The sequence below is a fragment of the Mytilus trossulus genome, chromosome 7, assembly GCF_036588685.1.
Source record: "Mytilus trossulus isolate FHL-02 chromosome 7, PNRI_Mtr1.1.1.hap1, whole genome shotgun sequence".
Taxonomy (NCBI): domain Eukaryota; kingdom Metazoa; phylum Mollusca; class Bivalvia; order Mytilida; family Mytilidae; genus Mytilus; species Mytilus trossulus.
The window spans coordinates 15,899,232-15,971,320 of NC_086379.1; the positions used below are offsets into that span (position 1 = coordinate 15,899,232).

Genomic DNA, 72,089 nt, shown 5'->3' on the forward strand with positions numbered 1-72,089 from the left:
ATGGAAGTTTTGACTGCTCCACCAAACATTCCTTAGTTATATTCTTATGCATGGCTGTATATTAAGAATTTGTATGAAACTATTAATTGATTGATATAAATAACTCATGTAATGAAATATGTTTAGCGACACGAGATGTTTGCATAACGTTTTATCAATATTTGTTTTCATTTCAAAGGTTTTAACTTGAACATGAACTATTAGCAGCAAAGTATAACAGTCAAAACGTCGGTCAACAACTTGTTTTCATGATAGATGCGAACCATCAGTTCAAGAGGGACTATTATTATTACAAGTTTGAACCATAATTCTCAATCAAACAATTCAGAGTCAAAAAAACACTTCGTAAATTGTATGCTTTCGAAGCCCTTTTCGGGAATTCATTTTAAAGATAGAAGATAAAAACATAATAATCAAATCCCTCAAAGATGAAATTAAACTTAATTACCTCAACCAAAAGTGTCTAAATATTTTATTAGATAACAAACGTATTTTTTTAAATATTGTCAGTTACGGATCAATGACTATTGAATAACAAATCGAAGTTTTCAACGACCTAGACTAGCTATATATTTCACCTTTGAAATAAGTAGATCGTATATAAGTATTGATAAAAAAAAAAGATGACAAACGAAATAATTTATTCCTAATTAAATTCTGGTAATGATTTGTATGTTGTTGTGTGTTTTGTGAATTCGGGATTTTTTCTAGTTCGGAACAGTCGATTCTAAGTAAATTCTGTGGACTTTTGTTATTCATGTTTTGCTTATGAAATATGATAGTAGTATAAAGGTAGTAGTCTTAATGCAGAGATGGGTCTGTTTACGTTCAAGAAAATTTATTAAATTACAATTGCTTTTTCGATTGTACAGTTAAATTAATGATAACATCATGTCTCAAAGTAACTGATTAAGTTGATGCTAAAACTACAAGTTATCATGATAACATCTGAGTACAAAGAATTTTAAAATTACCCTTTTTAATGATATAACATATGTATAAATAACTGTATAACTTTTGTTAGAATGATTTTATTTAATAGGTTATAAAATAAAAAATAATAACTTCTATAATTTAATGAACCACAAAGATTTAAAACATACAGTATATACATGCACACTATGTCACTGATTATGACCTGTTCCTACTTTACAATCATTAATGTCGGAATTAGTTTGACTTTAATTGAAAAAATAAAGGCAACAATAAAATTAAATATAGTCACCAAATTTTGAATTATTTGGTGAGAGAACATTATCTGTATAGTGAAAATTAAAGTTAAAGGATATTGCAAACTTTTTATCTCTCTTCCTAAGAAGTACCTGCATGACGTCAGTCTCATTATAATAAAGGAACAAGTCGGTAAAAAGGAGGACCAATTCGTTCCCATTGGAATGCAAGCAGTCTGTTCAAAAACACGTCCTCCAAAAGTACCCAAAGGGATTTCTCTGATTTACTTAAAAGACTTTTTCTGTTTCTTTGGGGGAAAATTACAAATGTTGTATAATCTATAAAACTTGGGAGACAGTAGCTAACCGATGTTCAAACCAACTTTATAAAATATAAGCTGAGGTAATAGCAAATGATTTACATGTAAAGTAAGAGGTTTAGTTAGCTATAAAACCATATTAAATCCACCATTTTCTATATAAGAAAATGCTTGTACCAAGTCAGGAATATGACAGTTGTTGTCCGTTCATTTGATGTGGGTTTTTTTTATTTTGCCATTTGATTAGGGAGGTTCCTTTTTCTTTTTATATTCAAAATACTGTAAGTTTTGAAATCTTTGTTATCATGTGAGTTGCAATAATTTAAGGAAGTTGATCCTTACTGTCTGCACGGCGAGCACTAAGTTTTCGTAAGTATAGGCAGAATGCTTGTGATCAGATATATCATAATTTTTAGTGCTCTTCATCTATTTTTTTTCAGTTTTCAGTAGATTTATCTGACTCACTTGTTAATCTTTAATGAAGCACGGTAATGTGTAATTCTTAAAAAGTAAAATAACAAAAATACTGAACTCCGACGAAAATTTAAAACAATAAGTCCCTAAACAAATGACAAAATCAAATGATAAAACACAACAAACGAATGGACCACAATTGTCATATTCCTGACTTGGTACAGGCATTCTCAGATGTAGAAAATGGTGGATTGAAAATGGTCTTATAGCGCTAAAATTCTCACTTGTATGACAGTCGCATCAAATTTCATTATATATTTGACGATGCGTGAACAAAATAGACGTTTGCACTCACACCACATCTTCTTATATCTATTATAGGTAAAATTGTCAAAATAGGTATACAGCCATCAATACTGTGTCACAAGCGCAATCAAAACAAAACAAACAAATACATAACAAAGAAGCACAAAAAAGAAAATATAAATTAAACAACCACATGCATTACTACTTATATGTATTTAAAATCAACCCAAATAATTGCATGGCGAAGTTCTGTATGTTTGATGTTGGAATGTTCACACGGGAAGATATATCAACTAATTTTGTGTTTAAAAGTATTTTGAATTTTATAATAGAACAATAACATTATGACATATAATAGAACAATGACAATATGGTAGGATGTTATTAGTAAAAAACAACGTCATATGTACCAAAGAAACACAAAAAGTAGCACGTAAAAAGCACATCAGCTAAAATGAAAGATATTACAAACAACACATTGATATAGAATAATTTTGTAGTTCAAAGTATTTTCAAAGTCATAACAGAACATTAAGATAATGACATTTTAATAGAACAAAAAAAAACGTAATGACGGGATGTTTAAAAGTACACAGTGTCATTATTTACTTAGACGAACATTTGCTTCAACACTTATCAGACCAAGCAAAATAGAGTCCTTTGAAATCGTGTTGTTTTATTTCGCTTTTCAGTGTCTGTTCTTCCATTGTTTTTCACTTTAAGTTGATGTGTTTTCCTCGGTTCTGATTTGGAACCCGGATTTTTTTTCTTACAAATAATTGATGAATTTTGAACAGCGGTATACTACGGTTGCCTTTATTTATGCATGTTATTTGCTAAGTATTTAATAAATGAAGTTGTATTTATTATCAATTAGTAGTTAAATGCTTACCGGTTTGAATTACCATCTTTATTTTTTTCATGCAGCCTTTTTCGTTGTAAAACTTTCTATGAATGCATGAAAACAACTCGTCGACGCCATCATATCCTTTAAAAGGCCAATTTACTGTATTTGCGACTTCACCTAAAGGATTCCAAGAGGTCAAAATATAAATATAAGACTTTAAACTTTTCGTCAACAACTTTTTGTGTAAGATTGCATTTATTTCAATTCTTTCATTCAGGTAATTCATAACTTGCTTTATTGTCTAACCATCTATAAACAAAACAAAACAAAACCAAATCAATAAAAATTCTATTTAAGCTGAGTTTTGAGTACAAAAAATAATGGTAGTAAAAAATAAATTTACAGAATTGTAGTAGATATATATTTCAGGACAAACGTGTAGAAAATAATCATAAAAATTGGTACAAAATTCGCAAAATTGTTGAAATAATATTTAAAAAAAAAAAAACTTTCATAAACTGAACAACTATGTTATGACTTTCCTTGTTTAAACTGTGACTTCCTTGTAAGGTAATCACCCTTCATGTGTTTTCTGAATATGATGTGTCCCTGAACCGAATCAATTTTTCACGAGTTCGATATTTTTGATTGTTTTAAATAGTAAAGCATGACATTTTACCTATCTTTCGTTTTCTTGAATTGCTGTAAAGAGATCGTAGGTTTTTTTTTGGTTAAATCTGTGTGAATTATTTTTCTGTTTTAAAGGTGCTAGGATTATTTAAGTTTAATAGCAGTCCTTCACGTTTTAAATATTTCATTTGGAAAGTCCAATAACTTACCTTTTCCATAAACATGATAAATTCCAGTTAAGACGTAGTAAACAACAACACAAGAAAGAATGTCCATATTCCTGATCATGAGGATAGACCTGAGAGATTAATAAGTGTGATGGTTCATATATCATAATTTCAAATACACATGAAATTTGCACCGTGTGATTTCCGAAATTTAAAAAAAAAACTTAAATAATAGGAAAGCGTAGGTAGTAAAATAGTTATATAGTACTTTCTTTAATGCGGAAGAAAACGATGATATAAGTAGTAATTCTATAAATAATAGTTAAGCGTATGTCATCAACGGATAAATACCCTACTTAGAGCAATTATATTCTACTTCATAGAACACTTGTATTTTTCTTTCTAATTATGGCCACTTTTTCAAATTAAACTAAAATATATAGTTGTCTTTTGTTTTTAATGTGTCGTTTGGTGTCTGTTTATTTAAATCTAAATCAATGAATATAAATTGTTATCTATATTATTTATTCTTTTGTATATCTGTTAATGCTTGATAATCGTGATTCTGTTATAACTTTTTACGGCATTTCTAGATGTAATGATGTAATGAATAAGTTAGTTTTCATTTTATTAAAAAATATGATGTTTACTATTTCATATTTTTAGTAACACGTTTCTAAAATATTCGTATCGATAGTGTAATTTACATCCGGTTAACTGATATGATGGGAAAATCTCTTGATTTATTCATTTATAGGCAAACATATAAAAAATTAAAGAAATTTCTCCCACTCAATTCCTATTTATGTTTGATTTGCTCTCCAAAGTTTGTTTTCGTGTTTTGTGTCTTTAAATGTATTGGGACTCGTGCAGTACATTGTTTAAGAGACGTTAATTGTCAAAATGCGCATCTGCTTTCATAAAATCAGAATCGTTCATGTTATCTAAATTAAATCTCATATGTATGTTATTTCCGTACTTATATGATCTTAATTCTTACATTTCGACTTCCAATGGTCTTTTGCTGTAGATACTCAATATAATTATGCGAACCATTTATTTTTAAATAGCAAAAGTGATAATCATTTCCAATAATAAGTTCAATAGGAGAAAAAATGTTTACCATTAATTGAAAAGCTTCTTTCACAATACCAATGTTATCATCAGCATTCTTTTGATAATCTCACTTAACACTTTATGGATTATTAGAAACAAACAACAACACATACATATAGAATATGTTCAAATATTACATAAAACTAACAATGGATATGTTTTTTTTTTATATTTCCGCATTGCTTTATGTGATCGTTAAAATAAGGTCAAGTGGAAACATATATTTCTATGTTGTTCCGCTATATTTCAAAACTGATTATTTAATTCAAGTCAAATAGGTTTTCGTCAAACAGCAAATGTGAATTCTGCATAAAAAAGGAAGCGTTCATACTTAATTCATAATAAAAGAGAAGAAATTGTAATGAAATAAAAACACAAAAAAAACATTCAAAACAAAAATTCATATATAACAAATTTCTGGTACATGTTTGATATTTCAATCAAAATAACACATTTAATACAAACCACATTGACTTTTTTTCCTAAAAAAAAATTGAGATATGCAAAAGGCAAGATGTAGCTTTGATATCGCCTAATTTGACTAATCACCTTTTTCATTATCTCTCAAAACACACAATATCAGCCGTCGATACTAATTCATTGTTTTCAGTCGAATTTTATACGTTTCTTCAGGTTGAACTGTTTAACTTTTGATAAAATGCATGTCTATATTAACTAATCATGTTCCACATCTCTATCTAATACAGTTATCTGTATAGACACGTTAGTTTTTCTTGGTTTGTCTATTGAAGATATCGATATCAACAATATCATTTCCATGTCAACATTTTGGAAAAAAATGTTTCTCTATGTATATGATTTTATAAGTCTACGTACCAGATTAAATATAAAGATAAGAAGATGCCGGACGATTTTCAATAAGACAACTAACCACCAGATACAAAACGAAAGTAAGTGTAAACAACAACTATCGTACAGTCTTCAACAAAGATTAACACTAATACCGATATGAAATGTCAAATATTTTAAATGGTAAAACTCACTCTGATTTATATATATAATCCGAACGAAAATCAAATAAGGTAGATTACAACCGCCTGACAACCATTGAATCAAAGAGCTCAATATTAAGTTCAGTCAAATTGAGAACATGTTGGTGCTAAACAGGTTTACGAGCGCTAATTATACATATAAGCCGGTTCCATGAAATCAACGACGGTGGTGTATTCTCAATTCATAAATGCTACTTGTAAAAATCAGTTGGAAAACAAGATTGATTGTTTAGATCGTTACAAAGAACAAGAACAAAAAGACAAAATCACAAGGTATCGATCTTATATAACTCGATTTGTATCAACTCACTCAGTTTTTATCTTATCTCAACGAATGAATAAATCCTATTTTCCTGGTTGAAATATGAATCAGTTCCCATCAAAAGAAATTTTGATTTTTCATATTTCTAAGTGTTCTTACGTGGTCTGTATTTTATTCATCTTTTTTACATGCCTAAACCTTGACTCATGAATATTAACTGATTTCGAGTATATCCCTATTCTTAACAGACTTTGCATTGAATCTTTAATACGAAAAAATACTTTTTCTATCGTAGATTTGGTAACGGTATCCTTATTTGTAAAATTAAAAAAAAAGTGATTTATTCTAAACTATTGGTAACTGCATTTTTTATTGTTCGCCTGTTTAAACAATGTATTTCATTAACCAATCATGGAGCCCAAAAAATTAAGATATGCAATCAAATGAATTACAACATATATTTAGTAGTTTTGAACATTTGATAAATAGCTGCTGTTTAAACCGTATCGGTCAACTTTGATGCTGAAGCCTATATCATACAGTAAAAGGCCTCAGGTTGATATTGATATCTTTGCATGATACGGCATGTTATTCGGATTTTGACATGTGCTATATATATAAATAAAAGAAAACATATATTTGTCTTTTGAGTGTACAAATTTATGTATATACTGATGGTTTAGCCTTAAACTCCTGGTTTCCTTAGTTTTTGTTATGACAGTGACGTATGCACGATATCTCATTGTATTCAAGTATAATGGAAAAATATATTCTTGTTAGTAATTGATGTAAAACTGTCATTTTCTAAAGGTCTGACAACACGACAATTTTATTTAACAGATCACACCATGGTATATAACGTCTACTGTGGAGCATTATCGGCTGACTTTCGAAATTAAAAAAAGTATGCAAAAGCGAAGACAAATTTGATTGTATTTACACATGTTTTAATAGTTATCAAAGAATTCAGGCTTAAAATTTGATACTCCAGATGTTCGTTTCGTCTACATAAGATTCATCAGTGACGATAAGATCAAAATGGTTGTAAAGCCAAACAATTACAAAGTTGAAGAGCACTGATGACCAAAAATTCCAAAAAATTGTGCCAAATACGGCTAAAGTAATATATGCCTGGAATAAGAAAATCCTTAGTATTTTGAATAATTCACACTTTTGTAACCAGTAAATTTGTAAAAAAATATTGTTAAAAAATATATAAAACTACTGATAATTTTTTTTAATCTGATACAATACATATCTCATGTATCTGTAGAACAATTTGATCATGGCAAATAAGCGTAAGACATGTAATTGTATTAACTAGAGGAAAATAAGAAGAGTTTCTATGATTACATATCACATAGTCCAGGATTCACTTAGAATATCTGTATAGGATAAAAACAACGTAGTAGAATAAGATATTTCGCTGATATATGACGTAAGACTGTCATCATAATGTGCGCCACAACCTGTAAACCTGTATTAAATGAAAATATTTATTATCCTTTTTTTTTAATGTTACATTAAATGTGTATATTTATACATTCAATTTGTCTTTAATATTATCTATTTGTGTTTAAGCAGTTACCAAAAGTTGTACATATACGTTACACACGAGACTGAAAGATACATAATTATACAATGTTTTCACATAAAGAGGTACACAGTTATCATCAAACATTGAAGGCATATTCAATTAATTCCAAATAAAACATGTAAATTTGAGCGTTTAAACTTTTCTTCTTTTAAAATGTAAGAAAACTTGAAGCACTGTCAGTCTTTTAGCCATCGCTTTGCAAGCAGAGCCAAATACAATGATAGTTCCAACTATGTATTGGCTTCCGAAGCTTCACAAAACCCCTTACAAATATAGATTTATTTCGTCTTCAAGCCATTGTGCAACTACAAAATTGTCTATTCTTCTTACCAGCACACTTGATACAATTAAAAACTTTATAATAAATTATTCAAATAAGGCCTTCGAAAATAGTGGAATAAATTACTTTTGGAGTGTCAAGAACTCGTTGGAAGTACTTGATAAATTGCATGCTTATATTGGTGATTTTGAATCTGTTCAAAGTTTTGATTTTTCTACCCTGTATACCACATTGTCTCAAATTCTCATTAAGTAAAAATTCACACACCTAATTAAATGGGCATTCAAAAATCAGAATGTGAATATATATGTTCAAACTCTTTTAGGTCATTTTTTAGTAGCAATAAACAAAAAAACTATGTTAATTGGACATGCTTTGATACTATATATGCCCTTGAATTTTTACTTGATAACATTTTTGTTCGCTTTGGGGATTCCGTATATCGTCAGATTATCGGAATTCCAATGGGGACTCACTGTGCACCACTTATTGCGGACCTCTTTTTGTATTGTTATGAGTTACAATTTATGACAAAAATAAGCAAAGACCCATCAAAACTACATCTGATAAACAAATTTAATAATACTTTTAGATATTTGGATGATATTTTGGCTCTCAATAATGACGACTTTAGTATGTATATTAATGAAATTTATCCTGCTGAACTTACTTTAAATAAAGCTAATACTAACAATGACCACTGCCCTTTCCTCGATCTTGATATCTATATCACTAACGGAAAGCTGAATACTAAAATTTATGATAAAAGGGATGATTTTTCATTTCCTATCGTTAATTATCCGTTTTTAGATGGTGACGTTCCCTTGTCACCATCTTACGGTGTTTATATATCTCAACTTGTACGATTCGCTCGTGTATGTAATAATGTTTTAGATTTTAACGAGAGAAATTTATGTATTACTGAAAAATTATTACACCAGGGTTTTCGATATCACAAACTATTCAAAACATTTACTAAATTTTATCATCGGTATAAAGACATCATTCGTAAATATAGCTCAACATGCAGACTTCTTATACGTTCATATTCAATTTTTTATGGAAATATTCTTTATAAAGCACAAAGGTGTCAGTATTCACCTCAGAAACTTACAAAACCTTTGAATAGACTTATTAAAAAGGGATATAATAACGATACTGTTGTCAAGTCATTAAAGATTTCATACTTTGGCGTTAATATTGAGTCACTGATAAGGTCTTTGCGTCGGAACTAAACACATTTATTTTAAAAACATTTGTTGGCATGAAACGGGTTATTTTCTTCTCATTTATGTTATGATGGTATGATACTAAACCCCTAACGGGAAGGATTGTGCCAGATGTTCATATGATGAAATCATAATCTTTCAGTCAGTTTAATTGAAGTCTGGAGCTGGCATGTCAGTTAACTGCTAGTAGTATGTTGTTATTTATGTATTATTGTCATTTTGTTTCTTTTCTTTGGTTACATCTTCTGACATCAGACTCGGACTTCTCTTGAACTGAATTTTTTAATGTGCGTATTGTTATGCGTTTACTTTTCTACATTGGTTAGAGGTTTCGGGGGAGGGTTGAGATCTCACAAACATGTTTAACCCCGCCGCATTTTTGCGCCTGTCCCATGTCAGGAGCCTCTGGCCTTTGTTGGTCTTGTATTATTTTAATTTTAGTTTCTTGTGTACAATTTGGAAATTAGTATGGCGTTCATTATCACTGAACTAGTATATATCTGTTATGGGGCAAGCTGAAGGACACCTCTGGGTGCGGGAATTTCTCGCTACATTAAAGACCTGTTGGTGACCTTCTGCTGTTGGTTTTTTTTTATTTGGTCGGGTTGTTGTCTCTTTGACACATTCCCCATTTCCATTCTCAATTTTATATTACTTTGTTTCTGACACAAAATGGTTAATTTAGGTGCCAAATTTATGTTTTTTAGAAGAAAAATGTACCGACGGTGATAGAATTCGAGTTTCAGGTAACATACAGTCTCAAAGTTAGTACCAACAAGTCGAACATTTTTTTTACGTAATCTGTTTTTAAAGCATTTTCTGGACTAAGCAATAAAAGTAAAAAACAACTTCAAACGTTGTACAATGTTTAACTCTCACCTTCATACATACTCCTTGAACTACGGTGAAGAATGCAATTGAAATACATTTAATTAGAAAAAAAATAACAATTGCTAATCAATAGGCAGTTCTTAAATTGTGAAATGCTTAAAGTTTAGAGAACCCCAACACTTCAATTGGAATCATAACTTCAAAATGATTATGGACTCCATTGAGGACTATGCCAGAGCACGGGCTAAACGAGATGAAGTAGAACTGGACACTTTGTCAGCATGGGTCAAAACAATCCGGTCTCTGATTAAACGTTGCATTCATAAGCTGAAAAACTGTGTGAATGGTCGACCGAAATCCGTTTTCAGAGACAAAGAGACTGTGAAATGTCTTTCATCTCTTCACGATAAGTATGTTGTTGTTACTGCGGACAAAGCTTCAAATAACATTGTCTTTGTATGTACTACTACGAGTGTCTTGTAAAAGAATTAGGTATACACGAACACTCAGGTAATCCCATATACTAAAACATATCATTTGACAAGGATGAGATTTTGGCGAATCATAAGTCCTTCATGGCTTCAATGAACATAACCTCGACAAATCGGAGGACTTACCTTGTTTGTATTGGATACTCAAGCTTCATCAAATTCAATACAAACAACGGTACATTGCCGGCTCATCTGCATGTTCGACTAAAGAATTGTCAAGTATTTAAAAAAATCTATCCGCAGTGACAGAGGATTTTCAGAAAAACTGTAAAACTGTTTACTCGCGTAGTGGTATTAACCATACGTGTATGTGGATTGAAAAAAACCTCTATAGAACTTCTGGATAATTTCAAATCTCGATCATTTTCTGAAATAAGTTCTATCAAAACTTTCGATTTTTCAACTCTGTATACCACCATTGAAAATTGAAATTGAAAAATCGTCTAAAAGAAATAATCTACATTGATTTTCAACATAACGCTATAAATTTATTACTTCGGGATACCATACGGCATATTTTGTTAATAGTGAACAAAAAGGTAAACATGCTACACAGAGGAACAAGTGATCAGTATGCTGGAGTTTCTTGTTGACAACATATTTGTTGAATTTGGAGGTAGACTTTTTCAACAAATTGTCGACATTCCTATTGGAACAAACTGTCCGCCTCTCCTTGCCGACCTCTTTTTAATTTCATATGAGTCGGAGTTCCTTCAGACACTTGTCAAAGATCAAAGAAGATAGATCATTTAATTTAAAATTTAGATATATTAATGATGTTCTTTCCATTAACATTCCAAACTTTTCTGATTGGGTTAATATATCCCCCAGAACTAGAATTTAAAGAAACAAACACGGCTTTATCCGTATGACAGTTGTTATTCATTCGTTTGATGTGTTTGAGCTTTCGATTTTTCGCCTTTTTGGACTAAAGATGCCCTGTCAATACCAGAAATATGACCTAGCTTTAACCCCGTCGCATTTTTGCATCTGTCCTAAGTCAGGAGCCTCTGTCCTTTGTAAGTCTTGTATGGTTTTTTTTATTTCTAGTTTATTTATGAATAGTTATGGAGTTTAGTCTGACATCAATTTTAACTAGTACACAGTTAATAGGAAGCTTACTAATCGTAGTGCCCGCAAACGTCGTCTTCAAAACCTACAGGCAATATGGCTGCAAATGTACAAATTATGCAAATCAAATGATCATAAAAATGTTGCAAGTATAAACATTTACTCACGATAAATGGAAAAAGGGTCAACAAAGACAGATATCAGTGCTGCCTAATACTTCTGAGAAAACTCATCATATGCCAGAATATACAAAATCTCATGAAAATACTGGCCCTTGTTAAACCAACTACTGTTTCAAAATCTATAACAATCCACCATGTAGTCAACCATTGCACATTTTCTCAACACACATTACTTGAGATAATGGAATGTCATTTACTTCCTAGGTAACAACTACAATTATGTTGGAACATTTAACTTTTACCGCTACTCGACACTGGGTTTCCTTTAAAACCTACCTCATAGAAGAATTCAAACGGCTTTTACCCTTGAACTTTAGTTATTATGAAGCAGATAAATGGTTGAAAATCTGTTAATGACTAGCGTATCTAAATTTCAAAGTAATACAATTTGATGAATCTATTTGAATATATGTGTGTTTCAAAAAGTAGTGTACAGTTTCAATTGATGCATTTACATATAAATGTTTAAGTAAATGACCCAGATGTGTCTGAAACATACATATTTGAACTTTTCCTTCCTCTGAAGATGAACAACACATATTTAACTTTTTGAGTTTTATTGATGACATATTTTGAATGAACACTGTATCAAAAGGATGTATTTTACGTCGACTTGGATGACCTGACTCATACACAAGAGTGTACAAGTTCCTATGATGAAATTAGATATAGGGTAAATATCAATGTCAAGACATCAATTAATTTAATGACAAAACAACAGACATTTAGAGGTCATCATAGATACACGCATATTCTTGGTGGCTGTGGGATATTTTATGCTCTTCGCTCGTGTTGTTGTCTCTTCAACACATTCCCCGTTTCCATTCACTATTTAATAGTCTTCAACACTATACAGATGTTAATAAGAAATGAGATATCTGCCAACAAAGGAAGAGATTCCTTACAGGGGACATGCATACGAGGAAAGTATTGGTCAACCAGGTCTTAATATATACCTACAAAGGTATTGAATTAGCGAAATCCAAATCAAAGATTTCGGTGATTTTAAAATCAATATAATTAAAAAGATATCTTACTTGGTCTGATAATGATAAATAAAGGCAACAGTAGTATACCGCTGTTCAAAACTCATAAATCTATGGACAAAAAACAAAATCGGGGTAACAAACTAAAACCGAGGGAAACGCATTAAATATGAGAGGAGAACAACGACACAACACTAAAATGTAACACATACAGAAACGGACCAAGCATCAGACAAAATCCCACGAGAATAACAAATATAAAATCAAAACCAAATGCATGAATTTGGGATAGACAAGTACCGTGACACGTCTTATCGCAATGTGAATTTACACTTAAAAATAAGAGAAAACAAACGACGCAACGTTAAAATGTAACACACACAGAAACGAACAATAATATAACAATGGTCATATTCCTGACTTGGTACAGGACATTTTTAAAGGAAAAAATGGTGGGTTGAACCTGGTTTTGTGGCATGCCAAACCTAGCACTTTAATGGCAATGTTAAATATAACATTGAAATGACAACATAATATTACAGGAATACAATACAAACAAATGGGAGAACGTATTAGACAAAGAAACACATGATTAATAGATAACAAAAAGCATCAGGTTTAAAATTTAATACGCCAAAAACGCGCTTGGTCCACACAAGACTCACCAGTGACGCCCAGATATAAGAACATCCCTATTATTTAGAACAATTAATGCTATTGCAAACAGTAAATTTTATCAAATGAATATAAAAGATATACATAATGAAACTGAAGTATTAACTAACTACAGAAAACAAAAACCGGAATACATAATGCAAAGACCAACTTAGAATAAACACACCCGACTCAGTCCAGGCATCAACGCAATAAATCATAAAAATGACGTCACATACGATGGTGAAAAGGCACAAAAATTACGTCACATTTGAATTTATGAAATTTCTGGAACAGCACAAAAATGACGTCACATATGAAAAACTATATCTCAAAAGTAAGATAGAATTAGGATTGATTTAAGATTATAATAGAACTAAATACTGATATTACATTTAAATACAATGCATATTGCAATACTTATTAATAGCAAGTAACTATAATATATATATGTCCAGTTTGTTATGAATCCAACTTCAAACGTAAATTATCGTACAGATTACGTTGAACAAAATTAAATCTAATAAATGAAGGCGGTGATTAATTTTTCTTTCCATAACACATAAATATAATAGTAAAGACGTCAACACATTTGACAAAATCCGATGAGAATTACAAATATAACATTAAACATTTAAACTAAATACATGAATTTGGGATAGACAAGTACCGTAAAACGTCTTATAGTAATGCGAATTCACACTCAGCAAAACAGTCACAATTGGGAATAAGTCACGTTTGGTAATTATAAGATTAGACGACATAATGACAAACCACAATCTACCATGTGGTGAAAATGTTCTTAGCTAGTTTGTTCAAAGACACATCGTATGGATCCACCAATTCGTGATGGTGTCCATAAAATTTACGGAGTGTCAATTTTAATCTGTCCTCCTCATAACTTTGTTGGAGCAGTTTCTGCGTAAGGAGCACACTCCTGTATATGAAGTCCGTATAATGTGAACAAGCACGTGAATAACGTATCAATTGTGATATGTAAACACCATACGAATGGGCAGATGATATGTAGAGGGTTTAACAAATAACTTTTAATGCATGGATACCAAAAAACTCACTTTATTCCATTGATAGACCAATTTTTGTAATGATTGAAAAAATAATTGAATGTATTATATATGACTGTTTTATTTTCCATTTTCCCCCATCTAATCCACGGTTGATTAGTTCATTGTGACCATTTTCTTATAAGCTTTTTAGTGGTATTTATTGTAGTCTAAATCTTTCAATCGTTCTTATTTTCATACCACCATAACACAGAATGAACTTAAATTCCCAGTCTTGAAAAAGACGGCATGGTTACTTCACAACACGCACAATTTCATATAACCGATGACGGTCACTTGATACTTACAACTGAATATTTGCGCCAAAAAGGACAATAGATTGAAAAAATATCAAGTGAATCCAACTAGCTTCTGTTACACAAAAAAGGGTTTTGATATGGTTCTATGTATTGAAAAGTACAAATAATCGCCGTATGTGTATATCGAAAATATTGATGCGTGGTTTTGTCACGCATTGTCTTATTTTGAATATTCAAATACGACAATAAGTTTTACAATAATTATTTAAAAAAAACGGTGTCAATTATGTATTGCATAAATGTCCAGTGATTATTTTCAATTTCTCTGTATTAATTATGACATGATAACATTTTGGATTTGTCTTATGTCAAGTTCATCTTTCATGTAGCCTGATCATCGTTATTTCCGATGATATCTTGGTTTCATTCTTTATGTGTTCAGCTAAATCAAAGTCATTAACTTTTCTGTCAGCTATATCTATTTCGTATTTGGATCTATTCAGTCTCTCAAAAATAGCCGGGAGAATTACGACAATAGAACTAGTAACCATAGAAACTCCTGCAAAGTAAAATCCGGATTGATATGCGCCGAACTTGTCTGTCAAAAATCCTATAAAATAAAATAAAAAAAATCATAAATCGAATAGATACTCGTCGTTTAAAAACTAGAAGATTGTGTATATTGATGTCCTGTATCAAAATTAATGTCCATTTCAATCTTTCCATTGTATTTGAGGCTTTACCGAAATCTAGTCGATAACCTAGTACAATATATTACCTCACAATCAATTGCGGTCACAAAATCTGATGAAAATGTTTTAGGTAGTGTTTTCCTGGTTGTATCGAGTGTTTATATTGTTACTGTTCTTTTATTCTTGGTCATTAGAGAAAAGTACATTTCCTTGTCTGATTATCTCAGTACTGGAATTTACTAGAAAAATCATTAAACACATTTTAACAGACATTAAGCCTTATTGTCAATCAATTCATAAAAGATGTATCATTGTGATGACACTGAAACATACACAGCGCATTGCACGAGGACGAAATTATCCAGTTATTACATCAAGCAAAACCAGTACTAAAGAATCAAGCAATAAAAAAAAGAAAACATACTTGAGTCAGTAATGGGTATAAATAGATTAACATGTAAATGCTATTTATATAATATGAGTTGTTTAGTTTTTTTAATTTGATCTAGATTACATACCTGCCATAGGTGGACCAACGAGGAATCCAAGACCTTGAAATAACAGAGCTATACCACATGAGCTGGCCAGATTCTCTATTCCGAGAAGGTCCACTAAAATAACTGGTGGCAACACATTGTATGAGCCGCCAGCAAATAATCCTAAAATACAGGAATATAACACAAAGTGCCAATATTGGCTGGCAAATACACAACATATGCTAGAAACGCCACTTGTGAAAATAGCAATCACATACAAGTTCTGTCGATTCTTCTTAAAAAACTTAATGTCACATAAAATTCCAAGCATTATACGTCCAATAATATCCGCTATCCCAGATATAGACAAAAGGATGGCTGCATCCTTCGATCTTATACTGAATTGCATTGCCAAGGCTGGCAACATAATAGATGCAGGTGAGTGGCCAAGCGTTGCTAACATAAAAGATATACATAAACAAAGAAAGCGATTATTTGTCAGTAATGTGTAATCGAAATAATCTTTTACAGTTTTGTTTTTTTCAATAATTGATTGTCGGCACTTTTTATCATTGTTGTCATTGATCAGTTTCTCTGATATAATTGTATTAGAAATTTCGTTGACTGATTTGTTTTGAATCCTTTCCTGAACAGCAGCCACAGCGAAATCAGTCGATTCATCATTTGTAAATACTTTATTTGAAATCCCTTCCAAACTAGATACTTTGTGCTTTGCGCTTTTGGGGACAGAAAGAAATAAAGATCCACAGACACACATATTTAACATTACACCGCTCATAACCAGCATTGTTCCTTGGAAACCGTATTTCCTCAGGAGAAATTCCAAAAGTGGTGCAAAAATAAAAGTCCCTACTCCTGACCCAGCTGTTGCAAGACCGTTAACGAGTGATCTTCTTTTATCAAACCATCTCCCTACTATTATAATACTTGAGATGTTTGCCAATGACTTTCCAATACCTAATCAAACATATATGATATATTGCATTAAAATGACAAAAGTATGCTAGCTGAACCAGGTTCAAAGCAAAGATAGTTGTTTTCGCATATTCATTTATAAAAACGTATAATCCTTGAAAGAAATAGCACTTGTATTTTGTAATTCTGCAGAAAAAAATCTATCTGATGTTAGTTGTTTTGGATTAAGCTTTGTAAAAGTCGTTTCTTTTTTGTACATCGAATCTTTTGATGTCTTCGTTTTGACAAACGTGACAATATCAACTATCTTATTTTAAATTTCTGATGTATCAAGCAAGAACATATCTATTGCACTATCGTATGGTGTTAAGAATGTTGTTGCGCGAAGATTATGTACAAAGCACATAAAACCTAATGGCATATTTTTATCGCACATTCACTCCACAATTTTTATATCCATACTTAATTACAAAGAATAATATTTTTTAAAACGAGATTATATACGATTCCAATGAAATTTTCAGATTATTTTTTTTTAACGATTTACCTGTTTATTTGGAAAAGGAAACGCATTTTTCAGAACGATAACTTTATCTTGTAAAGTACATTCATATTTACGGATGCTTCATGCAATGATAGCCAAGTTTAATCCCAAAACAAATCGGTGTATACAATATGTGGACAATGAAGTGTAGATCTGGAACAATTAAACTGTGCGGAAATGAACAAATAATATCAAAATAATGCTATAATATCAAACAGATCAAAGATGAGATGGACAAATCTATGTTTGTAAACATTGTAAATGAAGGCAAAGTCCTTCAACCTTTTTTTGGACAGTACCATTAAAGACATAAATAATCAAACAGAAATTGTGAATAAATAGAACTCGAAGCTAGAAACATGTGCTATGAAATGCACCAACATCGTTCTAAAAGGATATAATTATGACCATAAGTACAGATCATGAGAGTCAAACGTATATCAAATTTGAAACATAACAGTAACAATACATTCTATCATTCTTAAACATTGTTCTGAGTGTGGGCCTTTTATACGAAGAACTTTTAATTTAAAGACTGTTTCTTTTATCTGATATAAAAAAAAATAAACTTGCGATGAATACATACATGTAAATATCAAGATGTAAATACGTTAATCCCACATATCTACTTATATGCACTGATCATGGGTTTTTAAGCTTTTCCATTAAACACGTACATTTGACGTAACCACCACTAAATAATACACATTTTGTATCATGTGTATCATGCACATTGTGTGTAACATAAAGAACCTTAAAGTATAAATGATGGGTGTGGGTAATTTCTAACTGAGACTTTTAAGTTTGACACGTGGGCATAGTCTTTCTTCAACACTATACCATACGAAAGTGTTCAACATCCAATTAAAGAAAATATAAGAAATTGAACTGAAATATCACGCAACTGCCAATGAAATAAACCTTACTGATTTAAAGAGTTATATTCTAAGTTCTAAGAACAAAAAGTACTATTACAATTTGAAATTACCTGCTACAAGGCCGTAAGTTAAAAACATATACTCTATTTTAGGCATAAATCCTGTGGTGAGCCAACCAATAGACGTAAACACCCCTCCGACTACAGTCATTGAGCGACAGGAAAACCTTGTGCTCAACGCACTTGAGAGTGGACCTGAAAAGTATAATTTTATTTGTTAACGGTATTGCGAAATAAGAATCGTTCATTTTGATGAATTTCACTTTTTGAATATATTTCTGTTTTCAATAAAGTTTAAATATTTCGAATAGAATATATACATATTAAAGCTTTAGGAAAATGTTGTTTGTGCTGTTTTTAGACACTTCTACTACGAAATTTGTTTTACATGCACACGTATAAACATTGTGGTTTTTATCCAACGCAATCATAGGTTTGAACGTAGTTTTCAATTTAGACTCGATTATAAAAGTAATATATATATATATTGACAATCGTATGATAAATAAAAAAAAATAGAATAAACTGTTCTTTTTCAATTTATATAATACAGAACTAATCTTACTGAAAATTAAGGCCATTGCGTTAGCCACGGAACCAACCCAAGCTGTTTTACTTGCATTCTCGTGGAATAATTCCAATAATTCAACGTATAATACACCAAATGTGTTTACAGCACCTCCGATTAGAAGGTGAATTATCACTGCACCTGTAAACCAAATAAATGTGTATAAATTTATGAATACACAACTATTATGTATAGATGTAACAGTTGTAAATCATATTTGAATTTGTAAGTAGACCGTTTGTTTTCCCGTTTGAATGGTTTTACACGTCCAGTAATTTTTGGGACCCTTTATAGCTTGCTGTTCGGTGTGAGCCAAGGCTCCGTGTTGAAGACCGTAAGTTGAGCTATAATGGTTTACTTTTACAAATTATGACTTGGATTGAGAGTTGTCCCATTGGCACTCATTCCACATCTTGTTATATCTATCCATCAGTTTCCTGTTTTTATTTTGGCAGGTTTACATTATAACTCTAGTTAAAAAAAGTATTGATTTTTATTATGTTTCTTACACAGAACATACATGTATTCGATAGTCATTCATTGTATTCTAGAAACGAATTTATTTGCGTAAAAAAAGTAGGTCAGTGTAACTGGCACTTTATTCATTAACTTCGATACCAAAACAAACTTAACGTGACGGTACCCAAATTGCACCTATTTTGACAGTTTTTTCACCTACGGTTTTTTATGATCAAGACAAACATTCTATTCTGTGTTTATTTTGTAGCCGTATAGTTCTTGATAATATAGGTACACCAATTTGATTTTTAATCCATTGCATCCATGCTTAAATTCACACCATTAAAAATCAAATAACAGATATTTTTTTTTTTTTTTCAAATATTTAGAACAATTTGACTTTAGTACAAACTCACTATTCATTTTTTTCTAAATTGATGTTTGTGACATTTTTTTTTGTTCATTTTTAAAAGATGACTTTTTGTGAACGTCGCATGGTGGCGTTTACGTAAGTTTTTCTTTTCCAGTGAAAGTTTCATCTGTTGATATAAATTGTGAACGTTTAGTGTATATTTGAATATTTTAACCTATTTTGTAAGACGTGTATATTGTCCAATAATCCAAATACAAATTGTTTAGTCTCAAAGAAAAAAATTAAGAGTTTCTCAGCTGTTTATGTTCAATAGATGCAATTTGGGTACTCGGTGCAATTTGGGTACCGTGAAGTTATACACCAACTTCTTTGTTGTTCTCAAACAGCTTGTTAAGCCAGATGTTGAAAACGTTTATTCAATTTGATGTCACTGACATTTTTTTTTATGCTGCCACTTTATGCTGTTACGATTGTCAGAATTCATTGGCCGTATACACTTTGTCGTTAGAAAAAGCCTTGTTTGTGACGTTGAAATCATAACGCACATATTAATCTATGACGTCATTAATGAATGCAGGTTCGCGGAACTTTAGAGTCGTTCTTTCTAAATTCATTGTTATTGATTTTAATCCAAAATGGTTCATTCAAAACATTCCAAGAGATGCAGTATAAATGGAACAACCATAGTTGTCTCAAAATAATACATTGTAGTTGTACTAGTTTCTAATTGGATATAGAAATGCCTCGCAAAGCCTCACATTCTATCTGTTTCTTAGTCTTGTACAAGTCCATTTATATATTGAGTCAAAATATAGTTATTCTAAAGTATTTTATTATTTCGATTTAAAATATTCAACTTATATATATTAATTGTAAATAAATATTCTTACCCACTACTACAATCCATCCCCAACCTCCATCAGGAGCTTGTACGTCGTGATTTGCATCGTTATCTTCATCTTTCTTTTCAAAAGGTTTGGACATCACTCTGAAAGTTGTTTTAGCATGTATAACTATATTCAGCTGTTCTCGTGTTTTAGAATGTACAAGGAGCAATGGAAAATCTATTGACCGAGAACAATAGAACATTTAACTCTTATGAAAAAGTCGTGAAAATCAAATCAGTAATGCTGGTGATGATAGAGGCTAAAAGTTATTTCTAAACAGCATTGAATTTCGTACATTTAAAAGAAATAATTTATCAAACTGTTTCTTTAGAAAATCATGTCTAAACAACATCTAAAGATCTTTCCGTTCAACAATTTTCGGAGTTTTCCACAAAGTACATTGCATGTTACAATTTTCACAAAATGTACCTCTTTCACATCTAAGTGTTCGAGTTCACCAGTTTGTCGGGTGAACGTTCAATATAGAAATATTGGTTTTCCGTGAATAATACAGTTTAAAAGTCTGTCATTGCAGGTTAAACAAAATAGAAATGAATATTTTCATTAAATAGGTTATCCGTCCAAATTTTAAGAGAAAGTCGTCTTGTTTTTTTTTTGTACATATATTTGCGGTCTTCTCTATCAATTTCCATGCAATGTTTACATAAGGATAAGGACCGTTTTAATTTCATTGATATATTCACTTCAAAAGTATTAAATCTGTAATCTAGCTGCATACATGTACTGATAATTTGCAAGTTCTAGAGAAGTATACAGAGAGTAGAAAAAATATTTTGAAGTTGGTACTCCAGGATTATTTTCGCATAGCAATATTTTACACCAATTTTGTACCAAGCTCGTCGTTTGTTATTTATAGTAAATGAGAACATTAAATGGAAGTTTTATTTTTCCCTTTCTGAATTTAATTTTATTTTCACTATTAACAGAACTTTTATTCGTTAACTTATAATTGGTTTCAAGTTTTCAGTGTTTTCAATGATAACCTGAATAGGGAACCTGTCAAGCGGTATTATATGGTTTTTATAATTTTATGCATCCTGCCAATTCGGTCATTCGTAATGTTCTTGTCTATCGTATTTGCTTGTGTGCTTTATGTTTTGAGTGTTTATATGCATTTTTTTTATATTTGTTTTGTTGACATATTTGTTACTTTTGTATTGATTAAGATTATAAAACAATGTTTACTGCTGTACCCCAATATTTGACATTTTTACCTTTTATGACTGTTTGTTTTGATCACACATCGTTATCAATATAATGGTATTTTATGGGACTGTCATACATGTGAGATGTTTCGTTAGCTATAAAGCTAGGCTTAATCCTCCATTTTCTACATAGGAGATGCCTGTTCCAATAGTTATCAAAGTACCAGGATTATATCTTAATACGCCAGACGCGCGTTTCGTCTACATAAGACTCATCAGTGACGCTCAGATCAAAACAATTAAAAAGCCAAACAAATACAAAGTTGAAGAGCATTGAGGACCCAAAATTCCAAAAAGTTGTGCCAAGTACGGCTAAGGTAATCTACTCCTGGGCGTAAGAAAATCCTTAGATTTTCGAAAAATTCAAAGTTTTGTAAACAGAAAATTTATAAAAATGACCATATAATTGATATTCATGTCAACACCGAAGTGCTGACTACTGGGCTGGTGGTACCCTCGGGGACGAAACGTCCACCAGCAGTGGCATCGACCCAGTGGTGTAAATAGTTATCAAAGTACCAGGATTATATTTTAATAATCCAAATACAAATTGTTTAGTCTCAAAGAAAACTTTTAGGAATTTCTCAGCTGTTTTTGTTCAATAGATGCAATTTAGGTACTCGGTGCAATTTGAATACCGTGACGTTATACACCAACTTCTTTGTTGTTCTCAAACAGCTTGTTAAGCCAGATGTTGAAAACTTTTATTCAATTTGATGTCTCTGACATTTTTTTTTATGCTGCCACTTTATGCTGTTACGATTGTCAGAATTCATTGACCGTATACACTTTGTCGTTAGAAAAAGCCTTGTTTGTGACGTTGAAATCTTAACGTACATTTTAATCTATGACGTCATTAATGAAAGTCAGGAATACGACAGTTGCTTTCCATTCGTTTGATGTGTTTGAGGTTTTGGTTTTGCCATTTGATAAGGGACTTTCTGTATTTAATTTCCCTTGGAGTGCAGTATTTTTTTATTTCACTTTTTTTTTAACACAACGTCTATATATTCCAACACCATTCATTATTGAAATATGTATGAAACATTAGATGCGATTCAAATTACCTTTGATTTTTATTTTTCTTTGCTTTTGTTAACAAGTTAAATTTCTAGTATTATTTAAAATTTGTAACTTGTTTACAAGGCAGGATCGTGGATTCACGCATATGAGTAAAACATTTTCTCGTCCCTGCCTTATGAATCAGTTGTGTGATGTATTTACATATGAAAATATATGAGCTATAAACCTAGAATCATATTCAAAACAGTGTGGTCCTGGCCATTGATTGACGAAATAAATTATCACATTGACTGGGACAGATTAGGTGAACGTTTGTCGGTAACAATCACTGCTCACTATGTACTTGTTAAAGACACTGAATCTGTGGGGTCACCAAAGGTTCTCAACACCTAAATAAAGCAATTCGAAAAACGAATCCGGAATAATACTATGTGTTGATTTATATTAATAATATAAATCAAAACATAAAGGTTATTCCTGAATAATTTTTCGAATTATTTTATTATTAAAGGCGGTAAGAACCTTTGGTGACCCCACAGTTTAAATTCTATAATAAGTAAGAAGTGAGCAATGGTCGTTACAGACAAACGTTCACCTAATCTGTCCCAGTCAATGGGATAATTTAGGTCGTCAATCAATGGCCAGGACCATACTGTTTTGAATATGATTCTATTTATACAATAAGGCTCATGACTTTTTGTATTAGTTTTTTCGAAAGATTTGTTTGTTAAAACAGTCGCATTACCATAAAACCCATGTTGTTGTGTGTGTTCTTGATGTTTAAATTTCGTATTATAACATTTTCGTTCTTGGTGTTTCAACGGGGATGTGACTCTCCAGACAGGTGTAATTTTACATTTCTCATTCTATATTTTTCAGCCTTTGTACGAAACAATTTAAGTAATTTGTATGTAATATTTGCTTCAAATAAATGACCGTTAAAAAAAGAGAGACGAATATACCAAAGGGACAGTCAAACTCATAAATCTAAAACAAACTGACAACGCCAAGGCTAAAAATTAAAAAGAAAAACAGAAAAACAATAGTACACACGACACAACATAGAAAACTAAAGAATAAACAACACGAACCCCATCAAAAACTAGGGGTGATCGCAGGTGCTCCGGAAGGGTAGTTAACGTTGATCTCTCTGCAGTCAAAGTGGTAAACTAATACGTTATACTCAGTGTCACCACGGAAAATTGTATCTGGCCATTCTTCTAGCACAATTATGTAAATTTTTACTATCGCTATCATATAATTGTAAATCCTAATCAAATTCTGCATAGTGTTCTTTTAATAGTAACAGTGCGAATGAAATATATTAAAGATATAACGAGACAGCAACAATAACAACCAAAAAAAAAACTAAAGTTTTAGTCTGAACGATCAATCCACTCATCAATAATTGCATTTTAGTATAACAAAAGTACAAAACAAATTAATGTATGTCAATTGTCAATTGATTAATCCATAGCAAGCTGTCATATGTCCATTTATTTTCTAAATACTGATATATTTTCAAACATATCAATTTATTTATATATTAAACATGTTAAATGAATGTATTATATTTAGTTTGTATGTACATAACACATATAATATGAATAAAAATAAAAATAAAAGTTATACACACAAAACAATACACTTTAAGTTATTTTTTTAAATGTTAACATTGATATGAAATATTAAATGTTCATATAGTTATGAACCTAAATATTGTTCTTTATCATATATAATTATCTAAAATTTAATTCCAGGCAGAACCACAACCACATAAAATTGTTACAATGATTATCCTTATTAAGTGTACGAATTCCCGTTTCGTCTGACATCTAGACATTCATTGTTAAGTTCTTTAGTGCAGACAAGTTTTCATTAGTGACTATGTGTCTCAAATAGACGACTTATAATACATATTTAACTTGTTTCAAAAAATGTTCACATGTTTCACATCATTATAATCTGCACTTATGTTTTAATAAGAACCACAATGAATGATTGATCCAGGACTTGTGTAATAGGACTTTCCACCTTTTGCAATTCAACAATATACATTTAGATGCTAGAGATCGTATTACCCAATGTCGACATTCCCACGAATTATTTACGTACTTATATCAAATAACTTTAAAACGTTGATTAAAATGCAAATTTATCGAATCAACAAACACAAAAAAGTGTACAAAAAGATACATGTTTTTTTTTTAAGATTTGTCTTGACTTAATAATTTTCAACTAGCTAAACTTGCTCAACTGTTTTAAATTCACGACAACTTTCTTTTGCTTAAATGGGAAGGTGCTAATAATATTTATTTTACTATATGCAATTTTGTTATATTATCCATTCATTTCATTGGACACGTGCTATTTGTTAAGTTTCACTAACCCTTCATACGCACCACCCAACCATAGCAACATGTGATATTATTTTCAACGGGTGTTAATGCCTAAAATTAACTTCGGTATTTTAAACAAATTTCTTAAACGTCTGCAATTTTTTTGAATTGAGGTACTCGTTTGATATGTCTTAGACCTTTTGCAATCAGTCCACAATTTTCAAAAACAAAACTTTTAAATAACATTATACTCTAGTTGCAAGACTGTGTATGGCATATGTTGTTCGATTTTTAAATTTGGTCTTTCAATTTACATGTCATCAATGTTCAAGATTGGTGTAAATATCTCCTCGAGCACATTTTCTATCTCTCTGCTCTGTATGGACTGTAGGATCTTTCTTAGCCAGGAATCGATGCCATGTTGTCCACAATAAAAGGGAATATTGAGGTATTTTCGTATAAAGTTGTACATTTTCATTGTGCCTGGAATAAGATAGTACAATATTTAAGAGAATGTATCGAAGAATGTATGAGATGACTATTTCTGTCGCAATATCATATCGAACATATTGAAATTTTACGACAGACCTAGATCATTTAAATAGAATTTGAACGGTAATGTGTAACAATTAAATTTGAGTATTAATTCTAATGTTTAGCCCACTTCTGGGTAAGTCTTCAAAAAGTTAGCTTAGTATTAAAAAATTTAGAAAAATATCAAATTTGACTGGAAAATATTTAAAATGTTTAAATAAATTGATAACAACAACCTTTTTGACACCGCCACATTTTCACGTGCCTTTTCCATTCTCGTCAGTATTTGTCGTATGTCAAATTTTTTTTTTTCCGTTTTTTAGATATATGGGTTTTGATAGCAGTATACTAATGTTTTGGTTTAATTAATTTTAACTTTTTAAGACTCGGTACGATTTAGAGTGTTACAAATAAAAAAACACACCTGTGATTGTTGGAGACTGCATGTTCGCTTTTAATGTATTTGGCTTATTTTTGTCGCTTGGTTGCTGTTCCATAATTGACGCTTATCCCATATCTACTTTTAATCATATTAATGCTGTCTATTCATGTGAATTTCACCATTAATTTTAGTTTATCATTTTTAATAATAGAGAGGCTTTTATCTCCCCATCGTTATGATTTTATATAAGACAATATAAATGTTTATAATCTACCTTTTCCCATCTGTTTGGCGGCATCTATATTTCCATTACATGCATTTTTGTAAAGGGTACACATTCTATTTGAGAGACGTTCCCCAGCTTCTGTGTGTTCTTTTCCTGATAGGAAATTTGTCTCCTTCGAAGCCTTTTGTTTAGATAAAAACAGCAAGTCATACCATTCTATCTCCTTTAAAGTCGACGTAATGTCGAGATATTCTTGCGCAAGTAAGTCAATTTCTTTAAGAACGAGATTTCGGAGGTGACGTAGATCGATGGCCTGTGCAGTCAGAAGAAGTAGGTTTGCTGTCATCATTTGTACAATTTCAACTGCCTCTGAGGTGAATCGCGCGGAGACTAAAGCCATTGAATTGATTGCCTGGTTGTGGCATTCTGCACTCAATATATGATTACTCATAGGGTTGACAAAATGATCGAGTTCAGACATGTAAGAGGTCATTGCTATATCACAGCCTTTGAATCCGAAATCAACATTGATGTCACATCCACTTAGATTCGGTGGCAATCCGAAATTCAGCTTATCATTTACAACCTCTTCGAATAGAGCAAATTGTAGCTTCCCGCAAATTCCAAGCGCTTGTCGTGTTTGGTCCATTGCGATAGACATAGTTTCTCCCTGGAAATTAGCGTTATGTAAAACTGTATCTGTGCGATGGTCAATTAGTGGATTATCATTTGCGCTGTTAAGTTCAATTGTTATTCTTCTGCATGCTTCGTTAAGTGTTTCAACAGCTGGTCCAAGCCATTGTGGTGAACTCCGCACACTATAACGATCTTCCTTAAGAACTCCACATTTGTCTGGCAGGTTCATGTCTAATGTCGTGATAGCTAACTTACTACCTTCTAGAATTGACAACATATTCCTTGCTATTTCTTTCTGACCTATATGAGGAAGACAGTTGTGGATAAGAGGATGGAAGCTCTCTGTTCTTCCTTTCACTGCTTCAATTGACAGTCCGGTACATACTTGGGTAAGAAGAAGAAGCAAATTTGCGTCATAAAGTGTTGGAGCCGAGAACCCGGCAGTGAATGAACATGAATTTATTACCCCTAAGCCTTCCTTTGGGCCAAATACAATCGGTGATATACCAGCCTCTGCAAGAGCTTGTGGACAAGACATTATTTTCCCTCCTTTAAACACTTTCATATCTTCTCTTCCTATCATGGTTGCTGCAATATAACCTAGAGGCATCAGATCTCCGCTAGCACTAACAGATCCACGCAGTGGAACTTCGGGCACAATATCGTTATTGATAAGATCAGTCAGAGTTGTGACCACTTCAGCACGTACTCCAGAATATGCTTTTGCAAGACAATTTGCCCTCGTTACCATTGCAGCCCTAATCATTTCTAAAGGAAACATTCGACCCATTCCAACATTTACAAGACGGATCAACGCCATCTGCACATCTTCAAATTTACACGAACGCACGTCGGAACTTCCACCGAAGCCTGTGTTTATCCCATACAAAACAAGTCCTTTTTCTAACTTCTTTTTTAGATACACTGCATTTGCTGTTAACTCTTCCATGGATATTTCAGCAATTTTTACTTTCATGCTTGGCTCAATGCTGACTGCAAGGACTTCTGGTATGGTTAAAGTAGTTCCATCGAGCGTGATACTGTCTAACGTGTTTTTCCTTTTTTGGATGAATGTTAAAGTTGTTCTTGCATGAGAATTATCCATTTCTGTCATTTTCCCAAATTAAAGAACCTGCGTTATGGATAGATTATTTTACATGTTTTACATCATACGAAAAAAACTATGTCTTTTTAATAAGATAGAAACATGAATTACAAATACAGTATTAATTCCGTTAAAAATAATACAGAGGCTTCTTTCTTAGTAATGCCTAAGAACTATAAAAAATTAATTCATTTGTTTGGTATAATAGTAGTTCTACGTTTGTAGTTAACGTTTGAAACGTTTTCAAACATTAAAAATGATTTATCGACAGCCCCGATAATATTATATGATAATTTTGAGTGCCTTTTGAGACCTTCGCAAAATATCCATCCTAGTCTGACTTCAGACATTAACATACAAACAAAACATTACACTCGAAATCTCAAAATGTCCACGAATTAGAAAGTAATTGAGATTGATTTAAAAAATACTATAAAAGGTCTACCATTTATAACTAAAGCCAAACATAGACGATACTCTTGGTTTTGGACAGACCGTCATAAGAATATGTGACATGCCTATACTACTTACCCCTACCCGCCCTGTTGACCTCACCACCCCATCCTCACTTGTAATAATGATCAGAGTATAAGAATAGGTAAATAAAATATTGTTATATTCTATTACATTTGCATGATGTCGTTCCAAATAAGCCACTTTACGTTAAACATCTGTCCATCTTTCCATCGCATTTATTACAGAAGGATATTTAATAAAGGCAGTTGCTTTTTTGCCGGCTCCGGCAAAATAGCAATTTATATAGAGTTTTGCTATTTTTCCGGTCTTAGTTCAGATTTTTAATCAAGACTATATGAAATTTTTTTTTTAAGGAAACTATTTATGCACAAATGATATATGTGGCTAGATGTCAATACTAGTAACCTTTTTGTTCGCCTTGCGTTCCTAGTCATTCAATTTTAGTTAACTGCACCCATTTAATTACATCTACTGTGTTTTTGTTAGATGTATGTTAAGCCTTTTTCAACTGATTTTTATAGTTCGTTCTTATGTTGTACTGTTATACCACTGTCCCAGATTAGGGGAGAGAGGTGTGGATCCCGCTATAACATTGATATACATTTTTCGTACATAAATAAGGCCGTTAATTTTCTCGTTTGAATTGTTTTACATTGTCATTTCCGGGCCTTTTATAGCTGATTATGCGGTATGGGCTTTGTTCATTGTTGAAGGCCGTACGGTGACCTATAGTTGTTAATTGATGTGTCATTTTGGTCTCTTGTGAAGAGTTGTATCATTGGCATTCATACCACATCTTCTTTTTTTATATGAGATTGTTGGGTGTTACTTTTTGTTTCAAATCTTATATATTATTTTTTTTTTGTTTTAATCAGAATGTCGATTTTTTTATATGGGTCCGTATGCTTTGCTTATGCGTATTATATATTTTTATAAAGAATTTTTTGTATACCTCCTATTAAAGATAAAAAGAACTAGTATCAATTTCAATATTTTACTTTTTAAAAAAGACATATTTTTAGAGACTAAAGAATATCAATTTTAATTTGCACGTTTGGTATAAATGTTTAAAGAATACTTAGTTGTAGAGCGATTTCTTATTGAAGTGTATGTTTCTATATTTTTTCTTTTCTTAATTTCTATACTTCTATTTTAATCTTAACTAAGACTGGCAAAATAGCATAACACTATATAAATCGCTATTTTGCCGGAGCCGGCAAAATAGCCACTGCCTTAATGAAAACAAACTATCTAGCTTTCGATAGAAGAAATCGGGTATCTTACACAGAGCAGTTGATCAATTATATATAGTTTTTATGTTTTGTGCAGCAGTTGATTTTATGGATTAAAAATGTATGCAATATAATATGAAATAAAAGACACACGGATGAAATGTCAAAGTATAAGAAAATTGATTTTAATTTAACAGCAAAGCAAATAACTGAAATATTGCTTCTTTCTTTTTTTTAAGGCACAATTAACAGGTAAACTGCGAAAGCAATCAACTGACTTAAATTGTGATGATTCGAATTTTGTTATAATTTTGCCAACATGTAGTTGTTGTTTCTGATCAGAAAATTATTTTCAGTGAACTATGAAATAAATATACAGATCAGGGGTTGTCGTTTGTTGATGTGGTTCATAAGTGTTTCTCGTTTTTTTATATAGATTAGAGCGTTGGTTTTCCTGTTTGAATGGTTTTACACTAGTCATTTTTGGGGTCATTTATAGTTTGCTGTTCGGCGTGAGACAAGGCGCCGTGTTGAAGACTGTACTTTGACCTATTATGGTTTACTTTTTACTAATTGTGACTTTGATGGAGAGTTGTCTCATTGGCACTCATACCACATCTTCTTATATCTAAATACTGAATTTCATTTCCAAAAATACAAAATCCGGTAAATGCTAACTACACAGACCTTATGTTTTAATAACGGTGCAAACTTTTATTAAGACTTGGATAAGCTTCAACTGTCCTTCGAAGTTCGTTTTGTATCCATAATTAGTTAGGATTACTATTTTCTATTACACTACAAAAAAAATAGCAAACAGACATTTACCTATTTGATTAATCGTCCTTTTTGTTTACCTATGAAAGTCGTTTCCAATTCCTTTTTTTAAGTTTTGAAACTTACAAAAAATATACTAAATGGACATGCACAAAAATAAATCATTCCGGAATTATAAACAACAGACGTAGAAATGGGAGGTTTAGCTAGCTATAAGACAAAGTTTAACACACAATGCTCTGAATTTCCACTTGTTCCGTTGGTTAATAATGCTTGATTTGCCTGTTATTATGGACTTTCTCTTTTTGAATTTACCTTGGAGCTCGGTATTTATGTCATATTTTTTCCATTCGGTTTTTCCTTGATAGGATTTATGATTCTTTAAGATATAAACCAGCAAGTGATTGGCTAGTCCTATAGAACGAAATGTGATCTTCTTCTTGTATATTTATTCCTTTGCTGTTATGAATAGTAAAAGGACACAACAAAACATCGTTTAAGATATATCTAACAATATAACTGCTGAGATTTTAACTATATGTTTTCTGTAAACAAACCGGAACCAATTTAACTGCACCAGATGCACATTTCTTAAGTGATTCTCGAGACCAAAATATATTAAAATTCATAACTTGTAAAAATATTTAAGAGCTGACCAAGACAAAATATGTAGCCGAAGCCGGGCAAGGAATCAGAGTTTTGCATTAGGGAGATGTTTCCCTGTATTTTTTGAATTATCTAAATATCCAAATGAAATTAATTCATCTCAACTAAATCTAACTACATTCAAAGTCAATAGGGACCGTTGTCTATTTTAAACATTCATGTTTGAATCTCACAATCGTCATGCCAAATTTAATGACAAACTGGGCGACATTTTCTACCCTTCCTTCTGGTGGTGATGATACGATAGCTCCTTCTTATGAAATTTGCACCTCTCTTTGTTTCGGTTCCCGCCTATATACAGGGACTCACATTTCAATGATAGTTTTTATTTCTAAAAAACTTTTACAGCAGGATATAGATATCACAATTTGGTTATTACGTTTACTAAATGATATTGAAAATAGATGGAATTATTGTTTGAAGTATAATGTCAATGGCAGAAATTAGATTAAAAAGTGTTATACAACACCAATCTTTTAACGGCAACATTATTTATATCCTAATATGTTAGGGATTAAATTTAATCTGGTTGACCATATTTTAACTGATGACTTACACATTGAGAATGGATAATTGTATTTGATACTTCTCAACTAAAAACGCCTTAATTATCAGTTAGAACAATGACTGGTCAATTTGGAGTGACAATAATGTGTCCATTTAGAGTAACATGTCTTTCTGCGGACTGCTACGTAACCATGTGAACAAGATCTTTCAAATTCGGCTAGACGCTCTTCTCTAGCACAACGTATATTCATATTAAATCAACATGGCCTAATAGGCAGACCAGTTCACAGTTAATTCGATGCAGACAACAGATCCCAAATAAATTTAAGAAACATGAAAAAGTTTACTGCTACACATTTGTGAAATACTTTTAAACCAACGTTTTAGATAAACTATCCTTCTGAACATGTTTGGCTAGTATCAATGGTTGAGAAATGGAGAAACAATTTTGTTTATTTGTCCATATTTTGAATATTTATAATGTCATAGCCAATTTGCCTTAAAGTTTCCTGTCTCAGACTGTAATTACTTTTAATTTTCATTACAGTATTTTTTTTATATATATATATATATATACCAAAGCAATAAGAGGATTCAGGTTTGAAGATAACCAATAAAGAAGTACAATATTAAGCGCTTTGGTTTTCTAATATTCAATAATAAATCGTACCTTGCAGATTATTCGAACTGTTTTCTCCTGAGCTAGAAAATGTTTGCACCTAACCTTTTACAATGTTTTATTATGTTTGTATTATGTTTGTAACTAGGGTTCATTATATGGTCAAACCTATCCTATTGAAAGGCACCTTTTTTTTCTAGAATTCAAAATTATTTCATGAAAAGGACATTTCTTTATAAATGTTCCCGGCAGATATTCGGCAAACTCACAATAGTGCATTATTCATTCTGTACGGTGTTTACTTAGGGGCGTTGTTAATGGCTGGTGTTGTGATTAAATATTAGTATGGCATCTCCTCTTGATAATACTTTCAAAGACATTGGAACTCTTTTGGCTTCTGCGTTTTATTTATTTATAATCTATCTTAGACAACAATTCAATTGAGAGCCGTGGTGTAGTGGTTAGTGCATCGGACTACTAACACAAAGGTTCCTGGTTCGATTCCCGTTTGGGATGAAAATTTCAGGAACTCAATTTTCGGCTCTCCCTTGACACCATTTGCGAGTATGGTCTTGAGGAAACGATGATAGTCCGTTGGACGGGGACGATAAATGGCTGACCCGTGTTAAGAGAGAGCCATATCTCTTGCACGTTAAAGACACCCTTGTAGATTTCGAAAAAGAGTAGGCTAATGCCGCTACAAGGCAGCACTCGCACCCGCAAAGTGGAAAGGGATTAATATAAGTTGCAAAACTTGTTTCCCAATCCACTATAAATAAATATTTTTAAACTAACAATTCTCCGTAATATGTATTAACTGTTTGCCGTTGAAAGTTAATAATCTAATCTATCATAAAGACATGTATATATAATATCGCCAAAGTTTACAGTTTAGCTTACTTTGGTCAGTTGCAAATTCTGGATTGATTGATTGATTGATTAATATCCAATATTTGTGTAAAACTTTTGAATTTCACAAATAAATAGATTTATCGAAAATGCATCTTTACAATCTTTACAAACAACCTGTTCGAAAATGGATTTTCTAAAATGTAAGCTTTAAAAACAAAACAATTATCGAAAAATTAAATTGTGATTTAGGGTCATTTTAAAATAAATCTCATGTACTAGTATACAAATCCGGCATGTCGATGGAGCACATAACATAGTGATGCCACATTAAACATGTTTCAGCCTGATATATATGTTATTGGTTTACTGGATGTCAAATCATCCTCTACGACACGACAGTCGATGTACATTTTTAATGTTTATAGTTTAAATTTAATTCGCTTCGAACAACAGATCCTAGATTATATTTTTTTTTTAAATTACTGCTACACACACATAACGGTTTTTGGTCAAACTATTTAGAGAAATTATTCGCTTGACCATGTTTGAATCGTGTGAATGATTACACCATGGAGTACTTATTTGGTTTCATTTGTCCATATTTTGAATTTGCATCTGATATAATAGTCGTTTTTGTCATTTTTGTTTGTCTCTGTTATTGCTTTACGGTATTAAGGTGGTATGGGTGTCTTTCGCCATCTTGGATTGTAAAAAACAGAGAAACTAAGGTCCATATTTTCTATCAAGTTAGCAAAATTTGTTGCAGGAATGCAGATATTTAATGTAAATTTTCATTTAAAAGAACCAATTTATAAGAATATAACTTAGAAATATTAATAGTTTTACAAGTGTTGATTATTTTTGGTTGTTTTTGAACATTTTCAAATTGGCAATTTAAGGGGAGGTAAATCTACAACAGTGCATTTTCTGAAGGACTCTACATGAAAATTTCCTATTTTGTATTTTATCTGGAAAAAACGTACGGTGACCCTATCTTTTCTTTTGATATTCTAAAAGCAATGTCTGAAAGCAATCTTTTCCTAATTTATTTTACAATTCTATCATTTTGTTTAGTTTCTATTCACAAAATTGTGTTTTTTTCTGTATAATCCATACAAAATTTGTCATTTTGTCACAACCTGTAGCTTGAGAAAATGCACGGTGACCTATCATTTTTATAATATTTTTGAACATGTATCAATAGATACTACATTTTGACAAAGTATGAACAAATTCTATCATTTTTATTTTAGACTCCCATACCACCTTAAATTTAAAAACAATACAGGAATAATTACAGAATAAGGTTTAAAAGAAACCGAAAAAGAAGTTAATATAAGTTATAAATAACAGATCATACCTTGTATGTTATTTGAACTATTCTCTCCTGAAATAGAAATAGATTGTGCCTTACCTTTTATCGTGCTCCTTTTATATGTTATTAACAGGGCGATGTTGGACAGTTTTCTAGTTGTTAATTACATTAATATAAAATTAGAGTAATGTTTTTATCATTAGGTAAAACCTGTCCTGTAAAAATGTACCGCGTTTTCCTAGAATTCAAAACGATGTCCTCGAACAGGAAATTCCTAGAAGTTTAAAATTTTAAACCTTTTCTTGATGATTGATGTGAATTAATATTCTTATTCATGTTAGTACGTAAACATTTTATATAATATATGGAGAAAAACAACAAAAAAGACCAGAACAACATGATCCGGACCAGTAATTGACATGATTTAAGCATTATGTCATCGCATAAAAGTAAAAATTAATGGACATTAACTTTATCGTCATTTTGATTGGTAGTTATAACTATATTTACTCATGACCAGGATTTGCGAAGTAATATACTACATGTATATAAATTCCTTGTCGGTGATGTTCTTTAGTGAATGTAAGATACACTTTAGAAAAATTCCAACGTTTAAGCTAAAACATAATCTTGGTAAACAGTTTGCTGTTACTATCACAGATCAACTTTAATCACAAGAAAAATAAAAATAGAAAATTTGACCAAATGGTCATAGATTTTCGGTCTCTAAAATTTTACTTTCATTTGTTTGGAAAATTGTTTAAATGCTTCGGTAAATTTGTTACACAAGCATCTACACAAAATATAAATCCTGCACTAGTAGCACGATTTCAGTCTGAAACGGTCATTTTGGTCTGATCACATCTTGATTGACTGAATTTACTGCTAGAAAAATTCGTCAAGATATTTAAGATCGTTTAGTCGCCGTTCAGATCGATAGCCTCATCAGGTAAATCAGTTCGTTAAGACATGTCACGACGTAAAAAACTGAATCGTCTAGCGGGTTGTTTGGACCCGTTAAGACCGTGCTGAGACTACTATAACACATGTGTTATAGTAGTCTCAGGACCGTGTCAGACCAAAACAGACCATGGATACAAAATAACGTTCAAAATGTTCAGACCCTGTTTAGATCCGTTCAGTATACCGGTTTGATAACACGAGTTGCGCCCCTTCTACTCGATAATGCATTTTAGATTAATATGTATATATGTTTTTTAATATTAGGATTTGTTTGAAGAATATTTTGATTAATTAAAAAAAAAAAAAATCTTCTGTTGATTCTTTATTTCTTTTCTTGTTTTGTCGAGGAACTAATAAATTATTCGTCTATATATGTTGTTTATTTTTTTAATAAATGTTAGTTTATATAAATATATATTGGTAATTAAATGCAAGGACGTATGTTAATTGTATACACACCAGAATGTATGCCATAAACCTTAAAATGTTGTGAAGACCGGTGAAAATATTATTCGTATTTGAAGATTAGTAACGGAAAATCCTTAACGTAACCTAAAAAAGTTAAGGATGCATGTTTAATTTTTTTAGTGCGATTTACTCTATTTAAGTTGGAAAAAAATATTCCCGACATCCGGAAATTCGAAAAAAGACTTCTCGGATCCCGAAACCTGATCATCATACTGCATTCATTCAGTCTCTGTCGGGACGGTGTTAAAGTATCACCGTATAGAAATTTTCATTCAAACAATGTATCCTATAATATTTATTTTGTAATCCATATGATAGGTATATTGTACTTAGTATAAAATGACTGAATGAATAAATTGTACTTAGTATATATATACATATGGCATTAATTCAAACAAAATCTGTTTTAGTTAAAATGGTCGGGTTCGATGGCACGTGCTAGTAATCAACCGGGTCAACAGGTAACAAAATCAATGATCCGTAACGTAAGAAAGTACATGCCTATTATGTATATTACAATTACTCCCATCATCATTCTTAATAGAAAGGTGCCGTAGGGCTAAATGTTAATAAAGAATAAATGAATTTGTGTATACACGTATTAGTGATGTCTGGTCGTCAGTTTTTAATATACATGCTTGTGTTTTCAAGTTTTTAAATTGAACAAAAAACATGAACTGTTCGGAAGCCGTTTGCCAGTGTATGTAAAGTGCGGATCCTAAAATATCATTTGTACTGTATATGCCATAAATGTCTAATGTAGAATGATAAATAAACAGACGAACTTTTTTTAATTTTTGAAGAAAATGAAGAAAATTAGTTAAAATGTATATGTTCAGAAATACATACATTTGTAATACTAATAAAACAAAGTTAGAGATGCGAGCGGGGTTTTATCGCGCCTAAAGCCATCCAGCTGTGAAATATATACCAAAATAGGTGAATATTCATGACATTTCACGAACAGATCGTGCAGGTGCTTTATAACTAACAGGTGAGATGTTGTTGCAGTAAAAAATATTCATTTTAATACAATTATTAAAGTTGTATAACGTAGAATATTATTTGTCTTTCAGTTTCTTCATATTTAACTAAATTCCACTATGATGATTTCGTAATGCTAGTCATGTTTACTGTCGAATAATGATACAATTCTTTCATTTTCACTGTGGAGCGAATCATTAGTATTGTATATGCGGTGCATTTTCACTGTATAATTATTTTTTTTTTCTATTACAGCTTATTTCTTTAAGCATGTAGAGCAAGACTTTAGTTGATTTGCTTGCTTTTTTTTAGTGGATAATCATTATGATAACACCCAATTTAATTCAAATATTAAAAATACAGATTAAACTGCCTATTCATATTGTTTAAAAATGTCAATCTTATTTACAAAGTTTATATAAACAATAATACAAACAAAGCAAGCAAGCCAACCAAAGTTTTGCTTTACATGCATTAGGAAATTAGCTGTAAAGCCTCAATTTAGCCGACTTGCTCAAACAATAGATAAAGTAAGAGAAAGATTTGATAAAATTTAACTTACGGAGGAAAGGTTGGTTTTAAAACACTCTCATAAAAGAAAGAAAGAAGAAAAGGGAGAGAAAAAAAAAAGAAAAAAAAAAGAAGAATAGAGAAAAGAAGAAAGAAAAAGAGAGAGAATATTCTATAAGCTGTATTGCTTTCGAATAAAGATTATTATTATTATTATAAATTCAATAGAAATAACATTTATTTCAAATGTATTCCATTTAGTTTCTTATAAAGCGTATAGGGATCTTTATCCTTATTTTTTTATCCATTTCCATGACACTTCACCACTAATTACGTACATCTTGATATAGATTGAACCTTTGTTTTCCCGTTTAAATGGTTTTACACTGGAGCCGTTTATAACTTGCTGTTCGGTGTGAGCCAAGACTCCATGTTGAAGACCATTTTTTGACGTATAATGGTCTACTTTTATAAATTGTGACTCGGATGGAGAGTTGTCTCATTGTCACATACGACATCTATATATGGCTCAAAAACGAAACGAGACGGGATAAAAAGGGATAAAAAAATCTACGCTACTTTTTTAATATATTTATTATGGGCTTAATATGAGTCAAAATAGAGTAAAATAGTGGGTCGCATTTGGGTATAAGCGTCACGCCGGACTGCCGATTTTTTGCAAGCGTGACAGGTGAAAGTCAAATGAATGTGTAGTGAAAAACGGGAAATGAAGTCTAGCGGTTCTCGGATAATTACAAAATATTAGAACTGCATAGTATAAGCGGGATACGGGAATATATATACTATAAGTTGTAGTGTGATTGATTGTTGGTTGTTTAAAGTCCAGTGGCAAATATTTCATGCATTTTCAGGACCAGCTGTAAGTTAAAGACATATATGGAACTCACCGGTGTATTTTTCAAGTGTTAAAATAGATAAAAGAATAATTAATTTCTAAAATATCGAAACATAAAGGAGGCAAGGCGCATGGCTTACCCGCACTTATCAGTTCTTTTCTCTGTTTTGTCTTTAAAAAATAATGCTAATTTTTGTTATATGTTTATATAATTTACGATAACTGCGGTGTATACGTGCTGTCAGACGAAAGATAAATGTGTGCCCTTTGATATTCGTCACCAATTTGTCAATTTTTACATAGATGACAAACACGGTTTTCTCTCAGTACATTTTGCCATCTTCTTGTTTCAATAGGCCTAGGCAATTTGTTATTGGTCGTTCGAAATCGGCAAAGAACAACGGCGTCTTTAAAGTTCAAAATGTTAAAATATTCCTCAAGTTCCCAGTTTTTCTTAAAAATTTTGTAGTTAATATCTTTTGGCGAATTTGAATTCATGAATTTGAATTCTGAAGAAACTGGTCTAACAGTCTTTGCTTTATTACAGTTTTTAACAAATCTTTATCTATAAAATTTTGTAGAGAATGAAGGATGCAAGTCCAAGCTTTGAATTAAAATGGTCATTAAAAAGACACACAAATAAAAGAACAAGTGTAAGTGTTGGAATGACATATACAATATATCACAATGTGCATTGTCGAAGAAGTTAAATTTGATTTTACTTTGGTAACTGGACAAAATTGAAGAGAGGCAGCCCAATCTTTTCTCCTTTTTATTACGAGTACAAATAAACTGTTCTTAGTTATTTCGTAAAGCATTTCCTTAAAATAATAAAATCGCGCGTGATCTAACAAATACTCACATTGCAGTGTACTATACTGCTTTCGATACAAATTATATCAAATTATAGAGCAGTATAACGGCTCCAACTCAAAATTTGAACCCGGCTTCTATGTTGGGGGTTGGGTCTACCATTTAGTTTGAAAGCTCCAATCATACAAGCTGTTTCACTCTTTTTATTGTGATGATTGGGAATTTGCATTAAGCCGTTGGTCACGTGCCGAGTGGCACACGCTGATTTAAAAGTCATTTAATTTCACAATTACTATAGCTATTGATACCATATATTTGAATTTTATACTAATATTCTCTTATATCCATTTTCCCTGGGGCCTTACAACGTCGTTTTAGTGAGAGCCATTAGTGCTCAAACTTTCTTCTTAGTGTACTAAAGAAATGCTTTAAAGATTAAAGCCTGTATTATACACTAACAACTACCAAAGGCTGATAATTATGGCATCGAATCATTTGTCACTCATACACAAAATATTCACACTGTCGTTTGCTAATTATGGACTATGGTATATACAAGCGACGTTATCGTAAAGATATATATAAGAAGATGTGCATTGCATATGTGGCATGCGTGCCAATGAGTCAAAAATATTATTTAGTTGTACAATAATTGGCTGTTTGGCAACAAAATTGTTCCATGTTTTTAAAATCAAAGGTTTTGGCATCTTCGCTAGCCAAAGGTTACGATCCACTCTGGAGAGCGGGCGTTGATCGTGACCCTTAGCTAACAAAGATGAGGTTTTGGATGTCTTCGATTTCACCGTACCTGGTGTAAAATTGTCCTTGACTATACCGAACGTTGACTTATTATACGAGCTAACCACTATCACACGTACAGTTCTTACAAGCAAAGCCCGTGTTATTACTTATAATGCCATACAGCTAGTTTTGTTTTATCTACAATTATGTATCTTGTTTTCGTTATTTTTTTTTTTATCTATTTAGTTATTGCTTGACCCACTCAGAGTTCTATGTCGCGAAAAAGCTTTCCCTGAACTAGTCTATTGGGAAAACTTTTAGGTATGTTGGTACTAAATGCTCTTCAACTTCGTACTTTATTTGGCTTCTTTTGATTTTTTTATACGGGCGCCGTGACTAATGAGTCTTTTTTTTTTAGACGAAACGCACGTCTTCCGCGCGAAAATATATGATGAGTTTATATACCTTTGTGTCAATAGAGAGAAAATTCTTTGATTAAAACACACTCGGGAATAGCAAGACAGTTTTCCAAAAGAGTAGTGGGAACTTTACTGATTTTTTTTTATCATATACTAGTATATTTCTGATAGTTTTCCCGACCTCTCCACCTATTTTCAAACTTGAAATGAGACCTCTTTCAGCGGCATGAGTCTGGAACATGTACACATGGCAGTTGCAAGTAATAGCTATATAAATATAAAAGAGAAGATGTGGTATGATTGCGAATGAGACAACTGTCCACAAGAAACCAAAATTACACAGACATTAACAACTATATGTCACCGTACGGCCATCAACAATGAGCAAAGCCCATACCGCATAGTCAGCTATAAAATGCATTTCAAAGATACTATAATAAGAATAAAAGGTTATAGAGTATAACGTACTTACAAAATATGTCATCTTGTAGAATGTGATTTCACAAATATATTATTTTCAAATTCGCAGTCCAAGTCAACGTAAAATCGGTTACACACATTTTTCATGCTATAAATCCATTTCAACAGAGACATATAATATATGTCTCTGATTTCAACAATATCATTTCAAACACACACTAGCTTGCCTTTTCATTAATTTAAATAATACAAATTCAGCTAAATTTTGTTTATTCCCATCAACAGAGAAATCTCACACTTATCCTAGACGTTAATAATACTCATGCACTTCAATTTTATTAAACAATTTATTGATACGGATGACAACGCTTTAAAAATACGGTTACATCAGGGTGTAAAAATGTGAATTTGTTTTAATTTGAATTCAAAGATAGATACTGAAATGTACTATTTTTTGAAGACTCGCCTAAATGTAAGTTGCATAGATGTATTTGACCCCAACAATTTTATTTAGATCATGCTGTAAATTATATTTATAAAACTATTCATTTGTAAATACCGCATATATCTGCTCACTGTTTGAATATAGAAGCTTGTCGATTTTATAATATTGAGACATATCCGAGATTTTGTAATATCTGTGATAAACAAGTAATTGAAGATGGATATCATTTTATTTTAGTATGTGAAAAGTATAATGAACTTCGAAAGAAATTTATCAAACCATATTGTTGGAGGAAACCGTCGAATCATAAACTTTTAAGACGATCGATGCATTTGAATGGGGACATATAGTTGGAACTCGCCCCTTTTTGTTGTGCTCGGTTGGGACCCCAATAGAGGCTCATAGTATTTTAAAGCATTTTTGAAGTGTTCAAATATAATAAACCAGAGACATATATAACTTGTTATTTATGTCTCTAAATGAACGAATGATAATTTTTACGAATAGAAAGAAAAAGCAAGACTGTCCGAAAGGTGATTGTCTATTTGCTATTTAAAAGGAAAATGTATAACTATAGTGTGTTCATTGTATTATAAACTTAAACCATAATGCATAGAATTGTCTCTGCATGTTTATAACAGTCACAAGTCACTTCTAGAATTAAAGGTCAGCGCAATTCGTGCAATTATATTTTGTCAAAAGTGATCGAGATGCCTTTATCAGGTAATTCAAATAATCGCACCCATATATTTTTTTTCCAGAACACGTTAAAGTTAATATCAGAGCCATATAATACATGTTTTATATCTTTCTTCAAAGATATAAAACATGAAAAAAAAATATATGGGTGCGATTATTTGAATTACCTGATAAAGGCATCTCGATCACTTTTGACAAAATATAATTGCACGAATTGCGCTGACCTTTAATTCTAGAAGTGACTTGTGACTGTTATAAACATGCAGAGACAATTCTATGCATTATGGTTTAAGTTTATAATACAATGAACACACTATAGTTATACATTTTCCTTTTAAATAGCAAATAGACAATCACCTTTCGGACAGACTTGCTTTTTCTTTCTATTCGTAAAAATTATCATTCGTTCATTTAGAGACATAAATAACAAGTTATATATGTCTCTGGTTTATTATATTTGAACACTTCAAAAATGCTTTAAAATACTATGAGCCTCTATTGGGGTCCCAACCGAGCACAACAAAAAGGGGCGAGTTCCAACTATATGTCCCCATTCAAATGCATCGATCGTCTTAAAAGTTTATGATTCGACGGTTTCCTCCAACAATATGGTTTGATAAATTTCTTTCGAAGTTCATTATACTTTTCACATACTAAAATAAAATGATATCCATCTTCAATTACTTGTTTATCACAGATATTACAAAATCTCGGATATGTCTCAATATTATAAAATCGACAAGCTTCTATATTCAAACAGTGAGCAGATATATGCGGTATTTACAAATGAATAGTTTTATAAATATAATTTACAGCATGATCTAAATAAAATTGTTGGGGTCAAATACATCTATGCAACATACATTTAGGCGAGTCTTCAAAAAATAGTACATTTCAGTATCTATCTTTGAATTCAAATTAAAACAAATTCACATTTTTACACCCTGATGTAACCGTATTTTTAAAGCGTTGTCATCCGTATCAATAAATTGTTTAATAAAATTGAAGTGCATGAGTATTATTAACGTCTAGGATAAGTGTGAGATTTCTCTGTTGATGGGAATAAACAAAATTTAGCTGAATTTGTATTATTTAAATTAATGAAAAGGCAAGCTAGTGTGTGTTTGAAATGATATTGTTGAAATCAGAGACATATATTATATGTCTCTGTTGAAATGGATTTATAGCATGAAAAATGTGTGTAACCGATTTTACGTTGACTTGGACTGCGAATTTGAAAATAATATATTTGTGAAATCACATTCTACAAGATGACATATTTTGTAAGTACGTTATACTCTATAACCTTTTATTCTTATTATAGTATCTTTGAAATGCATTTTATAGCTGACTATGCGGTATGGGCTTTGCTCATTGTTGATGGCCGTACGGTGACATATAGTTGTTAATGTCTGTGTAATTTTGGTTTCTTGTGGACAGTTGTCTCATTCGCAATCATACCACATCTTCTCTTTTATATTTATATAGCTATTACTTGCAACTGCCATGTGTACATGTTCCAGACTCATGCCGCTGAAAGAGGTCTCATTTCAAGTTTGAAAATAGGTGGAGAGGTCGGGAAAACTATCAGAAATATACTAGTATATGATAAAAAAAAATCAGTAAAGTTCCCACTACTCTTTTGGAAAACTGTCTTGCTATTCCCGAGTGTGTTTTAATCAAAGAATTTTCTCTCTATTGACACAAAGGTATATAAACTCATCATATATTTTCGCGCGGAAGACGTGCGTTTCGTCTAAAAAAAAAAAGACTCATTAGTCACGGCGCCCGTATAAAAAAATCAAAAGAAGCCAAATAAAGTACGAAGTTGAAGAGCATTTAGTACCAACATACCTAAAAGTTTTCCCAATAGACTAGTTCAGGGAAAGCTTTTTCGCGACATAGAACTCTGAGTGGGTCAAGCAATAACTAAATAGATAAAAAAAAAATAACGAAAACAAGATACATAATTGTAGATAAAACAAAACTAGCTGTATGGCATTATAAGTAATAACACGGGCTTTGCTTGTAAGAACTGTACGTGTGATAGTGGTTAGCTCGTATAATAAGTCAACGTTCGGTATAGTCAGGGACAATTTTACACCAGGTACGGTGAAATCGAAGACATCCAAAACCTCATCTTTGTTAGCTAAGGGTCACGATCAACGCCCGCTCTCCAGAGTGGATCGTAACCTTTGGCTAGCGAAGATGCCAAAACCTTTGATTTTAAAAACATGGAACAATTTTGTTGCCAAACAGCCAATTATTGTACAACTAAATAATATTTTTGACTCATTGGCACGCATGCCACATATGCAATGCACATCTTCTTATATATATCTTTACGATAACGTCGCTTGTATATACCATAGTCCATAATTAGCAAACGACAGTGTGAATATTTTGTGTATGAGTGACAAATGATTCGATGCCATAATTATCAGCCTTTGGTAGTTGTTAGTGTATAATACAGGCTTTAATCTTTAAAGCATTTCTTTAGTACACTAAGAAGAAAGTTTGAGCACTAATGGCTCTCACTAAAACGACGTTGTAAGGCCCCAGGGAAAATGGATATAAGAGAATATTAGTATAAAATTCAAATATATGGTATCAATAGCTATAGTAATTGTGAAATTAAATGACTTTTAAATCAGCGTGTGCCACTCGGCACGTGACCAACGGCTTAATGCAAATTCCCAATCATCACAATAAAAAGAGTGAAACAGCTTGTATGATTGGAGCTTTCAAACTAAATGGTAGACCCAACCCCCAACATAGAAGCCGGGTTCAAATTTTGAGTTGGAGCCGTTATACTGCTCTATAATTTGATATAATTTGTATCGAAAGCAGTATAGTACACTGCAATGTGAGTATTTGTTAGATCACGCGCGATTTTATTATTTTAAGGAAATGCTTTACGAAATAACTAAGAACAGTTTATTTGTACTCGTAATAAAAAGGAGAAAAGATTGGGCTGCCTCTCTTCAATTTTGTCCAGTTACCAAAGAAAAATCAAATTTAACTTCTTCGACAATGCACATTGTGATATATTGTATATGTCATTCCAACACTTACACTTGTTCTTTTATTTGTGTGTCTTTTTAATGACCATTTTAATTCAAAGCTTGGACTTGCATCCTTCATTCTCTACAAAATTTTATAGATAAAGATTTGTTAAAAACTGTAATAAAGCAAAGACTGTTAGACCAGTTTCTTCAGAATTCAAATTCATGAATTCAAATTCGCCAAAAGATATTAACTACAAAATTTTTAAGAAAAACTGGGAACTTGAGGAATATTTTAACATTTTGAACTTTAAAGACGCCGTTGTTCTTTGCCGATTTCGAACGACCAATAACAAATTGCCTAGGCCTATTGAAACAAGAAGATGGCAAAATGTACTGAGAGAAAACCGTGTTTGTCATCTATGTAAAAATTGACAAATTGGTGACGAATATCAAAGGGCACACATTTATCTTTCGTCTGACAGCACGTATACACCGCAGTTATCGTAAATTATATAAACATATAACAAAAATTAGCATTATTTTTTAAAGACAAAACAGAGAAAAGAACTGATAAGTGCGGGTAAGCCATGCGCCTTGCCTCCTTTATGTTTCGATATTTTAGAAATTAATTATTCTTTTATCTATTTTAACACTTGAAAAATACACCGGTGAGTTCCATATATGTCTTTAACTTACAGCTGGTCCTGAAAATGCATGAAATATTTGCCACTGGACTTTAAACAACCAACAATCAATCACACTACAACTTATAGTATATATATTCCCGTATCCCGCTTATACTATGCAGTTCTAATATTTTGTAATTATCCGAGAACCGCTAGACTTCATTTCCCGTTTTTCACTACACATTCATTTGACTTTCACCTGTCACGCTTGCAAAAAATCGGCAGTCCGGCGTGACGCTTATACCCAAATGCGACCCACTATTTTACTCTATTTTGACTCATATTAAGCCCATAATAAATATATTAAAAAAGTAGCGTAGATTTTTTTATCCCTTTTTATCCCGTCTCGTTTCGTTTTTGAGCCATATATAGATGTCGTATGTGACAATGAGACAACTCTCCATCCGAGTCACAATTTATAAAAGTAGACCATTATACGTCAAAATATGGTCTTCAACATGGAGTCTTGGCTCACACCGAACAGCAAGTTATAAACGGCTCCAGTGTAAAACCATTTAAACGGGAAAACAAAGGTTCAATCTATATCAAGATGTACGTAATTAGTGGTGAAGTGTCATGGAAATGGATAAAAAAAATAAGGATAAAGATCCCTATACGCTTTATAAGAAACTAAATGGAATACATTTGAAATAAATGTTATTTCTATTGAATTTATAATAATAATAATAATCTTTATTCGAAAGCAATACAGCTTATAGAATATTCTCTCTCTTTTTCTTTCTTCTTTTCTCTATTCTTCTTTTTTTTTTCTTTTTTTTTTCTCTCCCTTTTCTTCTTTCTTTCTTTTATGAGAGTGTTTTAAAACCAACTTTTCCTCCGTAAGTTAAATTTTATCAAATCTTTCTCTTACTTTATCTATTGTTTGAGCAAGTCGGCTAAATTGAGGCTTTACAGCTAATTTCCTAATGCATGTAAAGCAAAACTTTGGTTGGCTTGCTTGCTTTGTTTGTATTATTGTTTATATAAACTTTGTAAATAAGATTGACATTTTTAAACAATATGAATAGGCAGTTTAATCTGTATTTTTAATATGTGAATTAAATTGGGTGTTATCATAATGATTATCCACTAAAAAAAAGCAAGCAAATCAACTAAAGTCTTGCTCTACATGCTTAAAGAAATAAGCTGTAATAGAAAAAAATAATAATTATACAGTGAAAATGCACCGCATATACAATACTAATGATTCGCTCCACAGTGAAAATGAAAGAATTGTATCATTATTCGACAGTAAACATGACTAGCATTACGAAATCATCATAGTGGAATTTAGTTAAATATGAAGAAACTGAAAGACAAATAATATTCTACGTTATACAACTTTAATAATTGTATTAAAATGAATATTTTTTACTGCAACAACATCTCACCTGTTAGTTATAAAGCACCTGCACGATCTGTTCGTGAAATGTCATGAATATTCACCTATTTTGGTATATATTTCACAGCTGGATGGCTTTAGGCGCGATAAAACCCCGCTCGCATCTCTAACTTTGTTTTATTAGTATTACAAATGTATGTATTTCTGAACATATACATTTTAACTAATTTTCTTCATTTTCTTCAAAAATTAAAAAAAGTTCGTCTGTTTATTTATCATTCTACATTAGACATTTATGGCATATACAGTACAAATGATATTTTAGGATCCGCACTTTACATACACTGGCAAACGGCTTCCGAACAGTTCATGTTTTTTGTTCAATTTAAAAACTTGAAAACACAAGCATGTATATTAAAAACTGACCACCAGACATCACTAATACGTGTATACACAAATTCATTTATTCTTTATTAACATTTAGCCCTACGGCACCTTTCTATTAAGAATGATGATGGGAGTAATTGTAATATACATAATAGGCATGTACTTTCTTACGTTACGGATCATTGATTTTGTTACCTGTTGACCCGGTTGATTACTAGCACGTGCCATCGAACCCGACCATTTTAACTAAAACAGATTTTGTTTGAATTAATGCCATATGTATATATATACTAAGTACAATTTATTCATTCAGTCATTTTATACTAAGTACAATATACCTATCATATGGATTACAAAATAAATATTATAGGATACATTGTTTGAATGAAAATTTCTATACGGTGATACTTTAACACCGTCCCGACAGAGACTGAATGAATGCAGTATGATGATCAGGTTTCGGGATCCGAGAAGTCTTTTTTCGAATTTCCGGATGTCGGGAATATTTTTTTCCAACTTAAATAGAGTAAATCGCACTAAAAAAATTAAACATGCATCCTTAACTTTTTTAGGTTACGTTAAGGATTTTCCGTTACTAATCTTCAAATACGAATAATATTTTCACCGGTCTTCACAACATTTTAAGGTTTATGGCATACATTCTGGTGTGTATACAATTAACATACGTCCTTGCATTTAATTACCAATATATATTTATATAAACTAACATTTATTAAAAAAATAAACAACATATATAGACGAATAATTTATTAGTTCCTCGACAAAACAAGAAAAGAAATAAAGAATCAACAGAAGATTTTTTTTTTTTTTAATTAATCAAAATATTCTTCAAACAAATCCTAATATTAAAAAACATATATACATATTAATCTAAAATGCATTATCGAGTAGAAGGGGCGCAACTCGTGTTATCAAACCGGTATACTGAACGGATCTAAACAGGGTCTGAACATTTTGAACGTTATTTTGTATCCATGGTCTGTTTTGGTCTGACACGGTCCTGAGACTACTATAACACATGTGTTATAGTAGTCTCAGCACGGTCTTAACGGGTCCAAACAACCCGCTAGACGATTCAGTTTTTTACGTCGTGACATGTCTTAACGAACTGATTTACCTGATGAGGCTATCGATCTGAACGGCGACTAAACGATCTTAAATATCTTGACGAATTTTTCTAGCAGTAAATTCAGTCAATCAAGATGTGATCAGACCAAAATGACCGTTTCAGACTGAAATCGTGCTACTAGTGCAGGATTTATATTTTGTGTAGATGCTTGTGTAACAAATTTACCGAAGCATTTAAACAATTTTCCAAACAAATGAAAGTAAAATTTTAGAGACCGAAAATCTATGACCATTTGGTCAAATTTTCTATTTTTATTTTTCTTGTGATTAAAGTTGATCTGTGATAGTAACAGCAAACTGTTTACCAAGATTATGTTTTAGCTTAAACGTTGGAATTTTTCTAAAGTGTATCTTACATTCACTAAAGAACATCACCGACAAGGAATTTATATACATGTAGTATATTACTTCGCAAATCCTGGTCATGAGTAAATATAGTTATAACTACCAATCAAAATGACGATAAAGTTAATGTCCATTAATTTTTACTTTTATGCGATGACATAATGCTTAAATCATGTCAATTACTGGTCCGGATCATGTTGTTCTGGTCTTTTTTGTTGTTTTTCTCCATATATTATATAAAATGTTTACGTACTAACATGAATAAGAATATTAATTCACATCAATCATCAAGAAAAGGTTTAAAATTTTAAACTTCTAGGAATTTCCTGTTCGAGGACATCGTTTTGAATTCTAGGAAAACGCGGTACATTTTTACAGGACAGGTTTTACCTAATGATAAAAACATTACTCTAATTTTATATTAATGTAATTAACAACTAGAAAACTGTCCAACATCGCCCTGTTAATATATATAAAAGGAGCACGATAAAAGGTAAGGCACAATCTATTTCTATTTCAGGAGAGAATAGTTCAAATAACATACAAGGTATGATCTGTTATTTATAACTTATATTAACTTCTTTTTCGGTTTCTTTTAAACCTTATTCTGTAATTATTCCTGTATTGTTTTTAAATTTAAGGTGGTATGGGAGTCTAAAATAAAAATGATAGAATTTGTTCATACTTTGTCAAAATGTAGTATCTATTGATACATGTTCAAAAATATTATAAAAATGATAGGTCACCGTGCATTTTCTCAAGCTACAGGTTGTGACAAAATGACAAATTTTGTATGGATTATACAGAAAAAAACACAATTTTGTGAATAGAAACTAAACAAAATGATAGAATTGTAAAATAAATTAGGAAAAGATTGCTTTCAGACATTGCTTTTAGAATATCAAAAGAAAAGATAGGGTCACCGTACGTTTTTTCCAGATAAAATACAAAATAGGAAATTTTCATGTAGAGTCCTTCAGAAAATGCACTGTTGTAGATTTACCTCCCCTTAAATTGCCAATTTGAAAATGTTCAAAAACAACCAAAAATAATCAACACTTGTAAAACTATTAATATTTCTAAGTTATATTCTTATAAATTGGTTCTTTTAAATGAAAATTTACATTAAATATCTGCATTCCTGCAACAAATTTTGCTAACTTGATAGAAAATATGGACCTTAGTTTCTCTGTTTTTTACAATCCAAGATGGCGAAAGACACCCATACCACCTTAATACCGTAAAGCAATAACAGAGACAAACAAAAATGACAAAAACGACTATTATATCAGATGCAAATTCAAAATATGGACAAATGAAACCAAATAAGTACTCCATGGTGTAATCATTCACACGATTCAAACATGGTCAAGCGAATAATTTCTCTAAATAGTTTGACCAAAAACCGTTATGTGTGTGTAGCAGTAATTTAAAAAAAAAATATAATCTAGGATCTGTTGTTCGAAGCGAATTAAATTTAAACTATAAACATTAAAAATGTACATCGACTGTCGTGTCGTAGAGGATGATTTGACATCCAGTAAACCAATAACATATATATCAGGCTGAAACATGTTTAATGTGGCATCACTATGTTATGTGCTCCATCGACATGCCGGATTTGTATACTAGTACATGAGATTTATTTTAAAATGACCCTAAATCACAATTTAATTTTTCGATAATTGTTTTGTTTTTAAAGCTTACATTTTAGAAAATCCATTTTCGAACAGGTTGTTTGTAAAGATTGTAAAGATGCATTTTCGATAAATCTATTTATTTGTGAAATTCAAAAGTTTTACACAAATATTGGATATTAATCAATCAATCAATCAATCCAGAATTTGCAACTGACCAAAGTAAGCTAAACTGTTAACTTTGGCGATATTATATATACATGTCTTTATGATAGATTAGATTATTAACTTTCAACGGCAAACAGTTAATACATATTACGGAGAATTGTTAGTTTAAAAATATTTATTTATAGTGGATTGGGAAACAAGTTTTGCAACTTATATTAATCCCTTTCCACTTTGCGGGTGCGAGTGCTGCCTTGTAGCGGCATTAGCCTACTCTTTTTCGAAATCTACAAGGGTGTCTTTAACGTGCAAGAGATATGGCTCTCTCTTAACACGGGTCAGCCATTTATCGTCCCCGTCCAACGGACTATCATCGTTTCCTCAAGACCATACTCGCAAATGGTGTCAAGGGAGAGCCGAAAATTGAGTTCCTGAAATTTTCATCCCAAACGGGAATCGAACCAGGAACCTTTGTGTTAGTAGTCCGATGCACTAACCACTACACCACGGCTCTCAATTGAATTGTTGTCTAAGATAGATTATAAATAAATAAAACGCAGAAGCCAAAAGAGTTCCAATGTCTTTGAAAGTATTATCAAGAGGAGATGCCATACTAATATTTAATCACAACACCAGCCATTAACAACGCCCCTAAGTAAACACCGTACAGAATGAATAATGCACTATTGTGAGTTTGCCGAATTAAATTTAAACTATAAACATTAAAAATGTACATCGACTGTCGTGTCGTAGAGGATGATTTGACATCCAGTAAACCAATAACATATATATCAGGCTGAAACATGTTTAATGTGGCATCACTATGTTATGTGCTCCATCGACATGCCGGATTTGTATACTAGTACATGAGATTTATTTTAAAATGACCCTAAATCACAATTTAATTTTTCGATAATTGTTTTGTTTTTAAAGCTTACATTTTAGAAAATCCATTTTCGAACAGGTTGTTTGTAAAGATTGTAAAGATGCATTTTCGATAAATCTATTTATTTGTGAAATTCAAAAGTTTTACACAAATATTGGATATTAATCAATCAATCAATCAATCCAGAATTTGCAACTGACCAAAGTAAGCTAAACTGTTAACTTTGGCGATATTATATATACATGTCTTTATGATAGATTAGATTATTAACTTTCAACGGCAAACAGTTAATACATATTACGGAGAATTGTTAGTTTAAAAATATTTATTTATAGTGGATTGGGAAACAAGTTTTGCAACTTATATTAATCCCTTTCCACTTTGCGGGTGCGAGTGCTGCCTTGTAGCGGCATTAGCCTACTCTTTTTCGAAATCTACAAGGGTGTCTTTAACGTGCAAGAGATATGGCTCTCTCTTAACACGGGTCAGCCATTTATCGTCCCCGTCCAACGGACTATCATCGTTTCCTCAAGACCATACTCGCAAATGGTGTCAAGGGAGAGCCGAAAATTGAGTTCCTGAAATTTTCATCCCAAACGGGAATCGAACCAGGAACCTTTGTGTTAGTAGTCCGATGCACTAACCACTACACCACGGCTCTCAATTGAATTGTTGTCTAAGATAGATTATAAATAAATAAAACGCAGAAGCCAAAAGAGTTCCAATGTCTTTGAAAGTATTATCAAGAGGAGATGCCATACTAATATTTAATCACAACACCAGCCATTAACAACGCCCCTAAGTAAACACCGTACAGAATGAATAATGCACTATTGTGAGTTTGCCGAATATCTGCCGGGAACATTTATAAAGAAATGTCCTTTTCATGAAATAATTTTGAATTCTAGAAAAAAAAAAGGTGCCTTTCAATAGGATAGTTTTGACCATATAATGAACCCTAGTTACAAACATAATACAAACATAATAAAACATTGTAAAAGGTTAGGTGCAAACATTTTCTAGCTCAGGAGAAAACAGTTCGAATAATCTGCAAGGTACGATTTATTATTGAATATTAGAAAACCAAAGCGCTTAATATTGTACTTCTTTATTGGTTATCTTCAAACCTGAATCCTCTTATTGCTTTGGTATATATATATATATATATAAAAAAAATACTGTAATGAAAATTAAAAGTAATTACAGTCTGAGACAGGAAACTTTAAGGCAAATTGGCTATGACATTATAAATATTCAAAATATGGACAAATAAACAAAATTGTTTCTCCATTTCTCAACCATTGATACTAGCCAAACATGTTCAGAAGGATAGTTTATCTAAAACGTTGGTTTAAAAGTATTTCACAAATGTGTAGCAGTAAACTTTTTCATGTTTCTTAAATTTATTTGGGATCTGTTGTCTGCATCGAATTAACTGTGAACTGGTCTGCCTATTAGGCCATGTTGATTTAATATGAATATACGTTGTGCTAGAGAAGAGCGTCTAGCCGAATTTGAAAGATCTTGTTCACATGGTTACGTAGCAGTCCGCAGAAAGACATGTTACTCTAAATGGACACATTATTGTCACTCCAAATTGACCAGTCATTGTTCTAACTGATAATTAAGGCGTTTTTAGTTGAGAAGTATCAAATACAATTATCCATTCTCAATGTGTAAGTCATCAGTTAAAATATGGTCAACCAGATTAAATTTAATCCCTAACATATTAGGATATAAATAATGTTGCCGTTAAAAGATTGGTGTTGTATAACACTTTTTAATCTAATTTCTGCCATTGACATTATACTTCAAACAATAATTCCATCTATTTTCAATATCATTTAGTAAACGTAATAACCAAATTGTGATATCTATATCCTGCTGTAAAAGTTTTTTAGAAATAAAAACTATCATTGAAATGTGAGTCCCTGTATATAGGCGGGAACCGAAACAAAGAGAGGTGCAAATTTCATAAGAAGGAGCTATCGTATCATCACCACCAGAAGGAAGGGTAGAAAATGTCGCCCAGTTTGTCATTAAATTTGGCATGACGATTGTGAGATTCAAACATGAATGTTTAAAATAGACAACGGTCCCTATTGACTTTGAATGTAGTTAGATTTAGTTGAGATGAATTAATTTCATTTGGATATTTAGATAATTCAAAAAATACAGGGAAACATCTCCCTAATGCAAAACTCTGATTCCTTGCCCGGCTTCGGCTACATATTTTGTCTTGGTCAGCTCTTAAATATTTTTACAAGTTATGAATTTTAATATATTTTGGTCTCGAGAATCACTTAAGAAATGTGCATCTGGTGCAGTTAAATTGGTTCCGGTTTGTTTACAGAAAACATATAGTTAAAATCTCAGCAGTTATATTGTTAGATATATCTTAAACGATGTTTTGTTGTGTCCTTTTACTATTCATAACAGCAAAGGAATAAATATACAAGAAGAAGATCACATTTCGTTCTATAGGACTAGCCAATCACTTGCTGGTTTATATCTTAAAGAATCATAAATCCTATCAAGGAAAAACCGAATGGAAAAAATATGACATAAATACCGAGCTCCAAGGTAAATTCAAAAAGAGAAAGTCCATAATAACAGGCAAATCAAGCATTATTAACCAACGGAACAAGTGGAAATTCAGAGCATTGTGTGTTAAACTTTGTCTTATAGCTAGCTAAACCTCCCATTTCTACGTCTGTTGTTTATAATTCCGGAATGATTTATTTTTGTGCATGTCCATTTAGTATATTTTTTGTAAGTTTCAAAACTTAAAAAAAGGAATTGGAAACGACTTTCATAGGTAAACAAAAAGGACGATTAATCAAATAGGTAAATGTCTGTTTGCTATTTTTTTTGTAGTGTAATAGAAAATAGTAATCCTAACTAATTATGGATACAAAACGAACTTCGAAGGACAGTTGAAGCTTATCCAAGTCTTAATAAAAGTTTGCACCGTTATTAAAACATAAGGTCTGTGTAGTTAGCATTTACCGGATTTTGTATTTTTGGAAATGAAATTCAGTATTTAGATATAAGAAGATGTGGTATGAGTGCCAATGAGACAACTCTCCATCAAAGTCACAATTAGTAAAAAGTAAACCATAATAGGTCAAAGTACAGTCTTCAACACGGCGCCTTGTCTCACGCCGAACAGCAAACTATAAATGACCCCAAAAATGACTAGTGTAAAACCATTCAAACAGGAAAACCAACGCTCTAATCTATATAAAAAAACGAGAAACACTTATGAACCACATCAACAAACGACAACCCCTGATCTGTATATTTATTTCATAGTTCACTGAAAATAATTTTCTGATCAGAAACAACAACTACATGTTGGCAAAATTATAACAAAATTCGAATCATCACAATTTAAGTCAGTTGATTGCTTTCGCAGTTTACCTGTTAATTGTGCCTTAAAAAAAAGAAAGAAGCAATATTTCAGTTATTTGCTTTGCTGTTAAATTAAAATCAATTTTCTTATACTTTGACATTTCATCCGTGTGTCTTTTATTTCATATTATATTGCATACATTTTTAATCCATAAAATCAACTGCTGCACAAAACATAAAAACTATATATAATTGATCAACTGCTCTGTGTAAGATACCCGATTTCTTCTATCGAAAGCTAGATAGTTTGTTTTCATTAAGGCAGTGGCTATTTTGCCGGCTCCGGCAAAATAGCGATTTATATAGTGTTATGCTATTTTGCCAGTCTTAGTTAAGATTAAAATAGAAGTATAGAAATTAAGAAAAGAAAAAATATAGAAACATACACTTCAATAAGAAATCGCTCTACAACTAAGTATTCTTTAAACATTTATACCAAACGTGCAAATTAAAATTGATATTCTTTAGTCTCTAAAAATATGTCTTTTTTAAAAAGTAAAATATTGAAATTGATACTAGTTCTTTTTATCTTTAATAGGAGGTATACAAAAAATTCTTTATAAAAATATATAATACGCATAAGCAAAGCATACGGACCCATATAAAAAAATCGACATTCTGATTAAAACAAAAAAAAAATAATATATAAGATTTGAAACAAAAAGTAACACCCAACAATCTCATATAAAAAAAGAAGATGTGGTATGAATGCCAATGATACAACTCTTCACAAGAGACCAAAATGACACATCAATTAACAACTATAGGTCACCGTACGGCCTTCAACAATGAACAAAGCCCATACCGCATAATCAGCTATAAAAGGCCCGGAAATGACAATGTAAAACAATTCAAACGAGAAAATTAACGGCCTTATTTATGTACGAAAAATGTATATCAATGTTATAGCGGGATCCACACCTCTCTCCCCTAATCTGGGACAGTGGTATAACAGTACAACATAAGAACGAACTATAAAAATCAGTTGAAAAAGGCTTAACATACATCTAACAAAAACACAGTAGATGTAATTAAATGGGTGCAGTTAACTAAAATTGAATGACTAGGAACGCAAGGCGAACAAAAAGGTTACTAGTATTGACATCTAGCCACATATATCATTTGTGCATAAATAGTTTCCTTAAAAAAAAATTTCATATAGTCTTGATTAAAAATCTGAAATAAGACCGGAAAAATAGCAAAACTCTATATAAATTGCTATTTTGCCGGAGCCGGCAAAAAAGCAACTGCCTTTATTAAATATCCTTCTGTAATAAATGCGATGGAAAGATGGACAGATGTTTAACGTAAAGTGGCTTATTTGGAACGACATCATGCAAATGTAATAGAATATAACAATATTTTATTTACCTATTCTTATACTCTGATCATTATTACAAGTGAGGATGGGGTGGTGAGGTCAGCAGGACGGGTAGGGGTAAGCAGTATAGGCATGTCACATGTTCTTATGACGGTCTGTCCAAAACCAAGAGTATCGTCTATGTTTGGCTTTAGTTATAAATGGTAGACCTTTTATAGTATTTTTTAAATTAATCTCAATTACTTTCTAATTCGTGGACATTTTGAGATTTCGAGTGTAATGTTTTGTTTGTATGTTAATGTCTGAAGTCAGACTAGGATGGATATTTTGCGAAGGTCTCAAAAGGCACTCAAAATTATCATATAATATTATCGGGGCTGTCGATAAATCATTTTTAATGTTTGAAAACGTTTCAAACGTTAACTACAAACGTAGAACTACTATTATACCAAACAAATGAATTAATTATTATAGTTCTTAGGCATTACTAAGAAAGAAGCCTCTGTATTATTTTTAACGGAATTAATACTGTATTTGTAATTCATGTTTCTATCTTATTAAAAAGACATAGTTCTTTTCGTATGATGTAAAACATGTAAAATAATCTATCCATAACGCAGGTTCTTTAATTTGGGAAAATGACAGAAATGGATAATTCTCATGCAAGAACAACTTTAACATTCATCCAAAAAAGGAAAAACACGTTAGACAGTATCACGCTCGATGGAACTACTTTAACCATACCAGAAGTCCTTGCAGTCAGCATTGAGCCAAGCATGAAAGTAAAAATTGCTGAAATATCCATGGAAGAGTTAACAGCAAATGCAGTGTATCTAAAAAAGAAGTTAGAAAAAGGACTTGTTTTGTATGGGATAAACACAGGCTTCGGTGGAAGTTCCGACGTGCGTTCGTGTAAATTTGAAGATGTGCAGATGGCGTTGATCCGTCTTGTAAATGTTGGAATGGGTCGAATGTTTCCTTTAGAAATGATTAGGGCTGCAATGGTAACGAGGGCAAATTGTCTTGCAAAAGCATATTCTGGAGTACGTGCTGAAGTGGTCACAACTCTGACTGATCTTATCAATAACGATATTGTGCCCGAAGTTCCACTGCGTGGATCTGTTAGTGCTAGCGGAGATCTGATGCCTCTAGGTTATATTGCAGCAACCATGATAGGAAGAGAAGATATGAAAGTGTTTAAAGGAGGGAAAATAATGTCTTGTCCACAAGCTCTTGCAGAGGCTGGTATATCACCGATTGTATTTGGCCCAAAGGAAGGCTTAGGGGTAATAAATTCATGTTCATTCACTGCCGGGTTCTCGGCTCCAACACTTTATGACGCAAATTTGCTTCTTCTTCTTACCCAAGTATGTACCGGACTGTCAATTGAAGCAGTGAAAGGAAGAACAGAGAGCTTCCATCCTCTTATCCACAACTGTCTTCCTCATATAGGTCAGAAAGAAATAGCAAGGAATATGTTGTCAATTCTAGAAGGTAGTAAGTTAGCTATCACGACATTAGACATGAACCTGCCAGACAAATGTGGAGTTCTTAAGGAAGATCGTTATAGTGTGCGGAGTTCACCACAATGGCTTGGACCAGCTGTTGAAACACTTAACGAAGCATGCAGAAGAATAACAATTGAACTTAACAGCGCAAATGATAATCCACTAATTGACCATCGCACAGATACAGTTTTACATAACGCTAATTTCCAGGGAGAAACTATGTCTATCGCAATGGACCAAACACGACAAGCGCTTGGAATTTGCGGGAAGCTACAATTTGCTCTATTCGAAGAGGTTGTAAATGATAAGCTGAATTTCGGATTGCCACCGAATCTAAGTGGATGTGACATCAATGTTGATTTCGGATTCAAAGGCTGTGATATAGCAATGGCCTCTTACATGTCTGAACTCGATCATTTTGTCAACCCTATGAGTAATCATATATTGAGTGCAGAATGCCACAACCAGGCAATCAATTCAATGGCTTTAGTCTCCGCGCGATTCACCTCAGAGGCAGTTGAAATTGTACAAATGATGACAGCAAACCTACTTCTTCTGACTGCACAGGCCATCGATCTACGTCACCTCCGAAATCTCGTTCTTAAAGAAATTGACTTACTTGCGCAAGAATATCCCGACATTACGTCGACTTTAAAGGAGATAGAATGGTATGACTTGCTGTTTTTATCTAAACAAAAGGCTTCGAAGGAGACAAATTTCCTATCAGGAAAAGAACACACAGAAGCTGGGGAACGTCTCTCAAATAGAATGTGTACCCTTTACAAAAATGCATGTAATGGAAATATAGATGCCGCCAAACAGATGGGAAAAGGTAGATTATAAACATTTATATTGTCTTATATAAAATCATAACGATGGGGAGATAAAAGCCTCTCTATTATTAAAAATGATAAACTAAAATTAATGGTGAAATTCACATGAATAGACAGCATTAATATGATTAAAAGTAGATATGGGATGAGCGTCAATTATGGAACAGCAACCAAGCGACAAAAATAAGCCAAATACATTAAAAGCGAACATGCAGTCTCCAACAATCACAGGTGTGTTTTTTTATTTGTAACACTCTAAATCGTACCGAGTCTTAAAAAGTTAAAATTAATTAAACCAAAACATTAGTATACTGCTATCAAAACCCATATATCTAAAAAACGGAAAAAAAAAAAAATATGACATACGACAAATACTGACGAGAATGGAAAAGGCACGTGAAAATGTGGCGGTGTCAAAAAGGTTGTTGTTATCAATTTATTTAAACATTTTAAATATTTTCCAGTCAAATTTGATATTTTTCTAAATTTTTTAATACTAAGCTAACTTTTTGAAGACTTACCCAGAAGTGGGCTAAACATTAGAATTAATACTCAAATTTAATTGTTACACATTACCGTTCAAATTCTATTTAAATGATCTAGGTCTGTCGTAAAATTTCAATATGTTCGATATGATATTGCGACAGAAATAGTCATCTCATACATTCTTCGATACATTCTCTTAAATATTGTACTATCTTATTCCAGGCACAATGAAAATGTACAACTTTATACGAAAATACCTCAATATTCCCTTTTATTGTGGACAACATGGCATCGATTCCTGGCTAAGAAAGATCCTACAGTCCATACAGAGCAGAGAGATAGAAAATGTTCTCGAGGAGATATTTACACCAATCTTGAACATTGATGACATGTAAATTGAAAGACCAAATTTAAAAATCGAACAACATATGCCATACACAGTCTTGCAACTAGAGTATAATGTTATTTAAAAGTTTTGTTTTTGAAAATTGTGGACTGATTGCAAAAGGTCTAAGACATATCAAACGAGTACCTCAATTCAAAAAAATTGCAGACGTTTAAGAAATTTGTTTAAAATACCGAAGTTAATTTTAGGCATTAACACCCGTTGAAAATAATATCACATGTTGCTATGGTTGGGTGGTGCGTATGAAGGGTTAGTGAAACTTAACAAATAGCACGTGTCCAATGAAATGAATGGATAATATAACAAAATTGCATATAGTAAAATAAATATTATTAGCACCTTCCCATTTAAGCAAAAGAAAGTTGTCGTGAATTTAAAACAGTTGAGCAAGTTTAGCTAGTTGAAAATTATTAAGTCAAGACAAATCTTAAAAAAAAAACATGTATCTTTTTGTACACTTTTTTGTGTTTGTTGATTCGATAAATTTGCATTTTAATCAACGTTTTAAAGTTATTTGATATAAGTACGTAAATAATTCGTGGGAATGTCGACATTGGGTAATACGATCTCTAGCATCTAAATGTATATTGTTGAATTGCAAAAGGTGGAAAGTCCTATTACACAAGTCCTGGATCAATCATTCATTGTGGTTCTTATTAAAACATAAGTGCAGATTATAATGATGTGAAACATGTGAACATTTTTTGAAACAAGTTAAATATGTATTATAAGTCGTCTATTTGAGACACATAGTCACTAATGAAAACTTGTCTGCACTAAAGAACTTAACAATGAATGTCTAGATGTCAGACGAAACGGGAATTCATACACTTAATAAGGATAATCATTGTAACAATTTTATGTGGTTGTGGTTCTGCCTGGAATTAAATTTTAGATAATTATATATGATAAAGAACAATATTTAGGTTCATAACTATATGAACATTTAATATTTCATATCAATGTTAACATTTAAAAAAATAACTTAAAGTGTATTGTTTTGTGTGTATAACTTTTATCTTTATTTTTATTCATATTATATGTGTTATGTACATACAAACTAAATATAATACATTCATTTAACATGTTTAATATATAAATAAATTGATATGTTTGAAAATATATCAGTATTTAGAAAATAAATGGACATATGACAGCTTGCTATGGATTAATCAATTGACAATTGACATACATTAATTTGTTTTGTACTTTTGTTATACTAAAATGCAATTATTGATGAGTGGATTGATCGTTCAGACTAAAACTTTAGTTTTTTTTTGGTTGTTATTGTTGCTGTCTCGTTATATCTTTAATATATTTCATTCGCACTGTTACTATTAAAAGAACACTATGCAGAATTTGATTAGGATTTACAATTATATGATAGCGATAGTAAAAATTTACATAATTGTGCTAGAAGAATGGCCAGATACAATTTTCCGTGGTGACACTGAGTATAACGTATTAGTTTACCACTTTGACTGCAGAGAGATCAACGTTAACTACCCTTCCGGAGCACCTGCGATCACCCCTAGTTTTTGATGGGGTTCGTGTTGTTTATTCTTTAGTTTTCTATGTTGTGTCGTGTGTACTATTGTTTTTCTGTTTTTCTTTTTAATTTTTAGCCTTGGCGTTGTCAGTTTGTTTTAGATTTATGAGTTTGACTGTCCCTTCGGTATATTCGTCTCTCTTTTTTTAACGGTCATTTATTTGAAGCAAATATTACATACAAATTACTTAAATTGTTTCGTACAAAGGCTGAAAAATATAGAATGAGAAATGTAAAATTACACCTGTCTGGAGAGTCACATCCCCGTTGAAACACCAAGAACGAAAATGTTATAATACGAAATTTAAACATCAAGAACACACACAACAACATGGGTTTTATGGTAATGCGACTGTTTTCACAAACAAATCTTTCGAAAAAAACTAATACAAAAAGTCATGAGCCTTATTGTATAAATAGAATCATATTCAAAACAGTATGGTCCTGGCCATTGATTGACGACCTAAATTATCCCATTGACTGGGACAGATTAGGTGAACGTTTGTCTGTAACGACCATTGCTCACTTCTTACTTATTATAGAATTTAAACTGTGGGGTCACCAAAGGTTCTTACCGCCTTTAATAATAAAATAATTCGAAAAATTATTCAGGAATAACCTTTATGTTTTGATTTATATTATTAATATAAATCAACACATAGTATTATTCCGGATTCGTTTTTCGAATTGCTTTATTTAGGTGTTGAGAACCTTTGGTGACCCCACAGATTCAGTGTCTTTAACAAGTACATAGTGAGCAGTGATTGTTACCGACAAACGTTCACCTAATCTGTCCCAGTCAATGTGATAATTTATTTCGTCAATCAATGGCCAGGACCACACTGTTTTGAATATGATTCTAGGTTTATAGCTCATATATTTTCATATGTAAATACATCACACAACTGATTCATAAGGCAGGGACGAGAAAATGTTTTACTCATATGCGTGAATCCACGATCCTGCCTTGTAAACAAGTTACAAATTTTAAATAATACTAGAAATTTAACTTGTTAACAAAAGCAAAGAAAAATAAAAATCAAAGGTAATTTGAATCGCATCTAATGTTTCATACATATTTCAATAATGAATGGTGTTGGAATGTATAGACGTTGTGTTAAAAAAAAAGTGAAATAAAAAAATACTGCACTCCAAGGGAAATTAAATACAGAAAGTCCCTTATCAAATGGCAAAACCAAAACCTCAAACACATCAAACGAATGGAAAGCAACTGTCGTATTCCTGACTTTCATTAATGACGTCATAGATTAAAATGTACGTTAAGATTTCAACGTCACAAACAAGGCTTTTTCTAACGACAAAGTGTATACGGTCAATGAATTCTGACAATCGTAACAGCATAAAGTGGCAGCATAAAAAAAAATGTCAGAGACATCAAATTGAATAAAAGTTTTCAACATCTGGCTTAACAAGCTGTTTGAGAACAACAAAGAAGTTGGTGTATAACGTCACGGTATTCAAATTGCACCGAGTACCTAAATTGCATCTATTGAACAAAAACAGCTGAGAAATTCCTAAAAGTTTTCTTTGAGACTAAACAATTTGTATCTGGATTATTAAAATATAATCCTGGTACTTTGATAACTATTTACACCACTGGGTCGATGCCACTGCTGGTGGACGTTTCGTCCCCGAGGGTACCACCAGCCCAGTAGTCAGCACTTCGGTGTTGACATGAATATCAATTATATGGTCATTTTTATAAATTTTCTGTTTACAAAACTTTGAATTTTTCGAAAATCTAAGGATTTTCTTACGCCCAGGAGTAGATTACCTTAGCCGTACTTGGCACAACTTTTAGGAATTTTGGGTCCTCAATGCTCTTCAACTTTGTATTTGTTTGGCTTTTTAATTGTTTTGATCTGAGCGTCACTGATGAGTCTTATGTAGACGAAACGCGCGTCTGGCGTATTAAGATATAATCCTGGTACTTTGATAACTATTGGAACAGGCATCTCCTATGTAGAAAATGGAGGATTAAGCCTAGCTTTATAGCTAACGAAACATCTCACATGTATGACAGTCCCATAAAATACCATTATATTGATAACGATGTGTGATCAAAACAAACAGTCATAAAAGGTAAAAATGTCAAATATTGGGGTACAGCAGTAAACATTGTTTTATAATCTTAATCAATACAAAAGTAACAAATATGTCAACAAAACAAATATAAAAAAAATGCATATAAACACTCAAAACATAAAGCACACAAGCAAATACGATAGACAAGAACATTACGAATGACCGAATTGGCAGGATGCATAAAATTATAAAAACCATATAATACCGCTTGACAGGTTCCCTATTCAGGTTATCATTGAAAACACTGAAAACTTGAAACCAATTATAAGTTAACGAATAAAAGTTCTGTTAATAGTGAAAATAAAATTAAATTCAGAAAGGGAAAAATAAAACTTCCATTTAATGTTCTCATTTACTATAAATAACAAACGACGAGCTTGGTACAAAATTGGTGTAAAATATTGCTATGCGAAAATAATCCTGGAGTACCAACTTCAAAATATTTTTTCTACTCTCTGTATACTTCTCTAGAACTTGCAAATTATCAGTACATGTATGCAGCTAGATTAGAGATTTAATACTTTTGAAGTGAATATATCAATGAAATTAAAACGGTCCTTATCCTTATGTAAACATTGCATGGAAATTGATAGAGAAGACCGCAAATATATGTACAAAAAAAAAACAAGACGACTTTCTCTTAAAATTTGGACGGATAACCTATTTAATGAAAATATTCATTTCTATTTTGTTTAACCTGCAATGACAGACTTTTAAACTGTATTATTCACGGAAAACCAATATTTCTATATTGAACGTTCACCCGACAAACTGGTGAACTCGAACACTTAGATGTGAAAGAGGTACATTTTGTGAAAATTGTAACATGCAATGTACTTTGTGGAAAACTCCGAAAATTGTTGAACGGAAAGATCTTTAGATGTTGTTTAGACATGATTTTCTAAAGAAACAGTTTGATAAATTATTTCTTTTAAATGTACGAAATTCAATGCTGTTTAGAAATAACTTTTAGCCTCTATCATCACCAGCATTACTGATTTGATTTTCACGACTTTTTCATAAGAGTTAAATGTTCTATTGTTCTCGGTCAATAGATTTTCCATTGCTCCTTGTACATTCTAGAACACGAGAACAGCTGAATATAGTTATACATGCTAAAACAACTTTCAGAGTGATGTCCAAACCTTTTGAAAAGAAAGATGAAGATAACGATGCAAATCACGACGTACAAGCTCCTGATGGAGGTTGGGGATGGATTGTAGTAGTGGGTAAGAATATTTATTTACAATTAATATATATAAGTTGAATATTTTAAATCGAAATAATAAAATACTTTAGAATAACTATATTTTGACTCAATATATAAATGGACTTGTACAAGACTAAGAAACAGATAGAATGTGAGGCTTTGCGAGGCATTTCTATATCCAATTAGAAACTAGTACAACTACAATGTATTATTTTGAGACAACTATGGTTGTTCCATTTATACTGCATCTCTTGGAATGTTTTGAATGAACCATTTTGGATTAAAATCAATAACTATGAATTTAGAAAGAACGGCTCTAAAGTTCCGCGAACCTGCATTCATTAATGACGTCATAGATTAATATGTGTGTTATGATTTCAACGTCACAAACAAGGCTTTTTCTAACGACAAAGTGTATACGGCCAATGAATTCTGACAATCGTAACAGCATAAAGTGGCAGCATAAAAAAAAATGTCAGTGACATCAAATTGAATAAACGTTTTCAACATCTGGCTTAACAAGCTGTTTGAGAACAACAAAGAAGTTGGTGTATAACGTCACGGTACCCAAATTGCACCGAGTACCCAAATTGCATCTATTGAACATAAACAGCTGAGAAACTCTTAATTTTTTTCTTTGAGACTAAACAATTTGTATTTGGATTATTGGACAATATACACGTCTTACAAAATAGGTTAAAATATTCAAATATACACTAAACGTTCACAATTTATATCAACAGATGAAACTTTCACTGGAAAAGAAAAACTTACGTAAACGCCACCATGCGACGTTCACAAAAAGTCATCTTTTAAAAATGAACAAAAAAAAATGTCACAAACATCAATTTAGAAAAAAATGAATAGTGAGTTTGTACTAAAGTCAAATTGTTCTAAATATTTGAAAAAAAAAAAAAAATATCTGTTATTTGATTTTTAATGGTGTGAATTTAAGCATGGATGCAATGGATTAAAAATCAAATTGGTGTACCTATATTATCAAGAACTATACGGCTACAAAATAAACACAGAATAGAATGTTTGTCTTGATCATAAAAAACCGTAGGTGAAAAAACTGTCAAAATAGGTGCAATTTGGGTACCGTCACGTTAAGTTTGTTTTGGTATCGAAGTTAATGAATAAAGTGCCAGTTACACTGACCTACTTTTTTTACGCAAATAAATTCGTTTCTAGAATACAATGAATGACTATCGAATACATGTATGTTCTGTGTAAGAAACATAATAAAAATCAATACTTTTTTTAACTAGAGTTATAATGTAAACCTGCCAAAATAAAAACAGGAAACTGATGGATAGATATAACAAGATGTGGAATGAGTGCCAATGGGACAACTCTCAATCCAAGTCATAATTTGTAAAAGTAAACCATTATAGCTCAACTTACGGTCTTCAACACGGAGCCTTGGCTCACACCGAACAGCAAGCTATAAAGGGTCCCAAAAATTACTGGACGTGTAAAACCATTCAAACGGGAAAACAAACGGTCTACTTACAAATTCAAATATGATTTACAACTGTTACATCTATACATAATAGTTGTGTATTCATAAATTTATACACATTTATTTGGTTTACAGGTGCAGTGATAATTCACCTTCTAATCGGAGGTGCTGTAAACACATTTGGTGTATTATACGTTGAATTATTGGAATTATTCCACGAGAATGCAAGTAAAACAGCTTGGGTTGGTTCCGTGGCTAACGCAATGGCCTTAATTTTCAGTAAGATTAGTTCTGTATTATATAAATTGAAAAAGAACAGTTTATTCTATTTTTTTTTATTTATCATACGATTGTCAATATATATATATATTACTTTTATAATCGAGTCTAAATTGAAAACTACGTTCAAACCTATGATTGCGTTGGATAAAAACCACAATGTTTATACGTGTGCATGTAAAACAAATTTCGTAGTAGAAGTGTCTAAAAACAGCACAAACAACATTTTCCTAAAGCTTTAATATGTATATATTCTATTCGAAATATTTAAACTTTATTGAAAACAGAAATATATTCAAAAAGTGAAATTCATCAAAATGAACGATTCTTATTTCGCAATACCGTTAACAAATAAAATTATACTTTTCAGGTCCACTCTCAAGTGCGTTGAGCACAAGGTTTTCCTGTCGCTCAATGACTGTAGTCGGAGGGGTGTTTACGTCTATTGGTTGGCTCACCACAGGATTTATGCCTAAAATAGAGTATATGTTTTTAACTTACGGCCTTGTAGCAGGTAATTTCAAATTGTAATAGTACTTTTTGTTCTTAGAACTTAGAATATAACTCTTTAAATCAGTACGGTTTATTTCATTGGCAGTTGCGTGATATTTCAGTTCAATTTCTTATATTTTCTTTAATTGGATGTTGAACACTTTCGTATGGTATAGTGTTGAAGAAAGACTATGCCCACGTGTCAAACTTAAAAGTCTCAGTTAGAAATTACCCACACCCATCATTTATACTTTAAGGTTCTTTATGTTACACACAATGTGCATGATACACATGATACAAAATGTGTATTATTTAGTGGTGGTTACGTCAAATGTACGTGTTTAATGGAAAAGCTTAAAAACCCATGATCAGTGCATATAAGTAGATATGTGGGATTAACGTATTTACATCTTGATATTTACATGTATGTATTCATCGCAAGTTTATTTTTTTTTATATCAGATAAAAGAAACAGTCTTTAAATTAAAAGTTCTTCGTATAAAAGGCCCACACTCAGAACAATGTTTAAGAATGATAGAATGTATTGTTACTGTTATGTTTCAAATTTGATATACGTTTGACTCTCATGATCTGTACTTATGGTCATAATTATATCCTTTTAGAACGATGTTGGTGCATTTCATAGCACATATTTCTAGCTTCGAGTTCTATTTATTCACAATTTCTGTTTGATTATTTATGTCTTTAATGGTACTGTCCAAAAAAAGGTTGAAGGACTTTGCCTTCATTTACAATGTTTACAAACATAGATTTGTCCATCTCATCTTTGATCTGTTTGATATTATAGCATTATTTTGATATTATTTGTTCATTTCCGCACAGTTTAATTGTTCCAGATCTACACTTCATTGTCCACATATTGTATACACCGATTTGTTTTGGGATTAAACTTGGCTATCATTGCATAAAGCATCCGTAAATATGAATGTACTTTACAAGATAAAGTTATCGTTCTGAAAAATGCGTTTCCTTTTCCAAATAAACAGGTAAATCGTTAAAAAAAAATAATCTGAAAATTTCATTGGAATCGTATATAATCTCGTTTTAAAAAATATTATTCTTTGTAATTAAGTATGGATATAAAAATTGTGGAGTGAATGTGCGATAAAAATATGCCATTAGGTTTTATGTGCTTTGTACATAATCTTCGCGCAACAACATTCTTAACACCATACGATAGTGCAATAGATATGTTCTTGCTTGATACATCAGAAATTTAAAATAAGATAGTTGATATTGTCACGTTTGTCAAAACGAAGACATCAAAAGATTCGATGCACAAAAAAGAAACGACTTTTACAAAGCTTAATCCAAAACAACTAACATCAGATAGATTTTTTTCTGCAGAATTACAAAATACAAGTGCTATTTCTTTCAAGGATTATACGTTTTTATAAATGAATATGCGAAAACAACTATCTTTGCTTTGAACCTGGTTCAGCTAGCATACTTTTGTCATTTTAATGCAATATATCATATATGTTTGATTAGGTATTGGAAAGTCATTGGCAACCATCTCAAGTATTATAATAGTAGGGAGATGGTTTGATAAAAGAAGATCACTCGTTAACGGTCTTGCAACAGCTGGGTCAGGAGTAGGGACTTTTATTTTTGCACCACTTTTGGAATTTCTCCTGAGGAAATACGGTTTCCAAGGAACAATGCTGGTTATGAGCGGTGTAATGTTAAATATGTGTGTCTGTGGATCTTTATTTCTTTCTGTCCCCAAAAGCGCAAAGCACAAAGTATCTAGTTTGGAAGGGATTTCAAATAAAGTATTTACAAATGATGAATCGACTGATTTCGCTGTGGCTGCTGTTCAGGAAAGGATTCAAAACAAATCAGTCAACGAAATTTCTAATACAATTATATCAGAGAAACTGATCAATGACAACAATGATAAAAAGTGCCGACAATCAATTATTGAAAAAAACAAAACTGTAAAAGATTATTTCGATTACACATTACTGACAAATAATCGCTTTCTTTGTTTATGTATATCTTTTATGTTAGCAACGCTTGGCCACTCACCTGCATCTATTATGTTGCCAGCCTTGGCAATGCAATTCAGTATAAGATCGAAGGATGCAGCCATCCTTTTGTCTATATCTGGGATAGCGGATATTATTGGACGTATAATGCTTGGAATTTTATGTGACATTAAGTTTTTTAAGAAGAATCGACAGAACTTGTATGTGATTGCTATTTTCACAAGTGGCGTTTCTAGCATATGTTGTGTATTTGCCAGCCAATATTGGCACTTTGTGTTATATTCCTGTATTTTAGGATTATTTGCTGGCGGCTCATACAATGTGTTGCCACCAGTTATTTTAGTGGACCTTCTCGGAATAGAGAATCTGGCCAGCTCATGTGGTATAGCTCTGTTATTTCAAGGTCTTGGATTCCTCGTTGGTCCACCTATGGCAGGTATGTAATCTAGATCAAATTAAAAAAACTAAACAACTCATATTATATAAATAGCATTTACATGTTAATCTATTTATACCCATTACTGACTCAAGTATGTTTTCTTTTTTTTATTGCTTGATTCTTTAGTACTGGTTTTGCTTGATGTAATAACTGGATAATTTCGTCCTCGTGCAATGCGCTGTGTATGTTTCAGTGTCATCACAATGATACATCTTTTATGAATTGATTGACAATAAGGCTTAATGTCTGTTAAAATGTGTTTAATGATTTTTCTAGTAAATTCCAGTACTGAGATAATCAGACAAGGAAATGTACTTTTCTCTAATGACCAAGAATAAAAGAACAGTAACAATATAAACACTCGATACAACCAGGAAAACACTACCTAAAACATTTTCATCAGATTTTGTGACCGCAATTGATTGTGAGGTAATATATTGTACTAGGTTATCGACTAGATTTCGGTAAAGCCTCAAATACAATGGAAAGATTGAAATGGACATTAATTTTGATACAGGACATCAATATACACAATCTTCTAGTTTTTAAACGACGAGTATCTATTCGATTTATGATTTTTTTTATTTTATTTTATAGGATTTTTGACAGACAAGTTCGGCGCATATCAATCCGGATTTTACCTTGCAGGAGTTTCTATGGTTACTAGTTCTATTGTCGTAATTCTCCCGGCTATTTTTGAGAGACTGAATAGATCCAAATACGAAATAGATATAGCTGACAGAAAAGTTAATGACTTTGATTTAGCTGAACACATAAAGAATGAAACCAAGATATCATCGGAAATAACGATGATCAGGCTACATGAAAGATGAACTTGACATAAGACAAATCCAAAATGTTATCATGTCATAATTAATACAGAGAAATTGAAAATAATCACTGGACATTTATGCAATACATAATTGACACCGTTTTTTTTAAATAATTATTGTAAAACTTATTGTCGTATTTGAATATTCAAAATAAGACAATGCGTGACAAAACCACGCATCAATATTTTCGATATACACATACGGCGATTATTTGTACTTTTCAATACATAGAACCATATCAAAACCCTTTTTTGTGTAACAGAAGCTAGTTGGATTCACTTGATATTTTTTCAATCTATTGTCCTTTTTGGCGCAAATATTCAGTTGTAAGTATCAAGTGACCGTCATCGGTTATATGAAATTGTGCGTGTTGTGAAGTAACCATGCCGTCTTTTTCAAGACTGGGAATTTAAGTTCATTCTGTGTTATGGTGGTATGAAAATAAGAACGATTGAAAGATTTAGACTACAATAAATACCACTAAAAAGCTTATAAGAAAATGGTCACAATGAACTAATCAACCGTGGATTAGATGGGGGAAAATGGAAAATAAAACAGTCATATATAATACATGTATTCCATGTATATGTGTTGTGAAACATTATGAAGTCGACAGTTTTTGACAATCATTACAAAAATTGGTCTATCAATGGAATAAAGTGAGTTTTTTGGTATCCATGCATTAAAAGTTATTTGTTAAACCCTCTACATATCATCTGCCCATTCGTATGGTGTTTACATATCACAATTGATACGTTATTCACGTGCTTGTTCACATTATACGGACTTCATATACAGGAGTGTGCTCCTTACTCAGAAACTGCTCCAACAAAGTTATGAGGAGGACAGATTAAAATTGACACTCCGTAAATTTTATGGACACCATCACGAATTGGTGGATCCATACGATGTGTCTTTGAACAAACTAGCTAAGAACATTTTCACCACATGGTAGATTGTGGTTTGTCATTATGTCGTCTAATCTTATAATTACCAAACGTGACTTATTCCCAATTGTGACTGTTTTGCTGAGTGTGAATTCGCATTACTATAAGACGTTTTACGGTACTTGTCTATCCCAAATTCATGTATTTAGTTTAAATGTTTAATGTTATATTTGTAATTCTCATCGGATTTTGTCAAATGTGTTGACGTCTTTACTATTATATTTATGTGTTATGGAAAGAAAAATTAATCACCGCCTTCATTTATTAGATTTAATTTTGTTCAACGTAATCTGTACGATAATTTACGTTTGAAGTTGGATTCATAACAAACTGGACATATATATATTATAGTTACTTGCTATTTAAAATAAGTATTGCAATATGCATTGTATTTAAATGTAATATCAGTATTTAGTTCTATTATAATCTTAAATCAATCCTAATTCTATCTTACTTTTGAGATATAGTTTTTCATATGTGACGTCATTTTTGTGCTGTTCCAGAAATTTCATAAATTCAAATGTGACGTAATTTTTGTGCCTTTTCACCATCGTATGTGACGTCATTTTTATGATTTATTGCGTTGATGCCTGGACTGAGTCGGGTGTGTTTATTCTAAGTTGGTCTTTGCATTATGTATTCCGGTTTTTGTTTTCTGTAATTAGTTAATACTTCAGTTTCATTATGTATATCTTTTATATTCATTTGATAAAATTTACTGTTTGCAATAGCATTAATTGTTCTAAATAATAGGGATGTTCTTATATCTGGGCGTCACTGGTGAGTCTTGTGTGGACCAAGCGCGTTTTTGGCGTATTAAATTTTAAACCTGATGCTTTTTGTTATCTATTAATCATGTGTTTCTTTGTCTAATACGTTCTCCCATTTGTTTGTATTGTATTCCTGTAATATTATGTTGTCATTTCAATGTTATATTTAACATTGCCATTAAAGTGCTAGGTTTGGCATGCCACAAAACCAGGTTCAACCCACCATTTTTTCCTTTAAAAATGTCCTGTACCAAGTCAGGAATATGACCATTGTTATATTATTGTTCGTTTCTGTGTGTGTTACATTTTAACGTTGCGTCGTTTGTTTTCTCTTATTTTTAAGTGTAAATTCACATTGCGATAAGACGTGTCACGGTACTTGTCTATCCCAAATTCATGCATTTGGTTTTGATTTTATA

General features: G+C 31.7%; 3 protein-coding genes and 1 long non-coding RNA gene across 4 annotated transcripts in view; 1 reads left to right on the plus strand and 3 right to left on the minus strand.

Moving 5' to 3' along the window:
• The window catches only part of LOC134726854 (uncharacterized), a 1,996-nt gene extending 1,938 nt beyond the window's left edge, over positions 1-58 (minus strand). The window contains exon 1 of the long non-coding RNA XR_010108657.1: positions 1-58. This exon is cut by the window's left edge and continues 69 nt beyond it. This is a non-coding gene — a long non-coding RNA (uncharacterized LOC134726854).
• A 14,986-nt stretch (positions 59-15,044) lies between these two features.
• LOC134726199 (monocarboxylate transporter 12-like) lies at positions 15,045-20,858 on the minus strand. Its single transcript, XM_063590598.1, has 5 exons — positions 20,765-20,858; positions 19,040-19,183; positions 18,526-18,669; positions 16,100-17,035; positions 15,045-15,499 (listed from the first exon to the last, which is right to left on the minus strand). Exons 1-5 carry the CDS (start codon positions 20,856-20,858, stop codon positions 15,264-15,266), a joined length of 1,554 nt encoding a protein of 517 aa, XP_063446668.1. The 3' UTR covers positions 15,045-15,263.
• A 5,670-nt stretch (positions 20,859-26,528) lies between these two features.
• On the minus strand, positions 26,529-28,241 carry LOC134726200 (uncharacterized). The gene has a single exon (XM_063590599.1). It carries the CDS (start codon positions 28,239-28,241, stop codon positions 26,529-26,531), a length of 1,713 nt encoding a protein of 570 aa, XP_063446669.1.
• Positions 28,242-56,973: 28,732 nt separating this feature from the next.
• On the plus strand, positions 56,974-58,686 carry LOC134726201 (uncharacterized). Its single transcript, XM_063590600.1, has one exon. It carries the CDS (start codon positions 56,974-56,976, stop codon positions 58,684-58,686), a length of 1,713 nt encoding a protein of 570 aa, XP_063446670.1.
• The last annotated feature ends 13,403 nt before the right edge of the window (positions 58,687-72,089 follow it).

Excerpts from the sequence above, each read along its gene's own strand:
- LOC134726199 (XM_063590598.1), bottom strand. The coding sequence starts at position 20,858 with ATGTCCAAACCTTTTGAAAAGAAAGATGAAGATAACGATGCAAATCAC. Across the intron at positions 19,184-20,764 it reads GGGATGGATTGTAGTAGTGG|GTGCAGTGATAATTCACCTT; the intron begins GTAAGAATATTT and ends TTTGGTTTACAG. Across the intron at positions 17,036-18,525 it reads AACTTACGGCCTTGTAGCAG|GTATTGGAAAGTCATTGGCA; the intron begins GTAATTTCAAAT and ends ATGTTTGATTAG.
- LOC134726200 (XM_063590599.1), bottom strand. The coding sequence starts at position 28,241 with ATGACAGAAATGGATAATTCTCATGCAAGAACAACTTTAACATTCATC.
- LOC134726201 (XM_063590600.1), top strand. The coding sequence starts at position 56,974 with ATGACAGAAATGGATAATTCTCATGCAAGAACAACTTTAACATTCATC.